At 41.5% G+C, this 72,089-nt stretch overlaps 2 protein-coding genes and 1 long non-coding RNA gene across 7 annotated transcripts; 2 read left to right on the top strand and 1 right to left on the bottom strand.

Annotated features, from left to right (window-relative positions):
• Window positions 1-6,135: 6,135 nt before the first annotated feature.
• On the top strand, window positions 6,136-10,956 carry LOC106782435 (uncharacterized). Its single transcript, XR_001379500.3, has 2 exons — window positions 6,136-6,351; window positions 10,721-10,956. It is a non-coding gene; the product is annotated as an uncharacterized lncRNA (long non-coding RNA).
• Window positions 10,957-27,825: 16,869 nt separating this feature from the next.
• On the top strand, window positions 27,826-49,125 carry LOC100630303 (beta-defensin 119). 5 transcript variants are annotated; one of them, XM_003363904.5, is made up of 3 exons: window positions 27,826-28,037; window positions 39,118-39,209; window positions 48,869-49,125. In XM_003363904.5, exons 2-3 carry the CDS (start codon window positions 39,152-39,154, stop codon window positions 49,060-49,062), a joined length of 252 nt encoding a protein of 83 aa, XP_003363952.2. In that variant the 5' UTR covers window positions 27,826-28,037; window positions 39,118-39,151; the 3' UTR covers window positions 49,063-49,125. The 5 variants fall into 5 exon arrangements, with proteins under 5 accessions (XP_003363952.2, XP_070104116.1, XP_070104115.1 ...); XM_005604545.4 differs by lacking the exon at window positions 48,869-49,125 and adding an exon at window positions 40,371-40,644 and having other exon boundaries at window positions 27,856-28,037; XM_014735270.3 differs by lacking the exon at window positions 48,869-49,125 and adding an exon at window positions 40,368-40,644 and having other exon boundaries at window positions 27,875-28,037.
• Window positions 49,126-52,682: 3,557 nt separating this feature from the next.
• Window positions 52,683-59,238, bottom strand: DEFB118 (defensin beta 118). The gene is made up of 2 exons (XM_003363871.2): window positions 59,090-59,238; window positions 52,683-53,581 (listed from the first exon to the last, which is right to left on the bottom strand). Exons 1-2 carry the CDS (start codon window positions 59,145-59,147, stop codon window positions 53,271-53,273), a joined length of 369 nt encoding a protein of 122 aa, XP_003363919.2. The 5' UTR covers window positions 59,148-59,238; the 3' UTR covers window positions 52,683-53,270.
• Between the last annotated feature and the right edge of the window lie 12,851 nt (window positions 59,239-72,089).

The following is a 72,089-nucleotide window of genomic DNA, read 5'->3' as shown; positions in this document are numbered from 1 at the left end:
TTGGAACAGAAGGAAGTCAAGAACAACAATAACTCATCCATAGAAAGGGGGTCTTCGTGTCACAAAATAAGAAGGTTCCTGTTAACTTTACCCATCCAGTGAATTTTTTCAGCTCTAAACTTTTTATTTGGTTCTTTTTAAATAAATGTTTTCTGTTTCTCTGCTGAGATTTTTTTCTTTTCATTCACTATAAGCATGTTTTTATGATGTCATTGCGCAAAATTATAGTAACTGTTTTAAAATCCTTGTCTGTTAATTCCAACACCTGAGTCATCCTGGGATTGATCCTGGCTGATTGTTTTTTTCTCTTGAGAGTGGGTTACCTTTCCTCTGTCTTTGTATGTTGAGTAATTTTGGATTGTGTCCTGGACATTATGAAAACTATGTTACAGAGATTTTCAATTCTCTGATATTTCTCCAAAGAAGTTGACTTTTTGGACATATAATTAATTTGGTTGGACTCAAAATGCAAACTCTGTCTCTTGGGTAGCAGCTCAAACGTTAGTCCAGTTCTTTTATTCTTCGCTGGGCCGCCTGAAGTCTGCTCTGTATGCGTGAGGTTCAGGGGTCAGCCAGAGATTTGGTCAAAGTTTGTAGACGGCAATTGCGCCTCCTTCTCTCCGGCTCTCCTGCCTGGGATTCCCGCCCTAACTTTACAGTGTGGTTCCAAACTCTGTCCTCTGTTTTCCAGGCCAGAGAGACTGCAGGTTTTCTATCAGAGTTCTAGCTGTCCCACATGGTGCCAACTGTGACCGCCCTGAAGCTGGAAGCTGAAAAAAGTAGAAACTTCATGTCATCTTCTTCTTTCAAGGGTCAACGCCCTTCCAGAATCTGGCTGCTTTTGTTTTGTGTACAATTCCTTCAAGTAATACTTTTTGTATTTTGTTCAGAGATTATAGTTCTTATCTGTGGGAGGTTAGTTCCAGAAGAAATGGTCACATTAGAAGCTCACTTCAAGATATTAACTTTAAACTATGGCAAATTAAGTATGCATGCTAAAATTTCTAGAATAACTCTAAAGAGAGTGTTTTTGTTTTTTTAACTGGGGAGTAACAACCAATTAGAGGATCTTCGTGATAGTTAAGTATTTCTGCATAACAAATTACCACAAATGTAGCAGCTTAAAACAACGCACATTATTATTTTACAGTTTCTCTGGGTCGAGAGTCACCAGTTAGGCCAGATTCTCTTCTTCAGGGTCTCATAAGTCTGCAATCGAGATATCATCAATTATTGAAAGAGTGTTCAAATCACTTACTATAATTGTGGATTTTCCTATTATTCCTTGTAGTTGTATTAGTTTTTGCTTCACACACCTTAAAGATATATTTTAAGGTGAATAGCATTTAGTATTTTATGTCGTTTTGATGAATTGGCCCCTCTATCATTATGAAGCTGACAGAGAGGATATAGATAGTTAAAATCACTATCAACGAACTTGACCTAATTACTATTAGGTTTGATTTGGGGATTTTTAATACCTCTAGTTGACATGTTTAATCTTTCCTCTAACTTCTTGAATATATGGAATACAGTTGTAAGAACTATTTTGTCGTCTTTGTTTACTAATTCTATTATCGGTGTCATTTCTCACCTGATTCCATTGATTGATTTTTCTCCTCTTTATGGGTCATATATTTCTGCTTCTTTCCCTGCCTGGTAATTTTTGATTGGATGTCTTTTGGGATCAGGAATAATTTTATATTCTTAAAATATTTCTGAGGTTTTCTCTGGACGCAATTAAATTTGATTATTTTTGGTCCTTCTTTTAATCAGATTTTAGTGTGGGGTTAATTTCCTCCCAGCACTAAGGCAAAACTCTCTTGAATGCTCTATCTGATATCCTGTAAGTTATGAGGTTGAATGCTCTGGCTGGTTGGAACCAGAACTGTTTCTATACCTGTGTGAATTCCAGGGATTGCTTCCTTTCAGGTGGCCCAGGATTGGATGGTTTTCTCACACACACGCTCTGGTAATTACTGAGCTGAAGACTAGAGGATCCTCGAGGGGTCTCTGGAGACCTCTCTCTTTTTCTCTGGGCAGCTCTCTCCTCTCTAACATTCTACTCTGTAAACCATATCTGCTTTGATCTCACGGGACTCCCAGTTCTGTTCTCTTCAACACTGGGGGACATCAGGCTCCAAATGGCTTCTTTCTTCCTGTGTTGTGACCTGGAATTTCTCTCAAGGCAATAAGGTGGGTCAGTCATAGAGCTCATCTTATTCATTAATCAGATCTCAAGAATCACTGTCCCTCGTTGCCCAATGTCTAATGTCTCCAAAACTGTTGATTCATACATTTTGTCTGGCTGTTTAGTTATTTCAGGTGGGAAAGAGCTGTTTCAGATGGAGTGACAGGAGCTCTGTTGACCTGTTCCTGTTATAGTTCCTGTTACTCCATCTTGGCCAGAAGTGGAAGTCCTAGTCCGAGATAGTTTACCCACAAGTTCTATCAAACATTCACGGGACAATAATAAAAAAATAATAACAAAAATTTCAGCTTACACAAATTCTCTCAGAAATGATAAAAAGGGAATATTTCCCCATCCATCTTTTGGGGTCAGCATAACTTGGCTTCAAAGCCCAAAGAGGACACGATTGGGAAGACTAATCTCACTTAGGAACATAGATATGTGAATCTTAGACACATTGTTGGCGCAGAAAATCCAGAAATATATAAAAATGTTAATACTTTGTCACTAAATTGGTTTTATCACAGGAATGCAGGTTTGATTTAAAATTAGAAAATCAGTTAATATAATTTGCCATATTAATAGTTTCTGGTTAAAAAACACAAAAATTAATAGCATTTTTAGGCATCGGAAGTAAAAAAACATAATTTTTAAAAGCACACTATTGGACTTTTGGGGTAAAATACACTCATCTTTAGTCATTCATGCCTCAAATCCCACTTAAACTACAGCAACCAAGGAGTTTTGTTTTTTTTTAAAGTCATAAACTAATAAAGGGAGAATGAGGTGCAGAAGACAATAACAATGTGGAAGCTAGAAAGCAGATGGATGGGTTGGAAATACAGTAACAGACTAAAGAAAAGTGAATTAAAGCTGACAGCGGGAAAAACCAAGAACTAACCCAATTTAAACCACAGAATAAATAAGAGCGCAGAATCCGGTGGTACCATGTCCATCTAGAAATAAGGAGAAATGTGGAAGAGTTAAAACGTGGAGTTTTGGTTGAAAGGATGTTTAAGAACCAAATCCTTAGATGCTCTGTCTCTTCTCCCTTTTATACGGATAGCCATCACCTTAAGCCTACAATACTACAATACCCTAATCATGACAAAAGGCTTAAAGACTTTCTCTAGCAAGGATGATACAGAAGGCCTCGGGACTCGGGGATCCCAAGCATCATTGAAAGTAAGTTTAATAAACACAGAGTATGAGGCTTAACTGAAGCATGCAAACTGCTTGCAGGAAAACCCTTTAACCTCCAGCTTTCATTCCCCACTTAGCCCTCAAAATTTCTAGCAGGAGATTAATAGAGAAGCAGAAAATATCTGAAGATACTGACATTGGCATTTCTCCACTGAATGGCCCAGTCAAATCATCTTACTGTCAGTGACACAACTGGCAAGGCCCATCCATGTGCTTAGAGCTTCAGTCAGCATTTTAGCCCCTCACTCTCAAATATCAACAAATAAATATTATCATTGAAGTCTCTCTTATGACAAATAGAGACCAAAAGCAACTAGAACAAAGCACTCATGGAGTTTCTAATAAGCTTTGCAATGGCACACTGTTATATCTGAGTCCATAGTTAAGGATGATCAGTCATACGATCCTTGATTGGAGGAAAACACCTCATAAAATAGACCAACCAACCAACCAGCAACTTATAGGAAACAGATAATGCAGGGAGGAAAATGTCATTAAAATCCTCAGAGAAATTAGAGAAGTTACTATAACCATGAAACAAGAATAGGATGCTATAAAAAGGAAAAGCCAGGCAATAAGTAAGAACTCTTAGAAATTAAAAATATGATAGCATAAAATGGAAAAGAAAGATTAACAGTGGGCCGGCCCGGTGGTGTAGTGGTTAGGTTCATGGGCTCTGCTTAAGTGGCCCGGGGTTCACAGGTTTGGATCCCAGGTGCAGACCTATGCACTGCTCATCAAGCCAGCTGTGGTGGTGTCCCACATACAAAATAGGGGAAGCTGGGCACCGATGTTAGCACAGGGCCAATCTTCCTCACCAAAAACAAAAAAAAAAAAACAAAAAAAGGGAAAGATTAATAGAAAGGTTGGAAGATAAATTTGTTAAAAACATCCCAGAAACTAGAGGAAAAAACCCAAAGGAATGGAAAGCAAGAGAGAAAATATAAAAAAATTAGAGAATCAGTCCGAGGAGCCCAACATCTGAAAAATAAGAATTCCAGAAGTAGAGAACAGAAAAATAAAATGAAGGGGAAGAAATTACCAAAGAAATCCTATAGAACAATGGACAAAAATATAAATAGACAATTCACAAAGAAAGATAAAAAAGGGCTTTTAAGTATATGAAATGAGGGGCTGGCCCCGTGGCCGAGTGGTTAAGTTTGTGTGCTCCACTGCAGGCGGCCCAGTGTTTCGTTGGTTTGAATCCTGGGCGCGGACATGGCACTGCTCATCAAACCACGCTGAGGCAGCGTCCCACATGCCACAACTAGAAGGACCCACAACGAAGAATATGCAACTATGTACCGGGGGGCTTTGGGGAGAAAAGGAAAAAAATAAAATCTTTAAAAAAAAAAAAGTATAGGAAATGATGTTCAATTTCGCTCACAATAGGAATTTCAAAAAATTGTCTCTTGTGGGTTGATTTATGTGCCCCCGCAAAAGACATCTTCAAATCCTAACCCCAAGTACCTGTGAATGTGAAACAGTGTCTTACCGTGTAAGCATAGGGTCTTCCATGCTCCTTCATTAGTATCCCATGGACCCCATTCCCGAAATTGCGTGGTCTGTTGTGACCCACTCAAGGATCTTGGGGAGAATACTAAGCCTTTATAATAACCAGAGCAAATCTTTGTGCATCAGCTATACAAGGAGCAGGTCCAAAGTGGCACCGTGGTTTGCCAAGTGCCATATAGCCTATTGGATGTAAGTATCAAGGGAAGAGGCCTCTGATCCCAGTGTGTAAAGAGAGTTGAAGCCTGATGAGGGCAGCCTTGAGAATCCTTACGTGTAAACTCAATTAGCCTGGCCTGTATTGGTGGTGAAAACACGGAGTTCTGCAGCATTCCATTTTCTGTGCTTTTTTAGCATTCAGAGAACCCACGCATATGAGGATTCTGTTGATCTCTGCAGCCCATCTATTCCTATCTGCTCATGGGTGAGATTGAAGCCCAGAGAGGGAAAGTGACTGTCCCAAGGTCACACAGCAATTGAGTGGCACAGCTACCACATGTTGCTGATTATTTTCAACTCTTCCCTCTCTCACCCTCAATGCCGAAATCCTCCCTGAAGCAAAGCATTTTAGGCAGTGGGGCCTCTTCTCTTAGAGAGAAGATAATCAGAGAAACACATTCTTCCCAAGGTCTGAATGAACATCTTCCTGTCTCTACTCCCCCATTCCCAAATTGAAAAGTTACATTTTAAAAAAAGGAGTTTGCTTAACTTACGTTAAAACTGTGACAAAGGTGGTTCTCTAGACCAGATAATGTAGGGCTTTCTAAGGCTTAGTAAAGACTGCATTTTTTTGGGTCTGGCCCCGTGGCCTAGTGGTTAAGTTCGCACGCTCTGCTTTGGCGGCCCAGGGTTTCACCAGTTTGAATGGTGGGCACGGACATGGCACCGCTCATCAGGCCATGCTGGGGTGGCGTCCCACATGCCACAACTGGAAGGACCCACAACTAGAAACACACAGCTATGTACCGGGGGGCTTTGGGAGAAAAAGGAAAAATAAAATCTTTAAAAAAAAAGACTGCAGTTTTTTCTATGTGTGACATGGAGTCTAGGAGGGTTTCAAGTTATAACAAGGGCTGACATATGTTTAAAAAAAAATCCTTCTGGCTGTTGTATGATTTCTCCCTGCTGGTCCCTAAAAGACGTTGGGCAAAGGGAGGCGCATCAGCTCGGGGATGTGTGGTCCCTCTGTGGTGGGGGGCATTGGGATAGTGGCTGAGAAGTCCGAGGGAGGCAGGCTGTTCCAGGGCGGGCTGTTCCCGTGGGCAGCTGAGGGCACGTGTAGGTGACATCTGTCCCAGTTGATTAGAGGGAGAAGAGAGCCCAGAGCTCTCCTCCATTTGTCGTCAACTCACCAGACCTGAGACTACTCCTGGGGCTGGCTGAAGTCATGAAGCCTTTCCTGCTGACTCTGGCGGTGCTGCTGCTCTTGTCCCAGGTCATTCCAGGTAACCTGGACCTCTTCAGGGGGTGAGGGGTGGAGAGTGGGTCTTGGTCAGGGCGCTCCAGGGCCCGGGAGGATGGGCTGGCAGGTGGCAGGTGAAACACCTCTCATCTGGGGAAGAGAGGAGAGCCCCCAAATCCTGGGTTAGACCCCGCCCCACAATTCACTAGCTCTGTGATATCCCCGGGAAACTCCTTGGCTCCTTTGAGCTTCAATTTACTCATTTATCAATTTGAAATCATAAATCAGGTTGAAGGATTAACACTGAACACACTGAAACTTTGCTCTGCAAATGTAGCTTCTTTATTTTCTAAACCCACAGAATAGGGGAACCGGCACCCAGACAGCCAGCTTCGCTGGTGGCAGGTGCCAGACCTCAGGCACCAACAATGACCCCAGACTTTTCCCTTATTCCCTCGGACCCCCTCTCTTTGGTCAGCTCCAAGGGTCAGGGGCAGGTGGTCTAGGTTGTGAGGGGCATGGGGGAGGTCAGCGAAAGCATGGAAAGCGACCTTTTCTCACGATAACCCCTTGGATTTCACACTATTCACAACTGCCTTAAGGGAGACGGAATCTCATTACCATTGCCTGTCTGTGCCAGCCCCTGAACTAGAGCCGTGGAAAGGTTTTAAGTAGAGAAGGGCCCTCGTCAGACTTTCCCAGCGCAGGGTGCTAGGACCGTCTACCCCTTCTCATCTGACCGGAGCTTCCATCCCCACCACGCTCCAGGCATCTCCCTGACGTTTCCTCAGGGTCAGGACCTGAGCGCGCTGCTTGGGAACACTCTGGACTCACACCTTGTGTCTGCTCATGGTAGACACACACACGAAACACCATTCACCTGGGGAGGAGGGAAGGCCCTCCAAATCCCAGGTGAGAACCTGCTCCACCGTTTATTAGCTCTGTGACCCCCAGTAAGCTACTTGGTTGCTCTGAGTTCCAATCTACTTGTTTCTCTATTTGAAATAATGTATTAGATTGAGAGGTCAACATGGAATACACTGAAATTTTGGTGTGCAACAAACAACTGTAGCTTCTCTATTTTCTATAACTCATCTGAACTTTCCCAGGAACTTCCATCCTGCTGGCAGGAAAGCTGGAGCTTGCAAAGGGCACGCGGGCTGCAGATAAACTCAGCAGATAATTACATATCTTTTCTGGTTTAAAACACCCTCAGATTAATTTATTCTGCTTTGAGTGAATGTTTAGTCTTTCAGTGTTTCTGCTTTTACCCTCCTCTCTCCCTTTTCCTTCCCATCTTGGCAGCTGGATTTAGAGGACAGTGGATATGTCATTACTTAGTTAAATAATTCATTTATTCAATAAATATTGTTAGTGGATTCCAGGGGCCGGGCACTGTGACAGGTGCTGGAGACAGAGCAGTGAACCGACCACCCGCCCACACCCCACCCACCAACCAGTCACACAAACAAGATCCTTGTCCTCTCAGATCTTACATTCCGTGGGGAGGAGGGAGGCAGCGACAGAGTAAACAGGGGAGGGGATAGCAAATATCAGAGGAGCGGATTTGCTATTTAAAAAGGGCTGTTAAGGAACTTCCTCACTGAAAAGGTGACATTTGAACAAGATGAAGGAATTGAGGGGCGAGCCATGTGGATACGTTGGGAAGAGCATTCACGTATTAGCAGAACCACTTATAAAGAGATGCTTCACTTCATCTACTTTTGGTTACCTTTGGGTTTAGAAGGTTCAGAGAACACAGGGTAAATGCTTGACCCTGTCTTTGCCCATCAGTTTGCAAGATAATGAAATTGTTATTTGTCAGCCTCTGAGGTTGAGCCATTAGATTTTCTGAAATATTATTTTGAACTTATGGTTCTAAGCCACGAGTGCAATCTATTGCAGTTATCCCTATGGAAACACAAATTTCCCTCTTCTTGACCAGTGGCAATCTCTTCACTTTGGCTCTTGAGTGTTTTGATACATCTCTACCAGTCTTTGATAGCTTCCTTTGTATCTAGTATGGCAGAATATTTCAGGCTCATCTTATAATTTCCCGCCCAAGACCCAGAATAAGCCATATCTCCAAGAAGCCCTGGTTTCTTTTATTTCAGTGGGAAATGGTATTTTAAGACTACAATATGGGTGCCAGGGATACTAATTTCTATTGGTTGGTCAATGCAATGTTTCTAGCCTTTTTCAGTGACTAGAGCTGAAAAAATTCTATGATGTATCTATCTATCATCAATCATCTATCTATCTATCTATCACTCACATATTTAAAAATAAAATACGTGTGAGTTTATACTGGTACTTTCAATTCAAATTGAGAACTCAGATTCAAAACCAACTTCCTCTATTCACATCAGTATCTTTTTTCTTATACCGAGAATTCTGATTCTCAAGGTCACAGAAGACGATAGAATTAGAATATCCCATAATCACTCATTTGATTTACTCTTCATTACATATACAATAGTCTAAGTGTAGTAATACCACCACAACATGATCATTCAAACTAGTTAAAATTTCTGCATTTGCTCTCACCATTATTCTCCCATTTTGATATGTTACTGTATCTATATTGTCAGAACATATAGCCGTTACATACTCTGCTCCCTCCTTTTAACCCTCATTAATTCTAGTTCTACAGGCAACTTTATATTTAATGTTTGTTACCAGTCCTGTGTCAAAGCCTCCCTCCTTTGTTTGTCCAAAACTCTTTCCCTAGTAGATTCCTTAGGAAGGGCTCATGGGAACAATATTTCCTGAGTTTCAGTATGTTGATAACAGTTTGTTTTTGTCCCTTGTACTTGCAAGTCAGTTTTGTCAGATGTAACATTGTTTGCCCACTTTTTCTTGACTTGAGTGTCTTCTTCTTTTTTTTTTTTTGAGGAAGATTAGCCCTGAGCTAACTACAGCCAGTCCTCCTCTTTTTTTTTTGCTGAGGGAGACTGGCCCCGAGCTAACATTCATGCCCATCTTCCTTTACTTTATATGTGGGACGCCTACCACAGCATGGCGTGCCAAGTGGTGTCATGTCTGCACCCGGGATCCGAACTGGCGAACCCCGGGCCGCCGAGAAGCAGAACGTGTGAACTTAACCGCTGCGCCACCGGGCTGGCCCTGACTTGAGTGTCTTAAATATATGACTCCATTTTTTTTTCTCTGGCATAAAGCATCGTCAAATGTGTCTAGTTTTTATTTTTTTATTTTTTAAAGATTGGCGCTTGAGCTAATATCTGTTGCAAATCTTTTTTTTTTTCTTTGCTTCTTCTTCTCCCCAAAGTACCCCTGGTACGTAGTTGTATATTCTAGTTATAGGTCCTTCTGGTTGTGCTGTGTGGGATGTTGCCGCAGCATGGCCTGATGAGCAGTCCCATGTCCGCGTGCAGGATCTGAACCAGTGAAACGCGGGCCACTGAAGGGGAGCGCACAAACTTAACCACTCGGCCACGGGGCTGGGCCCTCTAATTTTTTTTTTTAACAAAAAAGTATAGTTTAATTTTTTTCCCTTATGTCACTTTGTATTTTTTTGGCCTGAATGCCCAAAGCATTCTTTTTCTTTAATGTTCAGTAATTTTACTGGAATATAACTTGCTTTGGGTCAGTATTCTCAAGTATGCCATAGACGCTTTCAGTATATGTTTTCAAATCTTTTTCTATTTTGGCAAAATGTATTGAGCGGTTTGTAGTATTTGTTCTGGTCCCTTGATTTTGTTTTCTTCTTTAGTGGTTCCTATTATTTGTATAGGATTTCTTTTGCCTATCATCAATATTTGGAATTTTCTGTTGATTCCTTTTTATCTCTTTCTTCCTTTCTTTTTGATTAAAACATCCTCTTTTCATCCTGTATTTCTATTAAGCTACTACCTCTTGTGTTTATTTGATCATGTGTTTCTTCTAGTTTAGTCTTTACTTATGAAATGATTTTTCAAATTTATAATTTGTTCTGAGGTCCTGTCATGTCATATCTGAATTTATTTAAAGCTAGTGGTTTTTATACATTATTTCACTTAATCCCCACAACAGTGCTCTGAGGTGGGTGCAATCTGTTCGTTTTAGAAAAGAGGAAATTGATGACCTGAGAAGGGAAGTAATCTGCTCAGCATCTTCCAGTTGGCTTGCTGTGTAGATAGATTTCAAATCCAGGTCTGTGGGTTCCAACTGTCCATGATCCTAATCCTCATGACCCACTGAGCCCGTGAGAGGGCACGTTCAGGAAGGGCTGGGATTGGAGTGGGCTGTCCAGAAAGGATGTGAGACGTATTACCACCACCCTATAAATCTGGAGCTGACTCCCCCGTTTTCTATGGTCCCCCTTTCCTGCCTGGCTGTTAGTCCTCTCAAGCCAGGACCTATTTCCCCTCAGGACTGATGTCAGCTCCCTTCTTTTTTTCTCTGTGTATCAGGCAGCGCTGAAAAATGCTGGAATCTTCATGGCACCTGCCGTGGGAAATGCGGCAAAAACGAAAAGTTCTTTCTTTTCTGCAAGAGCGGTAAACTGTGCTGCCTGAAGCTCAACTTCCAGCCGAATTTACCACTGAAGTCACTTAGTGCTTGAAGTTCGAGGGCACGAAAAAGAAGATAACCTTGCCCTGAGTCTGGCCTCAGTAGATTCCTGAGCTTTATTAAAACTCCATTGGCTGACTTCTGCATTTTTCTCATAACATGCCTTACTTATCAAACTCAAGCGGAAGAGGTGTGGGAAAGGAAGTATAGATAGGAGAGGAAACTGGACCTACTATGTGCTAGGTGCACACCTATTACCTCAGCTAATCCTTTCAGCCAATCCGAGAGGTAGATACTGTCATCACTTTTATTTTATGGATGGGGAAACTGAGGTTCAAACTGGTGAAGTGATTCACCCAATGCCACTCACGTGAGTAACATGAGGACGTACTGGGACTAAATCCTGGTCTGCATATAGGCTTGCAAATAGCTCCTTGCCTCCTGGAATGTTGCCAGTATAAATAAAAATGCATGTTGTATTTATTTGAATCTCTCAAGTAAAAAGCTGGGGGTCGAGAGCATTACAGTGGGGTCCTGTTTTCTGGGATTGTTACAGAGGCTGAAGAGTTAAGCAGGAAACTGTTAACCCTTAGGCCTAATTCTTCCTCCCTTGCTTCTCTCTGTACATACTATTTTAATTTTTTTATATTTAGTTTAAAATTTTCCTCAAAACCATACATCCACTTAATTTTAAGAATCAACTTTGAATAAAAGACTATAATAAATATAGGAGTCACCCCTTTTCCTTCCTCCATTTCTTGCTCTCCAAAGAAAACCACTTTCACATCTCTTGGTTGTTTCTGTGGATTTTACTTCCATATCCACACATAATATGCTTATTTGTATTGTTAATTTCTGTTTTCAGTTTTAGGTATTATCTGTTGAATTCCTGCTATGGAAGATGAGAATTTGGCTATCTTCCATCTCCTTTGAATGTGTTCACAACCATTAGGTGCTTTATCAGTTTTATCTTCCTGGAGACCTTTCTCCCTGGGCACTTGGACCTGCTCCACTCTGAATTAGAAGCCTTACACCCGCGACCTTTTCGGATCTCCATTCACGTCATCTTAAGGATTCTCTTTGATTTTCTCATGAGATGAATGCCTTGCTTTCTGGATCCTAGGTCTTTCTTGACTTCCTCCTTTATTTTGGCAGAGCACCTCCTGGTAGCTTTCTGAAAATGTCTGACCTCAATGCACTAATCTCACACTTGCGTTAGTAGTTTGGTTGCCCATTCTCTACTAGAAATGGTTTTCTCTCAGAATTTTGAAGGCATTGCTGCATTGTGTTTCAACACCTAATGCCACCGTGGAGACATCTGAAGCAATTCTGAATCTCCTCTCTTTGTAGGTGATCTGTTATTTCTCTCTGAAAGCTTTTAAGATTTTCTCTTTAACTACAGGTTGTTGAAATTTCATAATGATTTGCTTGAATTTCTTGCAGGATGATTTCAATCAGTTTTGTTGCGCGTTCAATTCGCCCCGTCCGTCTGCAAACTCGTGTCCTTCAATTCTAGGCCATTCTTTTCTTGACTTAATTCTTTGCATTTCCTGCCCCTTGTTTTGCCTGTAGTCTATTTCTGAAATCCTTATTTTTCAAAGGTCGGATTCCCTGACTGATTCTCTAATTTTCTTATATTTTCTTTACTGCTTTTATCTGTGTCTTTTTAATCATATTTCTAGAAAGTTCATCTTTGTACTTTTATACTCTGAAATTTTTTTCTCGTTCTTTATTTTTTCTTTCTTTCTAAAAATAGCATCCTGTTCTTGTTTCATGGTTTCAATAGCTTCTCTTATTTTTCTGAAGATTTTGATGATTTTTCTGATGATATTATCCCTTACCTACTCTGTTTCTTTTTATTTGCTTTTTTCTCTTTGACCTTTCTTTAATGTCAGAAGCTTTCCTCACCTGGTGAGTAGTTCTTGGTTACATGCTTATATTTTGGAGTGGGCCTCTGCTAACTGGCTTAAAACACAGTGCCTGTGTCTTCAGGATTTTTCTCTTGGACGGGCTAGATATCCCTGAGAACACTCTACAATCCTTATGGAGCCCTCATGAATGGGGTTAGTGCCCTTAATAAAGAAACCCCGGAGAGCTCTCCCACCCCTTCTGCCGTGTGAGGACACAGTGAGAAGACGGCTATCTGCGAACAAGGACCCGGGCTCTCACCAGACAATGAATCTGCTGGTGCCTTGGTCTTGCACTTCTTAGGCTCCAGAACTGTGAGAAATAAATATTTATTGTTTAAGCCATCCAGTCTATGGTAGTTTGTTATAACAGCCCCCAAAAGACTAAGACATAAAGTGTCTATGTCTTCGGGTTTTTTCTGAGGTTGGCATTGGATTTCCCTGGGCAGAATCCTCCACAGTCCTGCTCAGAGTGTGTAGGTCTGCCTGTGCTGTCCTCAAAGTGAGATGGGAAACATGGAATATGTAAAACCTCACCTAACTCTCCTGTGTTCCACATGATACCCCTGCTCTCAACTGGCATCATGTCCCTGTCCCCCTATCCAGAGACTCTTTGTATCAGCCTCCTCAGAAAATAAAGCTCTAGTTTTCTGCTGATAGGGGAGGGATAGTCATGGGAATTACTGGGGGAACCTGCTAGATTTGACTATAGGGGATCAGATAGAGATGGAGAAGGGAGGTGGGGCTTACATTAACTGGTGCTCAGATCTTGGGGGACCACATTCCTGCTTGCAGCAGAGCCCAGGCAGTGATCCCAGTTGGCAGCTCTGCCCATCTGCAGAGCCAAGCTGATGACCCCATCTGGCCCGAGAGCTCAGCTGCAGTTCTGCCTGATTTGGGTCCCAAGCCAATGAGCCGTACCAGCTGTGGAGCTCATTCTATGACCATCCAGGCAGGGAAGCAAATTTGCAGCCTTGCACTACTGCTATGTATAGCCTCCAGTCCTGCTGACCAGGAAGCCTGGCCAGGGAACCTGGGCAGCCAGGGAGCCCATCCTACAACCACACGTGGGCAGGGAGCTAAGCCAGCAGCCCTGCCCAGTTGTTAAGTATAGCCTCTGGGCCTGCATAACCAGAGAGCCAGAACAGTGACCCTGCCAGGAAACATAGCCTGAGGCCTCGAGCAACCAGAAGTGATTGCCAAGCTCTTTTAATGGTCCTACCTGACCAGAGAGCACAGTCAGCGGCCCTGGTTGAATGCAGAGCCCAGCCGGCAGGTCCACACAAACATAGCGTCCAACCAGAAGCAACCCTCGCCCCCAATCCCCGACCTCAGAGGGTATCACACGCCGTTGTGAAAGGCTGAAAGCTTTTCCTCTAAGATCACTTTCGCCACTTCTGTTCAACATAATCTTGGAAATCCTAGCCAGAGCAGTCTGGCAAGAAAAAGAAATAAAAGGCATCCAAATTGGAAAAGAAGAAGTAAAATTCCCTCCGTTTGCAGACGACGTGATCTTACATGTAGCAAATCCTAAAGACTCCACCAGAACGCTGTTGGAACTAATAAATGAATTCAACAAAGCTGCAGGGTACAAAACCAACATACAACAATTGGTTGTATTTCCATACACTAATAATGAATTACCTGAACAAGTAATAAAGAAAGACAATCCTGTTAACAATAGCATCAAAAGCAATAAAATACTTAGAAATTAATTTAACCAAGGAGGGGAAAGATCTGTAGCTGAAACCTACAAGACTTTGATTAAAGAAATTGAGAAGACACAAATAAATGGAAAGATACTTTGTGTTCACAGATCAAAAGAATTAATATCGTAAAAATGTCCACACTACCCAAAGACATCAATAGAGTCAATGCAATCCCTATCAAGATTCCAATGACACTTTTTTAAAGAAATAGGAAAAATCCTAAAATTCATATAGAACCACAAAAGATCCCAAATATCCATAGCCATCCTGAGAAAGAACAAGCTGGAGGCATCACACTTCCTGATTTCAAACTATATTACAAAGCTATAGTAATCAATACAGGATGGAACTGGCATAAAAATAGATACATAGACCAATGGAACTGAATGAAAGTCCAGAAATAAACCCACCCATATAAGGTTTAACTAATATTTTACAAGGGAGCCAAGAATACTCATTGGAGAAAAGATAGTCTGTGTTGAGAAAATTGGATACTCACATGCGAACAATGAAACTGGACCTCTACCTTTCACCATTCACAAAAATTAACTCGAAATGAATTAAAGACTTAAATGTAAGACCTGAACCCATGAAACTCCTAGAATAAAGCCTAAAGACAAAGCTCTTTGACATTGGTCCTAGCACTGATTTTATGGATATGACACCAAAAGCATGAACAGTAAAAGCAAAAATAAACAAGTGGGACTACATCAAAGTAAAAAGCCTCTGCACAACAAACAAAGTGATTAACAAAATGAAAAGGCAACCTATGGGATGGGAGATAAGACTGAAGCAAGTGATGCTTATCTTAACATCAACAACAGTGCTGTAAAGAAAATACTCTCTGTTTCTTCTCTGTATTACTCACACCACCTCACTTCTGGTCACCAAATGTGTGGGTTTTTACCCCATTCTGACCACTTCTCCAACACTAGCTGGTGTCCTGCAATTCAATTCAGTTGTGACACCATCTCCCTGGAGTTGGCATCAGACTCCACAAGTTAAGGGCTCAGGCCCACAAAACTGCCCCCACTTCAGACACCAACCACAAGTCCCAGGTTGTCACCTGTACTTCTCATCAACCAGCTATAAACTGGGGCTCCTGTGGCCCCCTCCTTGGGTTCCATAATTTGCTAGAATGGCTCACAGAACTCAGGGAAACACTTACTTATATTTATGCTTATTATATAATAAAAGATTCAATAAAGGATACAGATGAGCAACCAGATGGAAGAGAGACACAGGACAAAGTTTGGGAGAATCCCCAGCACAGGAGCTTCTTCCCCCGTGGAGCTGGGGCGTGCCACCCTCCTGGCACACGGATATGTTCTCCAATCTGGAAGCTCTCCGAACTCTGCAGTTTAGGGATTTTCATGGAGGCTTCCTCATGTAGGCATGATACATTGTTAACTAAATTTTCAGCCCCTCCCCCCTCCCCAGAGGATGGGTTGAAAGTTCCAAGCTTCTAATTACGGCTTGGTCTTTCTGGTGACCAGCCCCCATACTGAAGCTATCTAGGAGCCCACCCAGTGTTGCCTCATTAGAGTAAAAGACACTCCTATAACCCAGGAAATTCAAAGGGACTTAGGAAGTCAGTGTCACTAACCAGGGTCAATAACCAAATATTAGAACAAAAGATGTTCCTAGCACCTTTATTGCTAGGAAATTGCAAAGGTTTTAGGAGCTCTGGCCAGGAGCTAAGGACAAAGACCAAAATATATATATTTCTTATTATATCACAATGGCTAACATTTGTTAAGTAATTTCTATGTAACAGACACTCTACCAAGTACTTTACTTGTTTTACTTTCATCAAAGAAAAACCAAACCTGAAGAGCAGTTAAAAGTAGTAAAAACAAAGCAGTCTAGGTGCCCATCGACAGACGAAAGGATAAAGAAGATGTGATATATATACACAATGGAATACTACTCAGCCGTTAAGAAATTATGAAATCCAGCCATTTGTGACAACATGGATGGACTTTGAGGGTATTATGCTAAGTGAAATAAGTCAGAGGGAGAAAGTCAAATACCATATGATCTCACTCATAAGTAGAAGATAAAAACAACAACAAACAAACACATAGCAACAGAGGTTGGATTGGTGGTTACCAGAGGGGAGGAGGGCGAAAGGGGTGATTAGGCACATGTGTGTGGAGATGGATGGTAATTAGTCTTTGGGTGGTGAACATGATGTAATCTGCACAGAATTTGAAATATATTACGATGTACATCTGAAAGTTATACAATGTTATAACCCAATGTTACTGCAATAAAAAAAAAGTAGTAAAAACAAATTTTACTCAGGACTATTCCAATAGGAGAAAAGAGACCTCAGTATAGGACTGAGCTCAATTCTGAATACAGCATAGCCAAGGAGCAGGGTGGGGTCAGTGGATGGAGAATTACTTAAGAGGGAATGTGGCTGGCCCTCTGGCCAAGCGGTTAAGTTTGCAGGCTTGACTTTGGTGGCCCAGGGTTTTGCTGGTTCAGATCCTGGGCGCAGACCTAGCACTGCTCATCAGGCCATGTTGAGGTGGTGTCCCACAGAGCACAACCAGAAGGATCTCCAACTAGAATATACAACTATGTACTGGGGGGCTTTGGGGAGAAGAAGAAGAAGAAGGAGGAAGAGGATGGGGAGGAGAAGGAGGTAGAGGAGAAGGAGGTGGAGGAAGAGGAGGAGGAGGAGGAAGAGGAGGAGGAGGTGCAGGTGGATGAGGAGAAGGAGAAGAAAAAAAAGATGATTGGCAACAGACGTTAGCTCAGGTGCCAATCTTGAAAAAAAAAAAAAAAACACCAAGAAAATGTCTTAGTCCGTTCAGGCTGCTACAAAAAAATACCATAAACCAGGTGGCTTATAAACAACAAATATTTATTTCTCACAGTTCTGGAGGCTAGGAAGTCCAAGATCATAGTGCCGACAGATTTGGTATCCGGTGAAAGTCTGTTTCCTCATAGACGGTTGTCTTTTTCTTTATAACCTCACATGGCACATGGTGGAAGGGGCAAGGAAGCTCTGTGGCCTCTTTTCTTTTCTTGTTTTTTTTGAGGAAGGTTAGCCCTGAGCTAACATCTGCTGCCAATCCTCCTCTTATTGCTGAGGAAGACTGGCCCTGAGCTAACATCCGTGCCCATCTTCCTCCACTTTATATGTGGGATGCCTACCACAGCATGGCGTGTCAAGGGCTGCCATGTCTGCACCCGGGATCTGAACCAGCCAACCCTGGGCGCCAAAGCAGAATGTGGGCACTTAACCTCTGCACCACCGGGCTGGCCCCCTGTTTTCCAAAGCACTAATCCTATTCATGACAGTTCCACCCTATGACCTAATCACCTCCCAAAGCCCCCACCTTCTAATGCTATCAAATTGGGCATTAGGATTTCCACATATGGATTTGGGAGGGACACAAACATTCAGTCCACAGCAGGAAACAGCAGGGGTAAGGGGGTTAGATATCACCTTCGTGGGATGGCAGAGGCTGAGGAACCTGATTAGATATTGAGGGTGATCAGATATGGAGGACGGGGGGATTCTAGTTAAACCACTCTGGCAGAATTCTTGCTAAAATTGGACAATGCAGAGACAAACACAGAAATTCAAAATTTGAGACCTAGTTGCTAAAGAATTCAGGGGAGCCTGAATAGAATTTGGCAAGGAGAGAATCTTCGTTACTTTGTGTAGCTGACACAATTAGTTTTTGCAATACATGCCGTTATTTTATTATCAACATTATGATCAACAGTAGAGGATGTTGTCGATACATTGACCAGACTCCTTCATGGACTGGGGTTCCTATCCCTAGTTGCTGCTGGTGTTGCTGCTAGGGTCACAGCTGTCCCCTTCTCTGGAGAATTGCCCTTGGCCAAATGGAACGGGAGCTACTTTGCCCAGAAGGTTGCATCATCTTCCCCTCAGGGGCAGCCTGTAGCCAAGACTGACTGAGACAGGGATGCACGAGGATGGCCTCCTTGCCTCAAGGTAGGACCAACTGTGTGGTGCATTCTCACTCCAGAGTTCCCTTTGGGATCAGGCTGAAGACGGTCTCAGCCAGACCACATCCTTGCTTAGCTCCTCCCCCTGCCCTGTCCTGTTCCCTCACTCTCTTTTTCCTGAGAGTACTCCCTTAGGAAATCATGTGCACCCAAATCTCTATTTCAGACTCTGCTTCTAGGGAAACCTGACCTAAAACAACCTATTTTCTTGATCAGAAAATTGAGTTTCAGGGAAGGTCAGTAATTTATTTAAAGTCACCTGTGGGGACCTGGAATTGGCCACCCCAAGATATGTCTCTTTGGCATCAGGATTATTTGAGGCTGATTGCTTTTGATAAACTGGGACAGGGAAGGAGGAATGGAACTTGCCCTTTGTTAGGACACGTTTACATTTGTAAGGTAAATCTCTATCTGTAAAAGGTGCCTCCCTCTCTGTACCAGGAAGAAGAAAGGCGATGACCTACTCTCCAAAAACTCTTAATCAATACCAAAGGCAAGGACTTAAAATCTGCATTTTATTGTGCTAGTCTGGTAACCTCCTGTAACTGACTTCCCTCCCCCTCCCAATTTTGGCATTCCTTAAGGATTAAGCATCTTTCCTTAGGCTAGGAACCGATTGCTGCTGCGCTCACCTGTGACCACCCAGCTCCAGACATAGACTTGCCTCCTGCTACGCCCACCGAGATAGCAGACCATTACCTGCTGTGTCCATCAAGCACTGTGCCAACAGGGCAATCTTGTGACTATTGTGGGAGGGACATTTCAGTCACATGTGAAACACCCTGTTTGGGGCTATATAACCACTCTGTGCACCCCACTTCTTTGGTGCCCTTTCTTCCTTCGGGAAGAAAGGCCCCGGGCCATGGTTCCTCATTAAAGCTTTGTTTAATTTTCTCTTGCTATTCTGTCTCATGTGAATTTAATTCGTTCTCCAGCCAGACGAACCCCCATTTGGGGAGAGGAAATGTCCTCCTCCCCTACACACCCAATTAATAGATGGTAGACCCAGGATATCATCCACATACATCTACGTCCAGCACCTCTGCTCTTAACTATAATAGTATCCTGCCTTAGGTACATTGATTATCTTAGGTTCCCGGTTATTCATGGAGGTTCAAACTGAACGACCATAATACCGAACCTCTTAATCGCAAGTTTGTGTGCCATGCACAAGAAGCCAATCACTGAGATGTCAGTGCCTGTAGACAGAGAAAGGTTTATTTGAATTGGCCAAACAAAATGAGAAGCCTAGAGGATAAGTTCTCTCAACCCTTAACAAGAGATGAAAACAGCAGGTTTCATAGAGCTAAGTGGCTTGGCAGGAGATGTTTCAGAGAAACAAAGGGGTAATCCATTTTTCTCACTCCAGATAAGCCCCTGGGCAATCAGACTTCTGGGGGGTGGGGTGTTGTGGGGGCGGGGCGGTGGTGGTGGGGGTGGTGGTGGTGGTGGTCCTGGTGGTGGTGGTGATCTGGTGATCTTAACTTCCTTGAAGGCATTCTCTTTCTTCTGTAAAACAAGCTCAGAAATCCTTGTGACCGTTAAGACACACTTCAGGTTAAACAAGAAAACAGCAAATTGACGAGATTAACTTCTTTTTGTCTATGTCTGTGTTGGAAACAAGCTTGAAAGGTAATCATGTTCTTACTGAATATTTACAGGAACCCTCAGGTACCCAGCTTCAACCACATAAGTTACCCCCCAGCCTTTGGACCCAGAATACAGTCTAATTTGGAGGGAGGCCTGTATAGTCAAACTACTGGGCCTTATCCTTCTTAAAACACACTCTTTCGGGTGTTGCCTGCTTTGAGAAAGGAAGAGGAGTATGTTGAGGGATCTCACCAGAATGACAAGAGGACATGTTGCCTACTTTGAGTGTGGGCAGAAGAAACTTGGGATGATTAGCTGGAGAAGAAAACACCAAACGGACTCACGATCACTGTCTTCAGGTATTTGACGTGGAATTGTTTTTGCACTCATTCTCTGTCGCTGTAAGAGAGCAGGAATTGGGAAGATGGGTAAATGTGACAGGAGGATAAATTCTGGTTCAACAGAAATAACTTCCTAAAAATGAGAGGAGTCCAGTGATGGAGCGTACTATCTTGACACATACTAATTTTTTCATTACTGGAGGTGTTTTAAGAGTGAAGGCAAAGGTTGTTTAACGAGGAGTTTTGCTTTTGATACATAACAGATGAGATGGCCTCTGAGGTCCAAATTCTAAGACTCTATGCTCAAAAACTAGAAAGAAAAGGGTTCCATATTGCTGACACCAGGGATTTTTGAACTTTTTTTTAAAGCAGCAGAAAACTTTTTTTTTTATTTAAGAAAAAATCGAGGTATAATTGATGTATATCATTATGTGAGTTTCAGGTGTACAACATAAGGATTCAATATTTGTATATATTGTGAAATAATCACGACATTCCATCTAGTTAACATCTGTCACCATACATAGTTACCAAAATTTTCTTTTCTTGTGATGAGACTTTAAGATCTGCTAGCAGAAAACTTTTTAAAAACAAAAATTTACATGGAACTCAACATATCAAGCGGATCAAGATGAAGCTGCTCAGCTTAAAGTGGGAAGAGAGAAGGAAGGAACCAGAGCCCTACCTTCTTAGCCTCCCTCAGTTCCCTGATTTGTCAACAGAACCAAGTCTAAGTTTCTTAGATTTGCATTCAAGAACGTTAAAAATCTTATCACTATGCAATTCTCCTACATTACATGGTGCAGGACCTCCCAGCTGTAGCCACGCAGTATTTTCATTGTTTCCAAATGGCTTACAAGCATTCCCGCCGCTGCTCCTCTGTTGCACCCATCCCCCACCGGAATACCCTCTCCCATCCTCCCCCTCTTCACCATTTCTCTGAAACCTATCTTCCTTCCAGGCTTGGAGCAGGTCCTCCATGAAGCCTTTGCTGACCACCCTGGGTTTTGTGATTGTCCCCATGCTCTGTTCTCCTGTAATCTATTTTTGGTTTCGATTCAGCACAGACTACTTTCCATCGTTTTTATTCATGTGGCCATTCTGTCTCACTGCTGGATGATATGTTTGGAGGTCGTTAATACTATTCATCAAATATTTCTGGCTTTCTGCATTCTAAGCCTGTTGGAGGACTGTACTTCTTGGCCCTCTTGTGGTTGGATGGGGCTATGTCACTATTGCAGCCAGGGAGCTATCACACATTACTTCTAAGGTCAAGGCATATAATGGCTAATTCAAGACCCTCCAGAGCTCTGTTTTCCTTTGCCATGGTGATCAGCAACAATTGAGTGGCTTTGCAATCAGGCTGGGTTCCAGAGTGAGAAGATGTGGAGCAGTGTTTCCTGCCGACCTGCGACGGATATGTAGCATGAGTGAAAAGTAAACCTTTGCTCTTATAAGACACCACCAAGAGTCTTGTTTGGTTACTCTATCATATCCTAGTTTATCCTAACATAGTTGGCTATTAGAGGATAGTAGTTTATAATGCTCTGTATTTCTGGTCTCAGTAGAGTACCCTGTACATAGTAGATGCTTAATCAAGATTCGATTTATTTAGCAAATGTTTCTTGAGTGTTTTTGGGAGGATATGAAGTTCATTTAAAAATGTTTGCTTTCCATTTTCCTAAAGAAGTCGCAAGCGTTGTAAGGACAGGAACCCTCTCAGATAGTTCTCCAGCCACCACCTCCCCAGCACCTTAGTCCTTGATCCACAGGAAACTTAAAATGGCCTGCGTAGATTTTGACGAGGACGAGGTTACAGAAGGGCATTCTAGGCGGGATGAAAACGACCTGACGTGGAGACAGCAGTGGTTACTTCCTGGGAAAGAAGACACATGAAATGAAGTATTGAGGGAAAGAGCAGTGTCTGGAAAGATATAGGTGACAGTAAAGATAAGAAGCCAGTGAAGACATCCTGGGAGGCACAAGGAGAGCTAGGAACAGAGATAAGCTTGGAAACGTGCTCTGACAAAAAGTTGGAAACCTTCTTTATCATCTTTCACCAGAGCTCAAACCCAGTTACATTGTATACACTCCAGACACAGAGGAAAGATCTGTCCTTGAGCCTGGATCCTTGGTAGGCACTCTGGGTCTTAGATCTGAGACCCAAAGTTTTGAAAATTTCAAACATGATTCGGAAAAGCACAGTGAACAGAGAGGTCTCTGAATCGCTGGCAATCTGTGTCCCTTTTATTGAACATGACTATGTTGACTAGGAAGGAGAGCCAGGTAGAGCTTCAGGGAAGAAAGAGGTCAATAGTCAAATGCTCCAAGAAGTCAAGGAAGGTGAGAATTCATAGTAAATAACAATCACTACCAGTCATCGGGGGCTTCCTGCACGCCAGGCATTGTTCTGTGTTCTTCACAAGTATTACCTCCGTTAATCTTCACCGCAAACCTCCGAGGTCAGCAGTATTGTCTCCATATTAGAGATGGCAAAACTGAGGTTCAGAGACACTAATTGGTTTGTTCCAAGTCACATAGCTAATAAGTGGCAAAGTGAGGATTTGAACCCAGATTTGTCTGGCTCCATAGCTTATGGTTTTTCATTAGCCTACACTGCCCTTGGTGTTAGATTTCAAGTAAACTGAAGAGAAAAGCTCCAGCATGTCCATTGCTATTGCTAATTACATGTAGCACTAAGAACCAGAAAATCTCCAGGCCTTATATGGGCCAGTTAGTTTCATCTTCCTTTCCCACTACCCTCCACTGACCCCACCCCCAAAGACTACAAAGAAGTGAAATGTAGATGTATTTCCTTTCCTCTGCTGGAGTGCTGGAAGCGGGAAATAACTACCGGTGGGTGGCAGAAATCTAAGAAGGGAGTGGAAGGGTCCTCGGCAAGATGTGATCGATCCACTGGAAGCATGAGAAGGTTCATTTTCTGGGCGAGGCACACTCCAATGAGGGAGGCTTATGGTTTACACTGGGTCAAAGCAAGAGTCAATGGCCAGGCAGGGAACGGATGTAGAGTTTTCTGACTCTCAGATACCACCCTATTTTCCACTAGGCCAGAGATGGCAGTGGTACCCATCTCAGGCTCAGAAAGAGGTCAATGGTGTTGGGTAAAGGACCAAAGCACTGCAGGAGCCTATTTAAGGAGTTGAGCACATTTGATTGGCCTCAGGGCCAGGTTACCAAGTACACCTTCAGTACGGGGACTCTGGGCTCCTGGACACTTCACAGCAGAGTCCACTCATCAGTGTGAACCACTTCCTCCTGAAAGCCTCTCGCCTTTCCACATGCTCAGGTAATCTTCCTAATGGACCATTTGTAGACTCCTTTCCAATTCTGTAATCTTCTCTGGAAAGCATCTATTCTTACCAAGATTCCCTCAAATATTTGTTCCTTTCTTATTTTGCTGGCTCTGCTTCCATCACTCTCTTTGCTCCTTTTCTTTTCTTACTGACAGACATTCCTCTCACTCATCAAGTGCATATGGCTTCACGCTTGGCAACAAAGAAAAGCTCAGATTTGCAGATAGCAGAAAGGGAGGTTTTCCCACAGGTTCCCATCATTTTACAACGGTTTATCTCTATCAGCTAATGAATCGGATTCTTTTTAGCCAATCGGATTATTTTCTTACAGAGCTTTGAATGAGAGCTATGGCAAAATGGTTGGCTCTCAGTAGAAGTCAGGAAGTAGAGATGCTGAATCTTAAGAATGATGGACATCCCAGGGACGCAGATGAATATAGCTCAGGTGTGGGGGAGTTCCTTCTCGGCTTGTGGAACAATCAGGGCATTTTGTCCCGTGGTACCTTGTGCCAGATGGCAAGGGGTCTTATGAGAGTCTCCTCTACTGCTGAAAACCAGTGTTGAGTCTGCTAATTAATGGAAATAATGCATTCAGGTCATGCCTTCGTTAGGCTGCCTTATTCTGCTAATCAGCATCCACAAGAACAAACAAGCAGGGCTATGATGGAGTTCTTTACTGGAGGAGAAGTGGAGCTCAAAACAGGAGTTCAGTGTAGGAGAAACTCTGTGCCACTAAAGGCTCTTCAGATGTATGAAGAAAGTCCCTTCTAGACTAAGGCTTCCGCAAGAATGGAGTCCCTATGAGTTGCTCTCTTCTCTCTCCCATCTTTCAAGACTCAACCCAGTACCCTACCCTTCTAAGTAGAAACAACCTCCTTCCTCAAGAGTGGAGGCAGTTGTGCCCTTCAGTCTTGCCCTGGGCCTTGTAAACTCAAATGATGCCTCAGGGTTTTGTTTTGCAGCTCTTTTCAGAAGAAAAGGAAATGAGTTCCAGTTGAGAGGGCTGATTTCCTCACTAATTATTCTCAGAAGTAAGCCCCTTGTCAATAGAGCCCTTTTTTTTTTAAGTCCTTTATTGCTGAGCACTGAGTTTATTTATTTATGGCAAATTGGTCATCATTGGTCTTATGCAAAACCCTTCTCTTGTTTTATTTTACTGATTTGTTGATTTTTATCCCCATAATCAATTCCCAACCATGTCTTGCATGGGAAACTCTTGTGATCTTTTAATATGTACCTTTTTAATGTGTATATATTTTCATTTTCATTTTATTTTCAAAATATTTTGATTTTCATCATCCTAAACGTTCTCTTATGCCCCATCTCAGTCCTCCCACAAGCCCCAGGCCACCACTGATCTTTTTTGTCACTATAGATTAGGTTGCCTAGACTTTCATACAAATGGACTTATTCAGTATGTTCTCTTTTGGAATGGCTTTTCTCACTCAGTCGAATGCTTTTTAGATTCATCCTTATTGTGTGTAGCAGTAATTAATTCTACTCTACTGCTGAGTAGATTCTATTGTATGGATATACCACGATTTATTAATTTATTTGTTTACTAGTTGATGGACATTTAGGTTGTTTCCACCTATGGTGAATAAAGCTGCTATGAAAATTCATGTACAATTTTTGGTGTAACATATGTCTTCATTTATCTTGGATAAATACTTAGGGGTGAAATTTCTGGGTTGTATGGTAAGTGCATGTTTAACTTTATAGGAAACTGTCGAACAGTTTTTGAAGTGGTGATGCCATTACAATCAGCACTGGTGTTAAACACCCATCCACGTTTATTTGTGTGTACCTAATTCTCTAGCTTATGATTGCTATATAACACTCCATGGTGTGCATCCACCATGTTTTACCTTTCAACTCTCCCAGTGACGGAGTTCAGGTTGTCTTCTACTCCTTGCCACCATGAACCTTGCTTTAATAGCTATCCTGGCATATTCCCTTCTGGACATATGTGGGGATTTCTTTGGGACATGTATCCAGGAGTAGAATTTCTGGGTCAGAACAGATGCTTATACTTGGTTGGACTAAATGCTATTAGATTCCTCCCCAGAATGGCTGCCTCCACCTCAGATGAAGATCCAAGTTTTGTGGGGCCTGACACTATGATTTTGGGATTCTTTTTAAGAAGAACACGAAATTGCAAAATCAAAATTAGGTCCCAAAGTAACTATTTATTTAGAATGAGCTGAGAAATTATAATAGATTCCTGGGCTCTCTGTAGATAATTTATCTGAAATGCTTCCTTTCTAATGTTTCTCGATTGCAGCCTGTTTCCCCTCCTTACCTAGAACATTCTAGAATTCCCAGCACTCACCAGGGTCCAAGAAAGTGAGGGGCCCTGCACAGTCGTAAGATTCCCTGTCACTCTGCCTCTGATCTACACCCACCAGCAGCACATGAGTATTCCTCTTTCTCCATTTCTCTGACGTCATCTGGCATGATTCAGCTTTCTGATGTTTGCCAGTCTAGATCCAGCCTGCTGCCTGATTTCATACAGCCTATGAGCTAAGAATGGTTTTTAAATTTTTAAATAGTTGAAAGAATCAAAAGAATAATATTTAGTGACATGTAAAAATTATATGAAATTCAAACTTCACTGTCTATAAACTGTTCAAGTGGAACACAGCCACACCCATTTGTTGACATAGCATCGATAGTTGCATTTTCTGCTACAAATGCAGAGTTGAGGAGTTGGACAAAGACTGCAAGGCCTGCAAACCCTGAAGTAAGTATTTATTTTTTTTGATGAGGAAGATTGGCCCTGAGCTAACATCTGCGTCAATCCCCCTCTATTTTATATGTGGGACTCTGACGCAGCATGGCTTGATGAGTCGTGTGTAGGTCTACTCCTGGGATCCAAACCTGTGAACCCCAGGCTGCCAAAGCGGAGTGTGTGCACTTAGCCACTACGCCAGCAGGCCAGCCTCATGAAGTATTTATTATCTGGTCCTTTACAGAAAAAGTCTGTGACCTTGGTCTAGAGCATTAATTTTTCTTAGTGACAATAGTCTTATTCCATAGCAGAAAGAAGAGTTTCTTTCTCTTAGTATGCCTTTGTTTCTGCCCATTTTGAAATGATAGAAGTTACCGTCACTGTGCTAAAAAGCACTTGGCGCTTTTCTGACCTATCTGCTGGCCTTATGTGTCAGTAAGCTATTACTATGTAACATTCTGCTCCAAAACTCAGTGGCTTAAAACAACAATCCTTTATTGCTGCTCCTGTGTCAGCAGGTAAACTGGAGTTTGGCTGGATGGCTCTGCTGGAGGCAGGAGCAGCAGGGCAGCTCTATTTCTCGCTGTAAATCTGTGGGTCTTCAGGGTGGCTCTGCTCCATGTATGTGTCATTGTCGTTGGACCCCCAGAGTATGCTCTCAGGGTGATGGCAGAGGCACAAAGGGCAACGAAAACATTCATCACCTCTTAAAGCCTAGGCTCAGAACTGGCACACCGTCACTTCTGCCCCTAAATTGTTGGCTAAAACAAGTCACACAGCCAAGACAAAAGTAAAGAGGGCAGGAAGCACATTCCTCCTAAGATGAGACCTTGGCAAAGGTGTGGATTCAAGTAGGGGTGAAGAATTGGGGTCAATAACGCAATCTACCATACCTTATAGGAAATATCACAACAGTGGTAATGGCTTTTCTTTTGCCATCTAGGAGGATACTACTTGTTCCTGTTACACATGAACAGTTAAAAGGAAGATCTGTGACCTTCCTGGTCATCCCACTCTACAAATGCTGACATTTTAGTCTCCAGTGGTAATGACCATGGAGCTATCAAGGTACTTCTCTCTGCTTCTGCCCTTCCTTTAGTATCCTTAAAATGAACCACAAATCTATGGGACATCCTAAGATGTCTTTAGTGCTGGAAAGAACCCAAAGAACACAGAAGTATCACTTCTTTTCTGTCTTACTTGTGCTCTCTCTCTATTTTCATTTACTAGAAATGAATTAATAGTAAAAACATTTTCTCTCTTCTTGGCTCCCAGTTGTATTATATAACTCTTCAAAGGCAAGGCTGTGTCTTCTCTTTGTTAGCTTTTCTTCCCCCTCTCCCAGCCTCCTCTGGAAGTGCGGAAGAGGGTGTAACCGATAGCCATTCAACTAGTGTGGTTGATTACTTGCCTGTTGTCTAATCTTAAATGACTGTTCCCTTTCTGGTTCACTGATCATGGCTCTGCCATGCTCCTTGGGGCAATAAATACCAGTCTGGACTGCCCAGAATGGAGACCTCTGCTTCTCTTGCCATCCCAGAAACCTCCTGTCTCTTCCTGAGCTCCAGTCACTCATGAAGCTCCTTCTGGTCTTGACTGTTACTCTGCTCCTGGCGCGGGTCACCCCAGGTAACCAGGATCTCTCCCAAGGGGGAGAGGGTCAGCGAACCTGACGCATGTTCAGGGGACTCTGTGGGCTCTAACAGCTTGGGCTGGGAGAATGTCGTGGGAGGTTCCCTAAGGGCCTTTGGGTGATCTCTCTAGCCAAAGGGAAGTTTGAGTTCTCTGGTACCAACTGATGTTCCCAGTGCTGTTACTTGACCATTCTGACTTTCTTTCTCTGGCTGGCTCTGGAGAAGTTGAACATGATGCCCCTGGCAGGGAGGGTACATGGAGGAGAGAGACCTGGGCATGGAGAACAGAAAAAGTGGGAGCTTTGTGAAAAGCATTCCTTGGGGAGATTTGAATTTTGATCTATTGTTCCCTCCGTGAAAATGGTTCCTGAATTTCTGATTGTTTGAGGATTCTGATTCTACTCTCTCAGCCAATCTCAAGTTATCTAGGCTACTTTCGGGTGTAAGTTCTGCAGAGCAGCTGTTCCTAATTTTACTGATTGGTTAAGACCAGCAAAAAGCCCCAGGATGTTGTGAATAGGGGAATGTGACATTCTTGGCAGTTTTGACTTGGGAGTTTCTTCTAGAGTTTTACCCTAGAAGACTTAACAGATGTCCAGATGGATGTGTTAAGGATTCCTGTCCCCTTTCATTGATATGGTCAAAGAGAGTACCAAAGGGCAAAGCGAAAAGGTAACTGATTGATACTGGGCAACTGGGTACCTCATAATATGGGGAAGATGAAACCCTGGAGAGAGAGAGCCCTCTTGCCTTCCTCAAGGGAGCTGGCTGGGGAGAGGAAGCTTGGGCATGGAGTATAGTAGGTCCCAGGACCTAGTGGGGAGGACTTTGGGGTTATGACTGGGGTCACCAGTGGGAAAAGAAAGGACAGTGTCCTCAAATCTTCTCTAAACCTGGAGGATGCCTTGTGAGGGCTTCTTCCCTACAGATCTCCTAATTTCCCTTACTACTGTCTTCTCTACTGGGCTTTGGCCTCCCCTTTGCTTTATTTCAAGACTGACTCTGCTCCATCCTTCCCTTTTGATTTCAGCCACGAAGTGCTGGGGTAAGTTGGGAAATTGCAGAACAACATGCGAAGAGAATGAAATATTCCATATATTATGCGGTACTGAAGCTAAGTGCTGTGTAAATCCCAAGTATGTGCCTGTCAAAACTAAATTCTCGTAGAACTAGAAAACAGGGATTAAACTCTGCCGTCTGACACCTCTCATCCAACACTGAGTCTAACATCATTGGATCCAACTGTTCTATTAAATTGTTTTTGGCTGTAGCCTGTTTGTGTCTGGCAGTTCCACCTAGCCATACTTAGAAATAAATAAGGAAGAAAGGAAGGTATGTGTGGGTATTAGGATGGACCGGTAGGTGGTAATAAACTCAGCCTTGCACATAGCTCCGAGTCTGCTGGCCCAAAGCTGGTCCCAAATAATATAAATAAGATGTTCATTCTATCCATTTGATTCTTGTTTTCTAGTCCAGTGCTGCCAACAGAACTTTCTGCAATGATGGAAATGTTTCGTATGTGTGTTGTTCAATATGGTAACTACTAGCCACATGTGGCTACTGTGCACTTGAAATGTGGCTAGTGTGACTGCAGAATTGAATTTTTAGTTTAATTTAATCTATACTTAAATTTATATAGCTAAATGTGGCTTGTGGCTATTGTATGGATGGTATAACTTTAGAGTCGAGAGATATAGGGCTGAGGCAGGCTAGGGGGCTCAATCTCTGGATATTTTGGGAGGAGTCAAGCAGGCAAGCAAAAATCTGTGATGAACACAAGAACGCATTCTTAGTCTGCTACTTCTCTTTCCCTACGTTCACACCAAAGGCTGCAACTCTCCCCTGATAATACCTGTGCTTCTGTCCTGCTAGAGACTCTAGGATTGTGTCTCAAAAGTTTTCTTCACCCTGGAGAGAGCTGGTATCAGGCCCCATGTGAATTCCTGCTCCATCTCTTTCCTTTCCCCCTAGTTGGGGCCACATGATATGGATCTGCTGGCTAGTCCTTTTCCAGGACTGATCCTGAACTGAGACAACAGGGATTTTTACCATCTCCTGCCCCATGATTTGGGTCATGGTCCTAAGTATTCCCATCCATTGCTGCTTACGTGACTAATCAAAGAGAACTTGATTCTTTATCCTGAGTTGGACAGTTCTGTTTAGAGCCACCCGCCTGCTATCCAGTCCCTTCATATGAGAACACTGAACCCGGCATCAACCTATGGCTTGACTCAGTCATCCCCAGTGCACCTTTTTGATGAAAACCTCAGTGTCTATGTACCACCATGTCAAAGTGTCACAGTGCCAAAGGAAGAGCACTGGATTCAGGATCAGAAGATCTGGGTTCAAAACCTCACTTGATCACATATCAGCTGATCCTAGGCAAGCCATTTAATCCTCTCTGCTTTATTTTCTTGTCTTTAAAATGAGGATTTATCCTACCTAAGGCACAGGGTTGTCATGGGGATTAAATGAAATAACAGATAGGAGCCCAGGATAGAATCTAGCACACATTTTATTCTTGGTAAATGTGAATGGATTCTAGATTGATCTCACTTCCCGATTTTCTCCTTTTAGAACCTGCGTAGGAATTCCCTGCCTGTAAAAAATGAAGATCCTCCTTTCCCACTTTGCCTCAACTACTAAGAGTGATTGAGAATTAATCACTCTTAAAATTGAAATGAAGCCCTTGACCCCACTGCTTTTTCACTGGTCATCTCAACCTTCTGACTCCACTTCCGTCTATACTCAGCTTGGATATCATGATCTAGGCCCATGACAGTTCTCTTGCAGGCATACTCAACTCCCACTTCCTCACTGCATGGTATCGATCTGTCCGGTTCCCAACCTGGTGGAACCAACCATCTGCTTCCCTTCTCCATATGTGCACTTTAGCAGCTGATTCTTCTTAGAGAAAATTATCTAACTGGCCTCACTGACTTCACTGGAAATTCAGGGCCTCAAACCTCAAACAGCACTCGACACTGCCCGGTTAACCCCCTGTTTTCTTCTAAGAAGCTTGATTTCTCACTCTCTGAAATCACTCTTCTATGCTTTTTCCTCTCTCTTCAATCTTCTATCACTTCTTCTCTCTAAAATACCACTCCTTGCCTCATATTTCGAGAAAATAGAAGCCATCAGAAATAACTTCATCTTCTCTTTGCTAAGTCTACATAGTCTTGCATCTGGCCCTACACCTCCTCTCCTCCTTTTGTTTACAATGGAAGAACGCTGCCTACGCCTGAGAAACCAACCCCTCTGCTTGTCCACTTGCATCTCCTCCCCCTACTCAAGGACTTCATCTTCCTTTATTCTGTTCATACTCCCCTTCTCCGCTGGACCATTTTTATACAAAGATGCTCTAGTGCCTCCCATCTTAAAACAAAACAAGCCCACACCCCTTTCTGGACAATGCCCCGCTTCTTTGCAATTCTTCAAAGGAAAACTTCTCGAAATGTTGTCTGCCTTCACTTTCCGTATTTTCTCATTTCCCATTCACTTTTCAACTCAGTTCAATTTGGCTTTGACCCTGCCGTTGAAACCTCTCTTGTGAAGGTCACCAATTATCCCTAATGTTTCCACACCCAATAGAGGCCTCCCTATTTTCCTCTAATTGACTTCTGAGCAATATTTGACAAAGGGGCCACTACCTCCTTATTGAAATGCTTTCTTCTCTTGACTTCTGTTACCAGATTCTCTTAGTTTTCCTCCAAGTGGCTATGCCATTCCTTTTCAGTCTTCTTTTTGGGCTCTTCCTTCTCTTCCCAATCACCAGGGCTTGTTTCTAAGTTCTTTCCTCTCTGTTCTTTTTCATTAGGTGCTTTGAGCACCTTCTATATGCTGATCACTTCCAAATTCATATCTCCAACCCCAGACCTTCTAAAACCTCTAGACTGATATATTCGCCTCCTTAAGTGACGTCTTCATTTGGATGCCTAATGTATCCAGAACGGAACTCCTGGTGGTACCTCACTTAACCAAGCTTATTAGTACCCTATTATTTCCCTTTTCAGTAAGTCGTAACATGTACCGCATTGCTCCAAACCTGGAAGCCATCCTTGGTTCCTCACTTTACCTCACTCCGTTCAGTCTATTAGCAAGTGCTGTGGCTCTACCCTCAAAATACATCTCAAGACCACCCATTTCTTTCCATCTCATTCAAGCCACTGTCATCTTAATCTGACTTTCTACAATAGTCTCCCAACTGGTCTCTTGTTTAATCCTCTAATTTTCTACATAGCAGCCAAAGGGTAAATTATACCGTCACTGCTCTGTGTAACACCAAACAATGGCTTCCTGTTTCACCAAGAATAAAGTCTAGACTCCCTTCCACAGCCTATGAGGCCCTGCCCGACCTCACTTTACTTACGTCTGTGACTTCTTTCTTCTCCCTTGCACTCAGGTCACTCTGGCCTCCCTTCTGTTCCTTCATGTCAACAAGTCCTTCCTTTCCTGTCATAGAGCCTTGCTACATGCCACTCCTTCTGCTTGAGAAGGCTCTTCCTCTGTTATCTGTATGGTTGTTTTTGTTCTATCCCCCAGGCCTTAATTTAAGTGTCATCCTTAGTTATCAAATTTAACAAAGTCCTTTATATCACTCTGACAACTTCTTTCTTAGTACTTCTCAAAAGTCAGTAATTATTTTGTTCATTTACTTGTTTCTTGTCTATCTTCCTGGGAGAATTTGGATTTCATGATAGCAGGGTCCTCATTGATTTTGCTCACTATTCCAACCTTGGTGCCTGGAGTACAACAGGAATGCAATAAATATTTTCTAACTCTATGAATATTTAAAGCCCAAGAAAGTCACTTTCCGACTCAAACAGGTCTCCCTTCTCAAGCACTCATGCTTGACCATTGTCTGAGACATAAGACTTTGGATGCTCTCCCCTTCACTTCTCATATCAAGAAAGTTATCAAGTCCCCTTGATTCTTCCTCTGTGATGTCTTTGTAGAAACCCAGCTTTTCCTCACTGTTGTCAGGACTGCTCTCTCAGCTCAGCCCCTCATCATCCCTCTTCTTCCCTCATCCTCCAGGCTGTCTACTCTGAGTTTTGCTGTAAATCCTTTAGTCTCCCTGCCAGGTTCAATTGCCTCCCCCATTCTGGCATCCAATTTCACAAGGGTTCCTTACTGAATAGAGCACCATTCTCTCAACATATTTGATGATGAAACACCTTAAATTTGTTATTGGATGTAATGGTTAGAGTTTGTCAGAGACTAACTTAAGCAGAAAGGGCATTTCTTGGAAAGATAACATGTAGCTCATAGAACTGACTGGAAGTCTAGACAATTGGGCTTGGAAAGACCAAGGGACAGTGGACAGCAGAAATAATCTACCAGGATCCCAATACCAGCATTACCATCCTGGCAGTGGACACGAGTATCACACACCTAGATTCTTGCCCAGACTTCTATCACAGTGGCTTTTGCCTGCTGGCTATGAAGTGAGTATTTTGTCCACCTTCCCTGTGGTTTGGATTTAGTTCTTTAAGATTCAGTGTTTTTTGTTGGAGCATCCAGTTGGCTGAGCCTGGGTCGTATGCCTGCCTACTAACTCCCAAGGCAGTGCAAAAGAATATTTGCCTTTAGTGCTTTCTATAGTGGGAGGTCAGCCCTCCTTTCCATCAAGATCTAAAGAATGGAGAATTACTCCCAGATGGAAAGGGGTTCAGATGCCGAATGTCCAAAGATGCAACAGATGATCACTACCAGGGAATATTACCCTGAAGACTTTCCCTTCACCTATAGTGTTTTCCCTTCCACTGTGATCTTTCTGTTCGCCAGGACCAGGACTAGGACTAGGGCTGGGAGAAGGAGGTGCCTACGGTGCAACATATAAGGAGGCACTCACTCACAGGGTTGTTCAAGTGCCTCCTTATATGTTGCACCCAAGCCATCTCCTTTGCCCCACCCTAGTCCCACCCTTGCCAATTGCATCCTGCACTTCTCCTTTGCAGCACCCACCACACCTGTACTTACATTTGTTCGTGATAGACTGTAATGTCCATGAAGGCAGAGACCATGGCTGATTTATTTTCTGTATCCCAGAACAGAATCTGGATATTCAACCATTATTAGTTGAGCAATTGTTTGACTTAATGAGGTACATATTTGGCTTAAAATAGACAGCAGAAATGGTCTCACATGAAAATTCCCTCTTTCAGGAGCAGCTTCACGTTGGAAGAGTATAAATGTCTGATATTCAATAACCATGGAGTGATACCAAAAATACATAATGAGGTTGTAAGACAAGACACTTAGAGGGATGATGGTCACCGCATTCGTCACTGTGATTGTCATTGGTCAATGCTTTCACCATTGCTGAGCAGACTGAAAGGATGAGTCAGGTGGTGTCTTCTCTGAATGTCTGGAGTTCTTGAGGATATCACGCCTTGCCATGAAAGCAAAATCATTGCATATTAATGAGATCAACTATACAAATGTACTTAGTATTTTTTAAACAAACATTGTGACAGAGTGATATATTAGGAATTTGAGGTAGCAATTACTTGATAATATTTTTCCATTTTACTTGAGCAGGCATCAGCCAAAAGAATGAAAAGATAATTATTTTTCTGCCCAGTTATTGGGAGGGAAGCCAGGACTTTGTGTTCTGAATCATGGCCTCTCTTTTCCACAAGGGAATTGAAAGTGTGTGTGCGTGTGTGTGTGTGTGTGTGTGTGAGAGAGTCAAGAGCTGCCCTGAAGATAACTCTTCCTTTCCCCCAACCCCATCTTCGTTAGAGAGGCCTAGGTGCAAGGAGGGCAGTTAGACTGGATTGTCTCAGGAGGAGTGGGATGAAGATTCTTTGCTTTAAGTTCAAGAGAGGAGTAGCCTGGCATTTGGGATGTTGAATCTCCACACAACTGGGAGAAGAGATAGGGGTTTGGTTCCAAGGGTGTTTGATAAAGCATTCCAAGGTGACATGTACTTGGATGGAGTTGCCGGCATGGAAGGCAACCACTGTGAAGACAGCCACTGTGGCCGTCACCCTGGGAGAAGCAGCAAAGTCCTCCGTGGTTGGGCCTGTGGTCAGTGGAGAGAGCCACAGTGAGGAACAACTCTCCAGCTGCCCAGAGCTGCTCAATGAACAGCTGGTGGAGCTTATCAGCAATACCCTGAGCATGCGGAGCAAGACAAATGAGGATCATCATCATGGACTAAGGATCAGGCCCTTCCTCACTTCCCAGAACCATGGGATCCCTGTGAATCCCCAATAGTAACTGCCATTGGACATCTCACTAACTTTGCAAGGGGTATCTTGGAGCTGAATTGAAAACAAACATAAATAAATAAAGCGTTTCCTGAGGCTTAAGTGTGGTCAAGCATTCATAACTGGCATATGACTATTAATATTTTAATGAATTTTACAAGAAATACTCATGCTAGCATCTATTTCTTTCACGGAGGATTGCTTGAAACAGGACACAGTTGGGGATACACTGGTGTAGGGGTCTCTCCAGCATCCAGCCCCTCTACAACAGCCCCACCACACTTTCGTGCAGCCTCGGCCCTCAGATCATCTTTCTCTGAGCTGTGGGCCCTCACCTGGATACTCTTCCTGCTTCCCTGGAAAAGCGAGGTGATGCCGTGAATGCGCAGAGGACAAAGAAGTTTGTGAAAGGCTGTGATGTTATGGTTCTCATTCTTTTACCTTCTTGTCATATTATTAACCTCACAGGTTAGAGGGAGGATTAAATGAGATCAAGTAGAAGTGCCTGGCCTGTGTGGGACCCTGGGAACTTGATAACTAGTACTTCCCTCCCCCGCCCCACTGTGGGATTCAGGTGCGGAGGGAATGAGTGACCCTTCAAAAACTTAAAAATGCAAGCTCACAGATTTCAGGGGGTGGGTGGTGCTGGTCTTAGAGAACTGGCCAGGGCTGGCTGTACCCGTGTGGGAGGCATTACAAAGGCAGAGGCCACAGTCTGTTCTGGTCTTGGCGGGTCCCAGGAGATACCACACAGGAACCAGGAGCCAAGTTGGCTCTCTGACCAAGGCCTGCCTCTATCCCTATCTCCTGGCCTCTGCTCCCACAGTGGCTTCTGCTTACTGGCCACCTTGGCAGCCCCTGCTCCTTGCTCCCCCTTCAGCCACTTCCCTTAGCCTTGGCCCAGATAACAGAGAAATCACCATGCAACTGTCAAGTTCCAGAGTCAGAGAATGTAGGGCGTTGAGGAGAACAGAGGAACTGAACTCGACAGAGCTCTAGGCCATGGCATTTGATGATCTGTGAACAAATTCACATGCACATATGCATACAAAAATACAGAAACACACACTCATATGCCAATTACATGTCTATACACAAACTGGATGCACGTAAAAACATACTTACACCTATACATTCAAATACTCACACAATATATATACAAATAACGCATGCACACAAAATATATATAAAATACACTAAATTTGAGCTTGCACAAATATACACGCATACACACAAGTACACATAAACAAAATGCAATGCAAATATAAACCCAGACACCTAAACATAAATGTGCTATGGCAATTACACTGTCTTTTTCAATTTCTGCTTATCTCAGTTAAGGCCTTTTCCCTGAATAGTCACAGTGCTTTTTGGGCAATCTGTGTATACAAGGATTCATAATGAGGCTTATGAAGTCTTGCAAAGAGCTGTAATCAGGGAGGGTCTGGAATCTCCAGGTTGGGAACTTCTGGTCGATTACAATAATAACAGCAGATACTTATGTTGCGGTCACTAAGTGTCAGGTATTGCTCTAAGTGTTGGATGTGTATTCACTCATCAACGACCCTATCAAGTAAGTACCGTCATTACCCCACTGCATAGCCAAGGACACAGGTTCAGAGTTAATCATAATTTTCCAAGATAACACAGCCAGGAGTAACTTCAGAACACACACTTGTCAGCATTCTGCTATGTCGTCTCATCAATGCTGAATTCTTAAGATGCTAAATGACATACTTAAGGACACATGGTAAGTTGCTCAGTTCACAACCCTGGACCAAACCATTTACTTAGCATCTCCATTGCACTGCCGGATAGTGCCCCGCACGCTCCCGCATCCTGATCAGCTCCATTGCACTCCAGCAAGTCCTTGTGAACACTTTTAGTGAGTGACCTTAAACACAGAGAAGTTTACAGTCCTGCCCGAGTAGAATTCAAAGTAAAACAATACTCTGAAATTTACGGACCATTCTCCTGACCTTCCTCTGTGGAGATCTGCTCTCTATTCTCCGTTCTCTTCCCCACCTAGGACGCCCTTGGGCAGTTCACTTCACCTGACTGAGTCTTGATTTTGTCATATGGGAGTTGGAGGTGTATTATTTCTGCTTCTGAGGATTGTTCTTAGGATAATAATAATGATAAATACAAGGATGACAATAATATAACTAATGAAAAACAGCAATAATAATAGTTAATAGTTATTCAACACCAACTATGTGCCAGGTACTTTGCTAAGTAATTTGCATGTTATCCCATTTAGTTAAATCACATACAGTTATGATTTGTATTTTATTATGGGATGCTCAGAAAATGTACCTTATTCAAGGTAACAGGTATTAAGTGGCAGGGCCAACACTCAAATCCAAATCTGTATGAAACCAAAACCTATTCTCCAATCCTGATATTCTAGGATTGTAGAATTCTCTTCTTTCTTTGTCTCCCTTCATGTGTCCTTTCTTAAGTTTTATCTGAGGCCCAGCCCTTTATCCAGCTTCTTCAGAAGCTTGGCTAAAAGGACACAGTCCACATGGTTTCTCTACCCTCTGGAAGGACTTGGGTCGCCTCCTCAGTTAGATCACTTCTCAACGTTTTACTCAATGTATAAGTTATTTATTTAGTCTACCAATATTTATTAAGCACCTGCACTGTGCTAGGGTGTCAAAGATTGCTAGCTCTTCCCCAATATCTGTCTTTCCTTTCTTCTTAGTAAGACATCCCTGAATTTTAGCTAGCCATGGTTGCCCAAAATAAAGAAACTATTTCCAGCCTACCTTGCAGCTGGTTGTGGCTGTCTGGATGAGCTCTAGCCAATGGACTGGAATGGAATCAATGTGTGTGGATTCGGAGTGGGGTCCTTAAAGGGAATGGTGTGCACTTCATTTCCTTCTTTCTCCTCTCCCTGATGGCTCAGTGGAGACTTGGTGGTGCAAACTGGAGCAGCTCTCTTGGATCATCAAATGAAGATGCCTGTTGAGCATGGCAGAGGGTGAACCTGGAAGGAAGCTGTCTTCCAGCTGAATTGCGAAGCTGCTATACTTAACTGCTTGCCCAGACTTTTCTGCAAGAAAGAAATCGATGTCCATCTCTTGGAATCATTGATTGAGGAAACAATATCTGTTAAAACAGTTGAATTAATATCCTAATTAATACGCCAGGTGATGTTGTGGACACTGGAGTTACAAGGCAAATTTCCGAAATTCCAATGGGAAACACAAAGATTAAACATGTAAAATAAATTTTAAAAGAACAGATAAATCTATGAAGATCACAAAACAAGCAATTATGATACAGAGTAACTGCAGGTAGTTGCACCATTATCTAGGCTGACCAGGAAAACCCTCTCCAAGGAGGTGACATCTGAGATGAGACAGAACGATGAACAGGAGCCAGCCATGGAAAGGTCTGAAGGAAGAACTTTACAGGAAGAACAAATGACAAATGCTAAGACTCTAAACTAAGACCCTGAGCTGAGAGTGAGATGGGCAAGTTCAAGGTTCAGAGAGACATATATGTGTATATCCTTCTGTTAGAAAGTTGAGAATAAGTATTTTTTAAAAAATTAAATTTCTTGATATATTTATGTATTAATTAATTAATTAATTCCTTTGTGGGTCTCAAAAGGCCAAATGGCTTTAATTTGCCTGTCTCCTTACCAGGAGGGAAAACCACTTTTGGCACAGGTACTGGCCAGTTGCCCACACTCTCATCTTGTGCTTTGCTACAATATCTGCTACACACTGTCCTTTTGCCTGTCTGATCTCCTACAAATCCTCTCCTGCTATAATTCACTGCCCACGCCCTGCCAATAAAAGCGAGGCTCATCTCTGCTACAGAGAACTCTATTTCCATCTCCTGCAGCACAGCCACCTCCTTCTCCCGTGACCTGCCAGCCATGAAGTTTCTTTTCCTGTTTCTTGCCATCCTTCTGGCCATGGAACCAGTGGTATCAGGTAACTTGGGTCTCTCTCAAGTGTTTGGGATCCTGGTCATGAACTTCTCCCTTTCTCTCTCCCCTCACTGTTGGCAGCATCTGAAGCCTTCCCTCATTTCATGTGACTTTGAGATGTTTTCCCATGATCATCTCATGTCCACATCTCTCCCTGATTATTTTTTGCCAAGGTGGCGGGATGATAGATGTTTGGAGCACCTGGCATTTAAGGGCAGGATGGCATTCCCAGGTGGGATCTTGGGAAAGGGCTTAGGGGTAAAAGTTTGGGAGTAGGTTGGGGACTTGTTGGAGCCTTTGGGAGGTTAGATTGAAGGTTGGGGGTGAGTTCTGATGGGAGAAAAAGACCTTGGGGTTGGAGTGATAGAGGAAAAATCAGGATGAGCTGGAGATGAGGAGTTGGCTCCCCTGATGGTTTGGGGTGGGCTGGAGAGGCAGTGGGACTCTTGGCTGAGTGGAGCTGATGTTGAGGATTAGACTGGGGCTTGGGCTGAGGCTGGGAGTCGGTACCGGATGGTGCAGGATGTACCTTGGTGAGGTACTACTGCTTGGAGATGAGGTTGGTGATTTGATTAGGTTTGGATTTGGCTTGGAGTTGGGGCTCTAAGGGCATTGAGTTGGGTAAGGCTGGGAATTCTAATTAAGACTATATTGGGTTTTGAGTTTGAATTGTGAGAATATGGGATCAAGAATGGAGGTTGGGTGTGGCTGGAGCTGGGGCTTGTTAGGCTTAAGTTAGACAAGGCCAGGCTATTTGTAAGGAGCCAGGTTTTTGTTGATATGTGAATGAATCTCCTCCATCCTCTAATATGGCAGGTGTTCATTGTCTTTTCCCCATCATTCCCAAGCTCCATTATGTGGGATCTTCATTAGCATCAATTGATCCCAAAGTTAGGGGTAGGAGGTTGGAAGATAGGAAGACAGAAGGGTGGGATGTCTGAAAAAGTCTTTCCTGAAAGCTTTGGAGTTCCAACCTTGGAACAATTCTCTCAGTGCTCTCCCCTCTAGAGATCTCTTCTCTCCTTTCCTGAGACTGGTCCAGTATTACTTACTCAACCCTCTCCCTCCCCTTCTCCTCTGTTCTCCTGCTCCTCCTCTGACTCCTCTTGTCTGTCCTCTTGAGGGATACTAACATCTGCTTAATGGTTGTTCCTATGCCCAGTAGCAGACTGTTGGATGAATGGAAAATGCCGGTTGGTGTGCAAAGATGATGAAGACAGCGTCACACGCTGCGCAAATCGTAAACGGTGCTGTGTCCTTAGTCGTTACTTGACAATCCAACCAGTAACAATTGATGGAGAACTCCCCTGGACTACTCCTGTGATGACCACATATAAGTCCAGATCTGTCAATAGAAGAAGATAAATGGAAATCATGGATAGAAATGACTTTGCTTCAGGTTCCTTAGTTCCCACTTTCCATTAAAACTCACAAAGCTGTTTCTTGTGTCTGTCAATTATGAGGAATGATACTCCAAATGGATAGAGGGAGGGGGGATGGCAGGATGGGGGTTAAGAGATAGCAGAGAGATGTCACTGGAGCTGGGCCACAGCGATGGGGTGATGATTACAGTCATGAAGATAGTTCCTCATCTAGCAGCCACAGGAAAAGCTACTGGGTCAGGAGTGGACTGAGGAGCACGTACGAGAAGCCAAGAGATTTAAAGGCACAGAAGATACCCAGAGAGTGGGAGAATCCTTGGGCTGGGAGAATTGGTCCATCTCAGGGGGTGAGTGGACTGGGAGGGGACAGGGGCTGAGTAGACCTCAAATCCTGGGATCTCTAAGGAAGTTGGTTGAGATGCATTTTGATGCTTGAGGGCCCACAACCCCAAAGATCAACAGGCTTCCACATGGTAAAAAAAGATAAAGACATGAATTTACTCACTTATAAATGAACTTGCTTATTATTCATTTTTACATTCTTTCATGGATTCATTTATTCATCCATTCGCCTCAGCTTTGGTCGTTACCATTTTCAGACTTTGTGCATATTTACCTCTCAGAACTTCAGCTCCCTCACATGTAAAACTGGAATAATAGAACCCGTCTCAGGGTTGTGGTGAGAACGGAAGGAGATAATGTAGAGCACAGAGCCCAGGGCCTGGCACGCCCTCAATGAATGTTAGCTGTTTTTATTGTTTATTGATTTATTCAAGGATTTAAGGACTACATGCTGGGTGCCTTCCCACTGTGTCAGATCCTAAGGGAGACTCTCTGAAGCCTGTGTCGTTTGAACTGAGAATTTAACCCTGGGAAAAGACTAACATATGGGAAATATTTAAGAATTCTGACTGGGAATCTCGAGGACCTGGGTGTCTTCCCCGGCTTTATTATCTCAAATCCTACTCTCTGGGCCTCATTTATCCAACACAGTTGTTCATCCCTGAACTGTTGTTTGCAGTGAGGTGGGAGACCAGGCGTGCTCTGTAAAGCATGGCGCATGACACAGAGACAGATAGAAGGGGTTGCTCTGATCCGTGGAGATAATTTGCTCTCAATTCAATATTTCTGCTCTTAGACTCTGGAAAGAGAGACCTCTCCTTCTCTGATTCTGGTCCTACTCTTGGCTTCCTCTGGCTAAGTGCCTCCCCGTGGGGTGAGGAGCTGATGGGGGCGAGGGGAATATATCCACCTAGAGACTGTGCCCGGCCCCTCCTCTGACTTCCTAGACCATGCTCTGAGGAGCTGGGGCCTGGAATTCTCTGCCCAAAGAACCGTTGTGCTTGCTTTCAGGGACTGCACGGGCTTTTTCCCCAGGTCTACTTTTGGAGGGTGGCAGGAGGAGTGCCAAGGGACACTCTTCTTTGCAGGGGCTGTGGGCAGAACTTGGACGTTCAGGCTGGAACATCCACGTCTGTGCATGTGAAATTCCTCACAGCATGAGGCCGAGCTGGGGATGGGCAGGAAGAGAGGTGGGCTGTGGGCTGTCTTCTTGTGCTGCCACGTTCCTGCACGGAACTCTGAAGAATCCAAGAATGATTAATTCAAACTTGACCTTCCAGGTCAATATGAAAGGATATTTCATAAAGTGCGATAGGATACATTTTACTTATCCCCTTTGTTAGCTTGATTAATAACTGTTACATATTCAGACTGTTACATATTCATATATGAACCTCTGTTTGTATTCTTGCCCCAGGACGCACAAATGTTAGGATTGTGCCTGGAATTTGGAGCCCGCTCTGGCTCACAACCCTTCTCCCAGCCCACTGCAGAGGCAGGATGATGCCTGTCTGCGATCCGGGACTCTCAGGCTGCAGACCAGAGCTACTGCGCCCTGAGGCCTGGGTGGGACCAACCAAAATACTTGCTTGCTGGCCTCCCTGACTTCAGATTTTCTTTGCATTAGTCTCTCTTATCAGAGGGATTCATTTTAGGAAATTCATCTGACTGTGTCGCCCTCCTGCTTGGATATCTTCCTTTGCTCCTCACTGCCCGGGGTTGGACATTCAAGGTCTTCACATGGTGGTCCAGCTTAATCTCCCAGGACCGCTGCTCACAGACTTTCTCTTCAGCCACACTGGCCCTCTCACCATCAATACTCAGGGCCCAGCGATAACCTCTCCCCACACAGCCATTCATGACCCCACTAAATTAATTCATTACGAGGCATTACCTATTCACTTGGTCAACAATATTTATTAAGAACTTCTTTTGTGCTTAAGTCGGGGCAGACAGAGACAACCCTGGGATGTGATAGGATGGTGGGGTGAGAAATCGGCTTGGAACTCACCATTGAGTGTGTCAAGTTTTCAGAAGACACTTAACCCCATGTCTGCATCTCTGGACTTGGAGTCTGGGCATGCAAAATTCTGAAAATTCCCTCCAATTACTCCTTTGGGAGATAAGGCTCCATCCTGCAATCCCCTGCCAATCTTCCCTCATTCCTGATAGCCCTCAAACTGGGAGAATCTCGGATCTAGGCAACTTTCTGCTGTCTTCCCATTTCACTGATGGGGAAATGGAGGCCCAAGGAGGAAAAGTGACTTATGTTCATAAGTAGATTCGAGACGGTGCTGAGATTAATAAGCAGATCTTCCCTGACTTCTGGTGAGAGGGCTGAGGGAACATCGAAGGTGATATCAAGTCAACGTGGGTGATGTGGTGAGTGGTGGCGCAGAGCGATATGGGCCGACAGGAGGGTAGGCGTCAGGAGCTGCAAAGTCCCTGACAAAAGCTTTGGGCTTAGTTTGGGCACATTTGAAACCCCTTTCTGGGATGCAGTGGCTTCTCTCCAGGGGAAAGCTTGGCCTGCCTGCTCCACCATCTAAAGGTACAGTTCCATTCGCCATTCTTTTGGATGCAAATCTCACACTGGCCCTCCTTCCCAGAGAAAATGAAAAAGGACCTTATTTCCAGGGGATGTGACAGAAAAGATGTGGTTTCTACTCTTGTAAGTCTTGCTTGAATCTCTCCTTTCTTCCTTGTAGGCTGAGGGGTGGTGAGAATGGGTAGAAACATTGGCAGCAGACAGTAAGCCCTTCTGGGGCGAGGGGGTTGATATTGCAGTTGTAGACACCACGGGGAAGACTGGGCACCTGCACTGAACCTTTCCTAGGATAGATACAGAGGCCTGCTGGTATGGCTGAAGCTCAAGTCAGCCTCTGTTCTGTATGCCAGCATCCATAGTCTAAGTTACATTTGCTACTTAGATGAGGAATTCATCTTCGATTATTGCCTAAGCTCCACAGGAGTAAAAATATTTCCTCCTTGGAAAGAAAAGGCATATAAAAATATGCCCTTGCTTAGGCAGCATATGTTCTTTGGTCAAAATAAAATGGAGTAGATCCCTTTAATTCAATGCAAGGGCTTCAGATATCATTGTGTGTGTGTGTGTGCACATTAGACTTCGTATTAAACCTATTTGGACATAGGGGACCCTATGTGCCTAGCACTAAGTTCAAGGCCTGGCAAAGACTGGGTGCTGATAGCCATTTGTGGACTGAGTGAGAGGTCTTGAATGTGAGGTTGAGAAGTTTGGGTTTGACATTGAAGACAATAGAAGGCCATGGCTCCAGCTGTCCTTATCCAAGAAGGTACCAACCTCTCCCAGCCAAGCTCCACTATGTAGAGAAGGCAGCATTGCTCATTGGAAAGAGCATGGGCTCAGAGTCTTAATGAGTGGAGTCTGAGACCTTGCTCCACTTCTAACAGTTATGGGGCCTTTGCCAAAACACTGCATCTCTCTGAGCCTCCTTTTTATGAGGCAAGAAAAGGAAATAGAGACATCAACTTCAGAAGGTTATGGTAAAGATTTGAGTTAACATCTACCAAGTGGCGCACAGTGGGTGCTCAGCAAATGGTAATGGTCATTTTTAAAATTTTCTTCCCAGCCAAAGGATCATTCTTGTTTTGGAGACCTAAATGCCAAGGAGGAATAATAAGAACACTAATGGCTAACTTTAATGAATGCTTGCTATGGACTAGGAGGCATGTCTTTGGTTCCTACGTGTGCACAGGCTCCAAAAAATCTCTGGCTATCACTGAGGGACTAACATCTGTCTAAATTCGTGGGACTATTCCCACACTGTCTTCACAGTTGTAGTACAGGCAGGAATGGGTCCTTCAGAAAGGATCTTTATGTGATAATGAAAACAACAACAAGAGTTGTTAACATTTGTTTAGATCTCACTTTGTGCCAGTCCCTAATTGCTTTTCATTTACTAAGCTATTATTCTTCACAACTCTAAGAGTTAGGGACTATTAGAGTCTACACTGTACAGATGAGAAAAGGGTGGAAGAGAGAAATACAGAAATTCGCCCAAGGTTACACAGCAAGTAAAGCAGGAGCCAGGATTTGAACCCAGGTTTTCTTGATTTCAGATCCTATTCTTTTAACTACTCTACATCTCCTTTGGTTATTTTATTTGTTTATATTTTAACGTGTTTATTTATTTATTTATATTTTGCTTTATTAAGGTAATTGACATAGAAGAGTGTAAGATATTTAAAGTGTACATCGCAATGATTTGATGTGTGTATATATTGTGAAAGGATTCCCCCATCTAGTTAATTAACACATCCATCACCTCGTAAATTTTTTTTTTGTGAGAACATCTAAGTTCTACTCTCTTAGCAAATTTCAATCATACAATACAGTGTTATCAACCATCATCACCATGTTTTACATGAGATCCTCAGAACTTAGTCGTCTTATAACTGAAAGTTTATATCTTTTTACCAACCTCCTCTCCCTATTCCCACCCCCCTCAGCTCCTGGCAACCACCTTTTTACTCTCTATTTTTATGAGTTTGATTTTTTTTTAGATTTCACATATAAGTCATACCATGCAGTATTTGTCTTTCTCTCTCTGGCTTATTTCACTTGGCATAATGCCCTCAACGTGAATCCATGCTTTTGCAAATGTCAGTATTTCCTTCTTTCTTATGGCTGAATAATATTCCATTGTATATATGTAGCATGTCTTCTTTATCCATTCATCCACTGACGGACACTTAGGTTGTTTCCATATCTTGGCTATTGTGAAAAATGCTGCAATAGACATGGGATTGCAGATGTCTCTTTGATATCCTGTTTTCATTTCCTTTGGATACATACCCAGAAGTGGGATTGCTGGATCATATGGTAGCTTCCATACTGTTTTCCATTGTGGCTGCACCAGTTTATGTTCCCACCAATAATGCACAAGGCTTTCCTTTTCTCCACACCCTCATCAACTTTTTATTCTAATTTATTTTAACTTTTTACTGTGAAGTAATTATAGAATCTCAGAAAGTTGCAAAGATGGCACAGAGAGAGGTCCCATGTACTTTACATAAATATATTTTGCAAACCAGGAGACTGATCTTGGTGCAAAGAGTGTGCATACTTCTACGACATTTCATTGCAAGTGTAGAGTTATGTAACCACCACCATGATCAAGGTACAGAGCTGTTCCATCACCATAAAGATCTCCCTCCTGCTACTCCTTTATAGTAGTACAGACTCTCCTCTCTGCCCTCACCCTCTGTCTCTATCCCTAACTCCTGGCAGCTACTAATCTGTTACCCATCTCTACAGTTTTGTCATTTTAAGGTTGTTGTATAAATGGAATCATATGTGATCTTTTGAGATTGGCTTTTTTTCCACTCAGCATGATGCTCTTGAGATCTGTCCTAGTTGTGTGGATCAATAGATCATCCCTTTTCATTCTGAGTAGTTGTAGCCAGTGCATTAAGAAAAGAAAAGAAAAGAAAAGGCATACAGATTAGAAAGGAAGGAACAAGACTGCCTAGTTTTTCAGATGTGATAATGACTTATGTAGAAAATCCCAAGGAATCTCCAAAAAAATCTAGAATTAATATATAAGTTCAGCAAGGTCACAGGATAAGAGGTAAATATACAAAAATCAATTGTATTTCTATATACTATCATTAAACCTGTGAACACTGAAATTAAAAATACAATGCCATTCACAATCACTCCAAAAAGTATTAAATGTTTAGCTGCATATTCAGTAAAATATGCACAGAAATTGTATGCTGTGTTTACATATGGTAAGATTCAACTAGCAAAGATGTCAATTATCCTCAAATTGATAGACACAAAACACAATTTCTATCAAAATCCTAGTAAGATTTTTTTGAGGATGTAGACTAGAGTATTCTGTCTATATCTTGTCTGTAGAGAAATCTATGAAAGAATGAGAAAAAGAAGAATAAAGTTGGAGAAATCATTCTACCAGATTTCAACTTTATACAGCTGAAGTAATCAAGACTGTGTGGCACTGGCAGAAAGAGAGACACATAGATCAATGGGACAGAATAGGAAACCCAGAAATAGCCCCACATGAATACAATCGATTTTCACAAACGTGCAAAAGCAATTCAATGGAAGAAAGATATCTTTTTCAAAAAATGGTGTTGGAGCAATCAGAGATCTCTAGGCGAAGAAAAAAATGAAAAAATTAAAAAAAGAACCTTAATCAAAACCTCACGCCTTATACAAAAATTAACTCAAAATAGATCATAGATTTAACTGTAAAATGTAAAAGTATAAAACTTCTAGAAGAAAACGTAAGAAAAAACTTTCAGAGCTAGGGCTAGCTGACAAGTTATTATATATGCAAAGCACGATCCATAAAAGGAAAAAGTAAATTGAACTTAATAAAAATGTAAAACTTTCACACTGCGAGAGACAAGGATAGATGAAAAGACAAATTACAGACTGGGAGAAATAGTTGCAAACCACATATCTGACAAAGGACTTATAACTAGAATGTGGTAACAACTCTTAAAACTCAACGGTAAAAAACATTCCAAATAGAAGAAAGGCATGAAAAGACATTTCACTGAAGAGGATATACAGACGGCGAATAAGCACGTGAAAAGGCGTTCAACGTCTGCAACAATTAGGGAAATGCAAATTAAGATCACGATGAAGTTCTGCTACATGACTATTAGAACAGCTAAAGTTAAAAGTAGTGACAATACTAAATGCTGGAAAGGATGCAGAGAAACTATCCTTTTTACATTACTGGTGAGAATGTTAAATGGTACAATCACTCTGGAAAATAGTTTGGCAGTTTCTTTTTAAAAAACTAAATATATACTGACCATACTACCCAGCAAATGCACTCTTGGACATTTATTCCAGAGAAAGAAATATTTAGCTCCAAAAATTTTTAGATGCATGTTCATAGCAGCTTTAATCACTTTTTATGGGATTCTGTTTTTAAAAAAGACATTTTTTAAGGCTGGTTTTAGGTTCACAGCAAAATTGAGAAGTACAGAGATTTCCCATCTACCCTCTACCCCTACACACGAATAGCCTCCCCATTATCAAGATCTTTCACCAGAATGGTACGTTTGTTACAACTGATGAACCTATATCGACACATCATTATCACCCAAAGTTCATAGTTTACGTTAAGGCTCACTCTTGGGGTTGTCCACTCCGTGGGTTTGTACAAATGTATAATGACGTGTATCCATCATTACAGTATCATATAGAGTATTTTCACTGCACCCCAAATCTTCTGTGCTCTGCCTGTTCACCTCTCCCCCAACTCCAATTCCTGGCAACCACCGATCTTTTTATCGTCTCCATAGTTTTACCTTTTCCACAATGTCATATAGTTGAAATCGTAAAGTATGTGACCTTCTCAGATTGACTTCTTTCTCTTAGTAATATGCATTTAAGTTTCCTCCATGTCTGTTCACGGCTTGATAGCTCATTCCTTTTTAGCGTTGAATAATATTCCATTGTCTGGATGGACCACGGTTTATTTACCCATTCACTTACTGAAGGGCATCTTGGTTGCTTCCAAATTTTTGACAGTTATGATAAAGCTACTATAAACATCTGTGTGTAGATTTTTGTGGGGACGTAAGTTTTCGAGTCCTTTGGGTAAATATCAAGGAAGGCAAATGCTGGATTGTATGGTAAGAATATGTTTAGTTTTGTAAGAAACTGCCAAACTGTCTTTCAAAGTGGAGGTACCATTTTTCATTCCCACCAGCAGTGAATGAGAGTTCCTGTTGTTCCACATCTTCGCCAGGAGTTGGTGTTTTCAGTGTTGCAGATTTTGGTCATTCTAATCGGTGTGCTGTGGTATCTCATTACTGTTTTAGCCCTTCAGGTTTTTGCTATGCTCCCTGACCTGTTAGATCTATGTTACTGCTACATGGAAAGTAACTCTTTGTATTTTCCTTTGCTCAGGCAGACGTCAAATCCTTCAGTGCATGGGTAACATGGGAATCTGTAGACCCTCTTGCAAAAAGAATGAACAGCCCTACCTCTACTGCAGAAATTATCAGTCATGCTGCCTCCAGTCCTACATGAGGATAAACCTTGCCGGCAGCGAGGAAAACACTGGCTGGAGCCAAGAAAACCGCTGGCCAAAAATTTCTTGAGTGCTAGTGACCACCACCCTCGTCATGCTGTCAATACCCCTCATTAAAATTCATGCACCTCCACCTTTGTCTGTCTTTCATCCATTGGAAATCATTGTGAGAGTCTGGGTTTTGCATGGTGAGATATCTGTCCCCTCTGGATCCAGCCCTGTGTGAGAGAAGGCCAGAAAACTTGAGTGATAAGAAGAGAGAGTCTAGACAAACCAGGGAAAATGGGGAGAGGTACTTGAATTCACTGAGGGAGTGCTGAAGGGTTTAGGCAGAGCTTTTGCTTAATCTGTGCTATATAACGCTCAGAGGGGGACAAGAGCTAGTGGGATGGATGCATAGGACAGTGGATGGAAGTCTTGTAGACAAATATATCTTACTGCATGGAAGAACTTCCCAACCAGCCGTTATAATGTAGAATAAATTGTCCCATCAAGGTTTCAAGTTGTGAGGCTGGAGATCTGTTTGGTGATTTTTTTTTTTGAGGAAGATTAGCCCTGAGCTAACATCTGCCACCGATCCTCCTCTTTTCGCTGAGGAAGACTGCCCCTGAGCTAATATCCGTGCCCATCTTGCTCTACTTTATATCTGGGATGCCTGCCACAGCCTGGCTTGACAAACAGTGCATCAGTCCACGCCTGGAATGTGAACCAGTGAACCCCGGGCCACCAAAGCAGAACGTGTGAACTTAACCACTGCGCCACTGGGCTGGTCCCTGTTTGGTGATTATTGTGGAAGGAATTTAAACATTGGATGCTGTTGTTCTTTTTGATGATTGTTAAGGTCTTTTAGTTCCTGAAAATCTGGGAGGGTTGTGCCCCCAATTACAACCCACTCTAGCTTTTCAAGGTAAAATCCTAATTTTACTTTTTATGTTTACCTCCACTAATATCTTACTGCTTTCTCCATCTTTAGTTGCAAATTTTGTCAAAAGGAGAGTGGCTATACTTGCCAGTTATCTTCATTTCCCTGCCTTTCCTCAACGCATTACAGTCTGCTGTTGTGCTGTTGAACTGGCCCTGGCCGAGTTCACCAGTGGACCTCCTTTTTGAAAGTTTCATGGCTGTTGCTCAACTTATATCTCACTCTGCCTCTTGGTAGCATTTCCAACCATGGTTCACTTCTCCTTGAAAACCTTAAGTTGGTTTGCTTCTGTGTCTTCACTCTTTCTTTCTTCTCCTCCAACTTTTGGGCCGCTCCTCCTCCCTTATCTTTTGGAGTTCCTCATCTGTCATTCCTTTGAGGCTTCTCTTCTCTGTGCAAATAAAAACTCTCCGCATTCCTAGGAAAAGGCTGACAGTTCTATAGCCATGATGATAAGCAAATACCTTGAAAGGATTTAAACCTTTCTCATGGATCAGTGACAACTTGCTTCAGTGAACACACTTCTGAAAGCCAAATTCTCGGTGACAGAATTATGCTTTGAAAGTCAGCCAGTCAGTGCTGGATTCACTTCGGTGCACACACGTCTAAGTTGTCATCAACCTATCCCCACATCGCTTCCCAACACCACTCCCCCCAAATGCTTCCCCCAAGCACTATATAAGTTCAGCACTTTGTTCTGCTTATTGAGCCTATGCCTGAGCAGCATGGCTCTGTTTTCCTTAAGCAATCATTCAGCATTTTGGATTCACACATTGAGTGGGTTTCATCCTTTCACAATAATCTTCTCTTCTCCTTCCTTCTGTGCTGCCACCCGTCCTCTCACAACAACAAAGCTTATGATCTGGACCTCTATTTCTGGCAGAACGATGGTCTAAGCATGCAGATTAACCCTCCCATTGAAAATATATAAAACAACATTAAAATATACAAAAAAGCTTCTTAAGCATCCATGACCTTGCAAAAGAGTAAAGAATATTGAGTTCAAGAGAAACCACGTGCTTTTCTGGAGGCAGGAACTGAAGCTGGCTGTTGTCTTAGAAGCATTTGCTGAATCGGGTGGACCTGAGATTTGATTTCCATGGCTTTGGCCAGGGTGGGGGTAGGCAGGGGAGAGGAGACAGTGCCTAGGGACTGAAAAAATGTGAGTCTAAGAGGAGACCTCTACATAAATTTCAGTCCTGAAAGTGTTATATCTGCTGTGTAAGGAGAAAGCAGATACGGCATTCTTTCTCCTTCACCAGATGTTTTCAAGGAGAATTGCCTGGTCGTGAACCTTGGTGCTCCGTATATGGAGAAAAATCACCAGGAATTTACAATTTCAAGCTGGCTCTCACATAGTCTTTTAGCTAAACTCACAGTAAGTATATGGATGATCTGAAAAAAGATCAAGGCGATGATTTAGCCTAAAGTTGTCGTAAACTAGTAGTGCCAAAGATGTCTGACAGAAGCAAGAGAAGGAGGGAGACTTTAAGTCCAGGCTAAACTAAACTACTCAGATAAAGCTCCAAGGGAAATGCACAGAGCAGAGACCCAAATCCCAAAGCACACAAGGAAGCAAGGCGCCACATGAATTAAGGCCAGCAGAAATGACAGACCGGAGATGCAGACTTTCAAAGATTTCAAATGTTAGAAGTATTAGTAATAATAATTTTAATAACAATTTGAAAAAAAGAAATTCATGAGATTTGAATTTTCCATCATCTATTGGGTATTAGCTGATCCCTCTGAAGAAGCCCCTCAATGTTAGGTAGAAATGGTATGTTCGAAACTGAGGCTGAAGAGATCTGGAAAGCATAAAGAATCTGCAGAAGCAGGTGGCTCAGATGCTGCTTCGTTGTCTCTCCTTTATCACACACTAATGGTGTCATCAGGAATTCCCATGGTTAGCTAACAAAGGATGAAAGAGCAAGGCCAGGTTTGTGGAGCAGTTTACACGATATGCTAGCACAGACAAGAGTGCTGCATATAACCTGATTTAGAGGTGCCCTGAAATTAGACAGTGAGTAAGGAAAATCCGTTCAGTAGAAGGAGGGATGGTCTAAGGTATGGATCTATAGTAATTCATGGACAGCGATGGGTTGACTGGCCAGTTGGTCAGGTTTTCAGAAACAGCAAGACTTGTAACAATGAGGTGTGCAGTAGAATTATGTGGATGGACCTCTCTGGAAGAGGACAAGTTGTGAAGATATTTTTATGCCACTAAAGGGAGACAAATAAAACTCTCAGCAACCAGGTGGACAAAATGAACCATCTTTTCACCCAAAATTAAGAGGCCATCTCTACCCTTGGATGTTCGTGTGTGAGCAAGGCTTGGTCAAGGAAATCAGCCACCGAAGCCAGTCTTTCAAGAGCTTCCATTCCAACCTTGAAGTAATTGGGGCAAAAAGGAGTCTTCGTAGCTCACACCTGAGCCAGCCTGTTGCCTACAGTGAGCAATAATACAGTTGGCGCTCCATATCCGCGGGTTCCGCATCCACGAAGTCAACCAATCGGGGACACAGAGGGACAACTAACGGACTTGAACGTCCACGGATTTTGGTATCCGTGGGGGTCCTGGAATCAGTCTCCTCCGCGGATACTGAGGAACGACTGTATGTGGCTTTAGGACCAAAGTTCACTAGTAGTCAAATGGATGCTTTCACCGGAGGTGTCTGTTACAAAGAAGGCTTTCAGTGTCCTACAAGTTACTGTTATAAATGCAGGAATTTAGAATTTTTATTTATTTATTTTTTTGAATTATGATGAACTCTAATTTATTTATTTATTTATTCTTTCTGAGTTTTTAGAAATTGAGGTAACATTGTTTTGTAACATTATATACATTTCAGGTGAACACCATTATATTTCAGTTCCTGTGTTGACTACATCATGTTCGCCACCCAAACACTGATTACCATCCATCACCACATACATGTGCCCTACCACCTGTTTGACCCGCCTCCCTCTCCTCTTCTCCCCTGGTAGTGACCATTTATACTGTCATCAAGGCACATCCCTTCCCGAAACAGTTGTTGAGAAGACAGAAGGACAAATGGAAAGCTAAGCGTTAGAATACTTAACTAAGCAATTAAGCTGTGTATAGGTCACCAGCAAACAGAGGACACTAGAAATGGGTTAAAACTTGTCGTGGAAATAATTTGAAATTTCAAGAAAAGCACTGAGGTGTTTACCACTGGAAGTAGTGGAAATTTTTGGACTTCCTTACACAGCTATGTTTCTCTAGAATTACAGATCGATGGAGGGCAGGAGTGGGTCACTGGGGTATTTTCAGTGCTTTGTCTATATGATTTAGTCCATCACTCTAAGGACAGGGGTGAGACACAGCCGAGAGGAAGTCAAGAACTTTGATGGACTTTTGTGTTAGGGGTCAGAGTTCCCACTTCCGTGGCATAATTTTCATCTTCTTTGTTCGTGATGTCTATGTCAAATTTGACTGTAGTGGGAAATACTGTTACATAGTACTCAATAAAATTTGAAGGTGTAGTGATGGGAATTTTCTTGTTAATGGCCTCTTGCTTGTTGTCTTTCTTGACTGAAACACAGCAGGCTTGATGCTTTTTACAGGTTGATTTGACCACTTCATCAGCTTTGCAGACTTTCCTGCAGTGTCCCCGCTTGTGCCAGCATCTTTTTCCACCCCTATAGGCTGAATGATAAAAGGAAAGACCACTGATTTTAGGTTACTGATGCTCTCAATTTTATAAGCATGACTGTGTATTTGACATCCCATAACAACTTCATGGGTTATAACTACACTATGGCTGTCAGGCTCCCAGCTCAGGCCTGGTAAATACCATGTTTCTAAAAATATCTGTCCCCTACCTCCTATCTGCCAATTTTTTAACTTTTCTGAGAGTAAGATGAACATTACCATAAATGAAAAGAAACTTGCTAGTCACAAGGAATTGGAGCTAGTTATAATGAAGCTACCAGGGCCTGTGGGAAGCTACCCACATGAAGAGTGTTCGTCTTGTTGTCACTGTGATTATTTGCATTGTTTGTAGCCCATGTGGTTAAATTCCTTTGAATACATCCTATTGCAAAATATACGTTCAAATGAGTATATACAATATACCTGTGCGGTTTCAAGAATAATAATAAAATGAATACCCATGTACCCGCATTCTGATTAAGAAATAGAAGATTACTGGAACCTTAGAATAGTGTAGGCATTCCTAGGTGAGATGCTTCGCTTGCTCAGGTGTTAGGCCAGTGCTTCTTAAACTTCATAATGTGTGTATGAATCACACAGAGGTCTTCTTAAAATGCAGATTCTGATTCAGCTGGTGGGGCAGGGTCTCAGTTTCCACGTTCCTAGCATTCCTCTACGTGAGGCCGGTACTGCTAGTCCACGGACTACATTTTATGTGGCAAGTTTTCGGGGTACAAAAAACCTCAGTAGCTTCTATGTGTTTAATATTATACCTTCTATGTTTACCAACCAGATGCCATAAAATTAGAATTAAAAATCTCATGTATTTGGAAATTAAATAATATGGTGAAAAATAAAACAAGTTGGAAGAGTAGTAATAAAGTCAGAAATAATGAAGTTGGAAGTAATGAAATCAGAAAATTTATAGAAAGACTGTTTAGAAAAAAGAGGAAAATAAAAATAATATCCACAGTGAAATGGTGAAATGAAGACACAAGGCGTATTAAAAATAACAAGGGAATTATCAACAACTATACACTAATAAAATTGAAAACCTAGATGAAATGGGTAAATTCTTAAAAATATTCCAGTTAAGGAGTTGAAATAACATTGAAAAACTTCTTCTTCCAAAAAGCCTCAGCCCTGGATGATTTTTAAAATTTTGGTAAAATATTTATAACAAAATTTACCATCTTAACGATTTTTAGGTGTACAGTTCAGGAGCATTATGTACATTCATAGGGTTATGCTGACCATCACCACCATCCATCCACAGAACTCTTTTCATTGCAACCCTGAAACTCTGTGCCCATTAAAAAATAACCCCTACTCCCCAACTCCTGTGGTAACTACCATTCTACTTTCCTTCTCTATGAATCTGACTACTCTAAGTACCTCATATGAGTGGAATCATACAATATTCGTCCTTTTGTGACTGGCTTATCTCATTTAGCATCATGTCTTCAAAGTTTATCCACATTGTAGCATGTGTCAGAATTTCCCTCCTTTTTAAGGTTGACTAATGTTCCATCGCAAGTATATGCCACATTTTGTCCAGTCATCGGTCAACGGACATTTGAGTTTCTTCCACCTTTTGGCTATTGTGAATAGTACTGCTACCCTAGACGATTTTAAAGGCGAGTTCCACTAATTTCACAGACGATCCAAATACTATCTTATATAAAATGTTGCAGAAAATAGGGGGTGGGGCAGGGAGAAAGAGGAAAGCTGCCTGCATCATTTTATGAGGCTAGTATAATCTTGATTCTAAAACCAGAAAATTATAGGCCCATTTTATTTATGAATATAGATTCAAAAATATCCTAAATAGGGACCAGCCCAGTGGCATAGCAGACCTATGCACTGTTTAACAAGCCATGCTGTGGTAGGTCCCGCATACAAAGTGGAGGAAGAAGGGCACGGATGTCAGCTCAGTGCCCATCTTCCTCAAAAAAAAAAAAAAAAATCTTAAAGTATTAGCCAACAGAATTCAACAGGATATTAAAATACACCGCGATCAGGTAGGGTTTAACTCCAAATGCAAAATACCATCCAATATTAGAAAAGCTATCAACGAAATTCACCACCTTTACAGAGTTAAGGAGAAAAGTAATAGATTTGTCTTATTTGATGCAGAAAAATGATGAAACTTACTTATGAAACTTATGATGAAAACCTTAGGCAAAGCAGGAAAAGAGAGAATTTCCTTAATTTGGTGAAGGCTATGTATCAAATTCTAGAGCTAACGTTATCTAATGGGGAAACTAACTCCCACTGAGGTCAGGAAAACAAAGATACTATCTATTATTGCTGTTATTTAAAATAATAGTGGCAGATCTGGCCAAAGCTTAAAGGAAGAAAAACAAAAACAAAACAAATGTACAAAGATTGGAAGGAAAGAGAGAAAATTGTCACTCATTCTAGCAGTCATGATTATAACATAAAAAGGAAACAACAAATTATTATAATTAGTGAGTTCAGTAATTATGTCAGATGAAATATCAACTTACAAGAATCAATAGCACTTCTCTATACAACAACTAACTGGAAAATAAAATACATAGCATAGCTATGAAGCATCTTGTTTTAAACGAAGAATCCTCCAGACCTCTATGGGATACATTTTAAAACTCGAAGAGTAAGATGTGATCTTGGATGGAATGACTTAGTTGTTATAAAGATTCACTTTCCTTTAAATTAATCCATGAATTTAATGCAATTCTAATCAAAATCCCAGTGGGACTTTTTTGAGACTTGATTATTTTACTTTAAAATTTATAATGAAAAATAAAAGCCACTGATAGCGAAGATTACTTAAAAAAATCAAGACAAAAGTTTGCCTTTCTAGACCCTGACAGACTATAAAGCCATGGTGTACAAAAAAATACAGTATTGTCACAAGAACAATAGACCAACAGAACAGAATAGACAGCTGAAATAGATCCGCGCTTAAGTGGGCAACTTAATATGCAATAACAATGGCGCCATGAGTCAGTGGAGAAAGCATAAATTATTTAGCATGCTGCATTGGGAAAATTGGCTCACTCCATGAGAAAAATAAGAGGGATTTACGCATTCTATCTGGTGTCTTAAAGATCTACATGTGAAAGGCAAAGCTGAAAAGTTGTTAGAAAATAATGTCAGAGATTCCCTTTGAGACATAAGAATGGGGAAGAACTTCTTTCACAAAATCACCAAGCACAACTCACAAGGCAAAAAATTGTTGAATTTGATAAGATCGGAATTAAGAATTTCTGTTCAGTGAAAGACATACCATGGACAAAGTTCATAAACAGAGAGATGACAGATTAGGGGGAAATATACCCGGTGACTAAAGCTGACTGGGGAATAATATCAAAAATAGATAAAGAACTCCTGCGTATCAGCAAGGAGGCATCACTTGCCCAGTAGAAACAATGGGCAAAAGATATATATAGGCAGTTAACAGAAGTGGAGTCACTTGTTTTTTCACTCAACAAATGTTTATTTGAGGCACTGTTCAAGATGCAAGAGGATACATCCATTAACAAAATAAGCCAAACTTCCTACTCTCATGGAGATTTCAGTCTTTTCAGGAGTCAATAAACGAGACAGTAAGAGAAGAAAGTAAAACATTTTTTATGTTAGATACAGCTAGATACAAATGATGAGCATTATGGAGAGTAGTGAAGCAGGGATGCGGGTAGGAAGTGTGCGATTAGAAGGGAAGTAGTAAAAGACCTCATTGAGAAGGAAGTGAGAGAGTGAGCTACCAGACTAACTGGGGGAAGAGTGTGCTAGGCAGAGGAGCAGCAAGTACAAAGGCCCAGAGGCACGATCTATTCCACCCAAAAAAAGGTGGCTATGGTGACTGTAGAATAAATTAGGTAGAGAGGAATTGGAGAAATATAATGGAGGTTGAGATCACTTAGGGTCTTGCAGGTCATTGAAAGGAAGCCATTCATATATTTTGATCACAGGATAAGAGATGCAAATTAAAGAAACAATGTGATATTACTTTATACTGATCTGACTGGTAAAAATAATGCTGAGTGTTGAAGGGATTAGGGAGATGTGGTGACCTCCTGCACTGTTGGTGAGAGGTATGCAGATTCCCTCTCCCTATAAATGTAACTGATCCTTATTCTTCTTTCTTAAATGTTAGGGTTGTCCAAGATAAAACATGAAGACTATGCTTCTTTCATCGTCTCAACTACTCCTTCCAAGGGATGCCTGCAAATGTATGTCTCTTACCAGAACACTCAGACTTGAAACCCCAGAACATGGAATATTCCTTCACTCTCCACGTGCTCTTTGTTTCCATGATTCATGGATTGCTTTTACCAAAGCTTTCACATCTGTCTCTTTCCTAGTCTCAACACCCTCAACAGAGCTCAAAGCAGACACGACTGGCCCCATGTGGATTGTACAGAATTGTCCCTGATTGCCTCTGGAATTGCAACTGGAGAATTACTCAAAACCCCGAAAGCCAGCAATTTCTACCAGCAGAGTCCTGAAAGGCATATATGAGGGAGGAATTCATGGAGTAAAATATTTTACACCTACCTGTAACCTGGTCATTTGACTTGAAGGAATCTATTCTATGTAAATCCTCGTCCAAATATGTGAACACACTTGTACAAGTATGTTCACTGATGTGCTGTTAGAAAAGTAGGATATTCCCAAATGACCGTACGTAAATTATGGCTTATCCTACAGTGGAATTTTACAACTTTACAAAGAATGATGCAGATCTTTAGGTGGTGACATAGAAAGATGATGACAAAACATTATTAAGTGAAAGAAGAATGCTGTATAACTATGTATATAGTGTGCTTGCTTTTCTATAAAACAGAAATATTTAGATTCATTTTTATATGACTTTGTTCATACGTTGAAATGTACCTTGACATATATAGAACAAAAGAGAGAGCAGGGTATTTTGAATAAGAAACTATTCCGGTCCTCTTCGGTAGCAATTTCAAAGTTCTGGCCATGACTTTAAATATACTTAAAAAAAGCAATGGTTATCAAAAACCTACCTAGACTTTCCTTGTAGAAAGGAGAAAAAAGGTCAGTTCTATTTTTCACATGACAGCTCTGCAGATATTTTCTGACCTGTTCACCAAACTCAAGATTATGAGGAAAAAAACCCCAAAGGATCTCATTTAAAGCTGTAATAGGACTCTTAGGGCCAAGAAAACATAAGAAAGTGGGCTTTGGGAATCATTTTCAAGAGCTGGCACAAGCTAGAAAGAGAACTGAAGTGAGTCAAGCTTTCCTCTGGTTCTTTAGGTGGCAGCTTGGAATATAGACGAAGGACAGCTCTGGATGTTGGGGTCACCCTGTCTATTGTCCTTAAGAGACTTATCCTACCCTTAGTTTCTACCTCTGCGAGGGACATGGTCCCAATGTGGGGGCCACAGGGCTACCCAAGATAGGGAGTATAGTGACACACTGGAATTTCCATGGGCCACAGCCCATTCTATCTCCATTTTTGCAGCTTCCCTGGGTTCTGATTACCTGGGATCACTTGTGGTAGGAATACAAGGGCAGCAAGAGCCAGGATCAGGAGTTTCATGGTCCTTGGGAAGTAGGTGGCAGTGAATCCAGGAGTCCAGAACACTTTGTGCAGTGTGAATATCAACTACAGTTTTATTGGCCTCTCTAGGGTGGGGGCAGAGGGATGAGGCACTGAACTGGACAGAAATGTAAAAGCTAATCCATGCAGAACGTCAGTCTATTGGCTGGTGAATCAATTGAGCATCTGATACACAGGCATCAGGAGGGCACACAGAGCATTATAAGTCACAGGCTTTTAGGAAGGGACTGCAGTTACGGAGAGGGAGGTCTTACACACTAGGACATCTTTCCTGGCTTACTCAGGCCTCTCATTGAGGTCCTGTCTTCTTTGCTCACAGTCCCTCTGACTCTAGCATAAGCTTACTTTTGGACTATTTACTTGTGTGTCTAAACCCACTGGAGTATGAGATTCCCGAGAGTAATGATCGCATCTCTCATTTTTGAATCCCAAGACACAAAGCACATTCTCAGCGAAAATTTGTGGAAATAAAAGGTAATGAACACATATCTATCTATAGTCCAAATCCCTCACTTACACATGTACCCCCCAGGGGAAGTGACTTGCCCAAGATAATAGAGCTGGCTTGCTGCAGAATTTGAGGGAGATAATTTATAATAGGACTGAAAGGGGGATGTTAACTCAGAAATGCTCTCCACTCAAGGCAGCTCTGCAGTAACTTGGGATGCTACTTTTGACAAGGGCACCCTGGGGACAGTTGGAGGTCTGGGAGTCATCTGTGAAGGCCTTGACATTCAGATCTGCCTTTGGGATGCAGAACCCCCATGTGACCCCTGGAGTCAGCCTAGTCCTGCCTTCTTTTAGCTCCATATTCACCCTGTATCAACTCTTACTTCATCTTGTTTGCTTGGGGCTATATGTCCCTGTAAAGCTTTAGAGGAAGTTGCTCATTTCCCCTTCTGGGATAGATGACCATACCTCTAGAACAGTCTGTAGGAATTAGCAGGGCTGTCACGTGGATGAGAAAATTGTTCTCTTCTGGATGGCCCCATGTGGAGTGCCCAAGATGGTGATAGTCTATTTCCAAATTAATTTTAGGTTAGTACTTTCTAACAGGCTGAGCTCTGTTACTAGGACATGACTGCTCAGAGAAGTAGAGGCTATTTTGTAACTGACTTTGTCATGCTGAGGCTGTGACGGAATATGGGGAATTTCTACATGGGATAAAGAGTAGCGTTTCTGGTTCCACTGAAGCGTGAAAATCTACATTTGTAATTTTATGAACGGTGTCTTCCCATGCCCTAGTGATGAGAGAGATTCCTGACCCTTTCTAAATGGAAGAATTTGAGAAAAATCATTTTTTGTCATGCTATAGAAAAGTAGGAACATTGGATGATTCCACTCCAATTCATAGATCCTGTCCTAATGTCTGAGATGGTGGTGGCGGGAAGGGAGGAGCGTAATTTCTAAAAAAACGCGTCCTGAAGGGGAAGAGCCCATTACAAGGGAGGAGGTAAGTGGACGCTGTCCATGGTATCACAGTGAGTCCATGGCCCTGTGCCCACATTCACCCATTCTTGTTAAGGGATAAACTGAGGTCCTATCCATCAACAAACATACCTGGAGGATATTACTTAGTTGTTTTTCACCATCTATTGGACTTTCATTTTGCTGAAAGCTGGTCATCTTATTTTTTTAGCAGCTTTATTGAAATATAATTAACAACAAATTGTGCATATTTAAAGAATGCAACTTGACAATTTTGACATGTTTACTCATGAAAACTTCACCACAATCAAGACAATTTACATATCTGCTACTCTTCAAAGATTCTTTTTACCTCTTTGGAATCCCTCTCTCTTGCCTCTGCCTGCCCTTGCCCTCCATCCCTAGGAAACCTCTGATCTGCTTTGTAACCATACATTAGCTTGCATTTTCCAGAATTTTATATGAATGTAATCATGTAGTGTACTCTCTTTTTAAATCTGGCTTCTATAATTCACGGTAATGATTTTGAGATTTAATCTATGTTGTAACAAGTTTCACAGTTTACTCTTTTTCACTGCTATGTAGTATTCCACTGTATGAATATACCACAGTTTATCCATTCAGACATTTGGATCATTTCTTTTTTGTTGCTGTTTGTTTTGTTTGTTTTTGCTGAGGAAGATTAGCCCTGAACTAATGTCTGTGCCAATCTTCCTCCACTTTATATGTGGGTTGCCACCATAGCGTGGCTGACGCGTGGTGTAGGTCTACCCCTGAGATCCAAACCCGTGTACCCAGGCTGCTGAAGTGGAGCATGATGAATTTAACCACTATGCCAGGGGGCTGGCCTCTGGATTGTTTCTGGTTTTGCCTGTTGCAAATAAAGATACCATGAATAGTCTTGTGCAAGTCTTTGTATGAACGTATGCTTTCTGTTCTTTTGGTTAAACATCTGGGAGTAGAATGGCTAGATAACATGGTGGGTGTCAGTTTAATTTATTAGGAAATTGCCACTCTGTTTTCCAAAGTGATTGTACCACTTTGCATTCCCACCAGCGATGGATGAGGGTTTCAGTTCCTCCACGTCTTTACCAACACTCGGTATGATCTGTCTTTTTAATTTTAGCCATCATAGTGGGTGTGCAGTAGTTATCTCATGGCGATCTTGATTTGTAACTCCCTAATTACTATAACGTCGAAGTTCTTTCCACCTGTGAAGTTGTTTTGGCCATTCTAGATCCTTTGCATTTCCAGATGAATTTTAAAATCAGTTTGTCAATTTATACAAAAAATACTGCTACTATTTCAATCGTGATTGCATTGAATCTATAGATCAATTTGGGGAGAACTGACATCTTAAAGATAATGAGTTTTCCGACCCGTAAACACAGTATATCTTTCCACTTACTTAGGTCTTTCTGAACCGCATTCCGTAATGTTTATAGTTTTAAACAGATCTTGCATATCCTCTGTTAGATTTATCTCTAGATATTTCAAGTAGTTTTTTTTTTTTTTGGCATTTTTATCTTTTAAAAAAATTTAGTATTTTATTGTAATGATAATAGTTTGTAACATTGTGAAATTTCAATTGTACATTATTATTTGTCAGACACCATATAAGTGTGCCCCTTCACCCCTTGTGTCCACCCCCCACCCGCCTTCCCCCTGGTAACCACTAAACTGTTCTCTTTGTCCGTAAGTTTGTTTATGTTCCACAAATAAGTGAAATCATATGGTGTTTGTTTCTGTCTGCTTATTTCACTTAACATAATACTCTCAAGGTCCGTGCTTGTGGTTGTGAATGGGATGATTTCGTCTTTTTTTTTAATCACTGGATAGTATTCCATTGTATATATATATACCACATCTGCTTTATCCAATCATCAGTCGATGGGCCCTTGGGTTGCTTCCACGTCTTGGCTATTGTGAATAGCACTGCAATTAACTAGGGCTGCATACACCTCTTTGTATTGTTGATTTCAAGTTCTTCGGATAAATACTCAGTAGTGGGATAGCTGGATCATATGGTATTTCTATTTTTTAATTTTTTTGAGAAATCTCCATACTGTTTTCCATAGTAGCCGCACCTGTTTGCATTCCTACCAGCAGTGTATGAGGGTCCCCTTTTCTCCATAAGCTCTCCAACAACTGTTATTTTTTGTCTTGGTGATATAGCCATTCTTATGGATGTAAGGTGACATCTCATTGTAGTTTTGATTTGCATTTCCCTGATTATTCGTGATGTTGAATATCTTTTCCTGTGCCTGTTAGCCATCTTTATACCTTCTTTGGAAAAATGTCTGTTCATATCCTCTGTGCATTGTTTGATTGGGCTGTTTGTTTTTCTGTTGTTCAGTTGTGTGAGTTCCTTATATATTATGGAGATTAACCCCTTGTTGGATATATGGTTTGCAAATATTTTCTCACAATTGGTGGGTTGTTTCTTTGTTTTGATCCTAGTTTCTTTTGCCTTGAAGAAGCTCTTTAGTCTGATGAAGTCCCACTTGTTTAATTTTTCTTTTGTTTCCCTTGTCTGAGAAGACATGGTATTCGAAACCATCCTTTTATGTTCAACGTCAGAGTGTACTACTTACATTAGCTTCCAGGAGTTTTATGGTTTCAGGACTTATCTTCAAGTCTTTGATCCATTTTGAGTTTATGTTTGTGTATGGCATGAGATAATGGTCTACTTTCATTCTTTTGCATGTGGCTGTCCAATTTCCCAACACTATTTGTTGAAGAGACTGTCTTTTCTCCATTGTATAGTTTTGGCACCTCTGTTGAAGATTAGCTGTCCGTAGATGTGTGGTTTTATTTCTGGGCTTTCAATTCCGTTCCGTTGATGTGTGTGCCTCTTTTTGTACTAGTACCATCCTGTTTTGATCACTATGGCTTTATAGTGCATTTTGAAGTCAGGGATTGTAATGCCTCCAGTTTTGTCCTTTTTTCTCAGTATTGCTTTAGCAATTCGGGGTCTTTTGTTGCTCCATATGAATTTTAGGATTCTTTGTTCTATTTTTATGAGGAATGTCATTGGGATTCTGATAGGGATTTCATTGAAACTGTAGATTACTTTGGATAGTATGGACATTTTAACTATGTTTATTTTTCCAATCTATGTGCATGGAATCTCTTTCCATCTCATTATGTTATCGTCTATTTCTTTCAATAATGTCTTACAGTTTTCATTGTATAAGTCCTGCACCTCCTTGGTTAAATTTATTCCTAGATACTTTATTCTTTTGTTGCAATTGTAAATGGTATTGCATTCTTGAGTTCTCTTTCTGTAAGTTTGTTATCAGAGTATAGAAATGCAACTGATTTTTGTAAATTGATTTTGTAACCTACAACTTTACCTTAGTTGTTAATGATTTCTAATAGTTTTCCAATGGATTCTTTAGGGTTTTTTGAATATAAGATCAGGTTGCCTGTGAACAATGAGAGTTTCACTTCCTCATTTCCTATTTGGATTCCTTTTATTCCTTTCTCTTGCCTAATTGCTATGGCCAAAACCTCCAGTACTATGTTGAATAAGAGTGGTGATAGTGGGCATCCTTGTCTTGTTCCTGTTCTCAGAGGTGTGGTGGTCAGTTTTTGCCCATTGAGTTTGATGATGGCTGTGGGTTTGTCTTATAAGGCCTTTATTATGTTGAGGTGATTTCCTTCTATTCCCATTTTGTTAAGAGTTTTTTTTTTTTTTTATCATAAATGGCTGTTGGATCTTGTCAAATGCTTTCTCTGCATCTGTTGAGATGATCATGTGTTTTTTATTCCTCATTTTGTTAATGTGGTGTATCACATTGATTGATTTGCAGATGTTGAACCATCCCTGTGTCCCTGGTATAAATCCCACTTGATCATGATGTATGATCTTTTTGATGTATTGCTATATTCAGGTTGCCAATATTTTGTTGAGGATTTTTGCATCTATGTTCATCAGTGATATTGGCCTGCAGTTTTCCTTTTTTGTGATGCCCTGCCAGGTTTTGGTATCAGAGTGATGTTGGCCTTGTAGAATGTGTTAGGAAGCGTTCCATCTTCCCTAATTTTTTGGAATAGCTTGAGAAGGTTAGGTATTAAATCTTCTCTGAAAGTTTGGTAGAATTCTCCAGGTAAGCCATCTGGTCCTGGCTTTTATTTTTTGGGATGCTTTTGATTACTGTTTCAATCTCTTTACTTGTGATTGGTCTATTCAGATTATCTATTTCTCTTGATTCAGCTTTAGGAGGTTGTAAGAGTTTAAGAATTTATCCATTTCCTCTAGATTGTCCATTTTGTTGTCATATAGCTTTTCATAGTATTCTCTTATAATCCATTGTTTTTCTGTGGTAGCCATTATTTCTCCTCTTTCATTTCTAATTTTATTTATTTTATTTATCTGAGCTTTGTCTCTTTTTTCTTTGTAAATCTGGTTAGGCATTTCTCAATTTTGTTTATCTTCTCAAAGAACAAGCTCTTTGTTTCATTGATCCTTTCTACTGCCTTTTTTATTTCAACAGCATTTATTTCTGCTCTGATTTTTATTATTTCTCTCCTTCTACTGACTTTGGACTTTTTGGTTCTTCTTTTTCTAATTCTGTTAGGTGTAGTTTGAGATGGCTTGTTCGGGATTTTCTTGTTGTTAAGGTGAGCCTGTATTGTGATGAATTTCCCTCTTAACATGGCTTTTGCTGCATCCCATATGAGTTGGTATGGTATTTTTTGATTTTCATTTGTTCCAGATATTTTTTTATTTCTCTTTTAATTTCTTCTATCATCTATTTGCTGTTCAATAGCATGTTGTTTAGTCTCCAGATCTTTGTCCGTTGCTCACTTTTTTTCTTGTAATTAATTTCTAGCTTTATAGCATTGTGATTGGAAAAGATGCTTGCTATTATTTCAATCTTCGGAAATTTGTTGAGGCTTGGCCTTGTTTCCCAACGTATGGTCTATCCTTGAGAATGTTCCATGTGCACTTGAGAAGAATGTTTATTCCACTATTTCTGGATAGAGTGTTCTATATATGCCTATTAAGTCCAACTGGTCTAGCTTTTCATTTAATTCCACTATTTCCTTGTTGATTTCCTGTCTGGATGATCTAGCCATTGTTGTGAGTGGAGTGTTGAGGTCCCCTCCTATTATTGTGTTATTATTAATATCTCCTTTTAGGTTTGTTAATAGTTGCTTTATGTACTTTGGTGCTCCTGTGTTGGGTGTACAGATATTTATAAGTGTTATTTCTTCTTGATGGAATGTCCCTTTGATCATTATATACTGCCCCTCTTTGTCTCTCTTTACCTGTCTTATCTTGAAGTCTACTTTGTCTGATATAAGTATTGTGACACCTGCTTTCTTTTGTTTGCCATTAGCTTGGAGAATCATCTTCCATCCCTTCACTCTGAGCCTGTGTTTATTGTTGGAGCTGAGATGTGTTTCCTGGAGGCAGCATAAGATTGAACCTTGTTCTTTAATCCATCTCACCGCTCTGCATCTTTTTATTGGAGAATTCAATCCATTTATGTTTAGGGTGAATATCAACATACGAGGGATTGATACTGTCATTTTATCACTCCTTTTCTGGTTCTCCTGCATTTCCTTTGTTTCTAGTCCTCTTGTATTTTGGCCTACCAATCAAGTTATGTAGTTTTTTATGTTGCGTTTCTTTGTTTTCTCCTTATTTATTATTTGTGTCTCTGTTCTGCTTTTTTATTTAGTGGTTACCATGAGGTTTGTATTAAAAATCTTGTAAATAAGATAGTCCTTTTTCTGATGGTCTCTTATTTCCGTACTCTAAGCTGATTCAGTCCCTTTACTCTTCCCCTCCTAAGTTGTTTTTCTCACATCTCATTCCACCTTGTGTTGTGAGTTTGTCATTAAAATGACAAGATTATCTTTGTTTTTGGTATTTTCCTTCCCTTTATCTTTAATGCTATTCTTGAGTATTTGCTAACCTATTCTGATGTATAGTTACAATTTTATGATTTGTCTGCCTACTTAGCTCCTTACTCCACGCTTTGAGGAAATTTTAGCATTGGATAGATTTGAACTTGTTAATCTTTAAGTCCTTTCATCCCTAAAAATATAGTATCTTTTCTCAAGTCACTACAAAGTAGTGTAGAATTACTGTATAGTACATATTGTACACTATCCCACCTCCAGTTAACATCTTCAGCGTCTGAACTCTCACCTCCTTTTTATAGACAAGACTTTTGAAAGAGTAAGTCTTCTCATCTCCATTTCTTTCTTCCCTTTCTGCTCACCTTACTAAAATTTGGCTTCTATTCTCATCCTGCCACAGCCACAGCGTGGCCAAGTTACCAATGACCTTCCTAAAACCCTCATGGTTGTGTTTTATTTATAGTGTGATTTGCCTTTTGGCTCATTTAACCCCATTGCCCATTCTCTCCTTACACTCTTCAAATCTCTCTTGGCTTCTATGACTTTATTCTCTCCTGATTTTCCTCCTAGCTTTTGGGCTGCTGCTTTCAGTCATCTTGAGGGAGGGTGGGTTGGCTCTTGGTATTCCTCTGGGTTTTTCTCTTTTCTTACAATGAGCACTCACCCAGTGTTACTGCAGCTCCAGTTAAAAAAATGTCAATTTACATCAGCCAGTTTTCTAAAGCCATCCCATGAGTGACAACTTCTTCAAATTTATCTGTTGTGGTTTCAACAGCATCTTTAACATTAATGTTTTATCTGATTTATCAGGAATGTTCCATTTTGGTTGTTGATAATAAAATACACTTCTCTAAATACTAACCAGGGCATGGTTAATACGCCACTCAAAAATTATGAAAAAGAATCATAAAAATTCTAAAAATTTTATAAATCATATATTTATATGGATGTATCATTTGATACACCAGGAATATCAAAGTAGTGGAGGAAAGATGTGTGCAACAAATAAGTCTGACTATATTAATCAAAAATGAAGCTAGATCTTGACTTAATGTACACCGAAATCATTTCCAAATGGACTAAATGTTTTAAAGGAAAAAAACCAAGTGTACTAGAAGGTACACACAACTATTTTCATAATCTTTCAGTGGACAATCACTTTCCAAGTTTGAAAACCAGACCAAATTTCAAGGAAAAGATACAGAACTGACCACTTAAGTTTACATTGAAAATTTTATTGCAAAATACCCCTAACTGTCAAAATACAAACTGCAAAGATGTTAACTTCTTAAAGATTCCAGGAGGAATTCTATAGTTCCATTTCTGATGAGCTATGTGTTTTGGAAAGTTCTACATTTATATCTCTTGCTTAAAATTCTTCTTTAAGCTATTGACTCACTTATCAAATTACATACTTATCAATTCCACCTGGATTTGTCACAATTTCTCTCCTAAATCCATCTACTTGCCCCTACCCCTGTCTTCCACATTTCAGTAAATGACATCACCATCCACATTATTACTTAAATGTTCAGAGTCATTATTGATCCTGACATTTCTCTGCCTCATCTCTTCTTACTATATCTAGTCCATTAGCTAGACTTTTATCTAGTCCCATTGTGCCTCCACCTCCAGAATAGATACCATATTCATATGCTTTTTTCCTATTGTGAATATCCTGGTCCGGCCACCTCTACTCCCTCTTAAATGGTCTTTGTGTTTCCACTTTTTCCCCAACTCTAATTTATCCATTATAGTAGCAACAAGAGAGAATTTGAATAAAACCATATTCCTTACCATAGCTTGTACAATACTATATAATTTGGCCCTGTTTACCTCTTGAATCTCTTTCATGTCTCTTCTGCTCCAACCACTTAAAAAAATTCTTTGAGTAGGTCAGTCTCTTTCCCACCTGGAGCAGAAATTGTCAGTGCTCACCAAATATCCAAGCACTCCTCTACATTCCTCAGCTTCTCATGTAGTTAGAATGGGGCAATTTGGGCTCTGGCCAATAGGATTCTTATATAAGTGTTGTGAGTCACTTCAGGGCCTGGCACTTAAACACATTCCATGTGTCCATCCAGTTGTCTCTCTCCATGCTGTGGTGACCTTGGGGGCCCTGGGCTCCAGATGTTATAACAAATGGGGAATGGACCTCTTGATCCATCTTGGACTTTTTGTTAATGAAAAATAAAACTTTATTTGAGATTTTGGAGGTTTATTTATTACCACGATAGAGATTTTCTTGTCCTAATTAATTTAAGATTTGTTATAAGAAATAGGTTGATGCCTTAACAGAAACTTAAAATATTTGCTTTAGCTTAGCAGTCCAGGAGCAGGCAGGGAGAAAACTGTTACTGGAAGCTCAGAAGATGGTTACCTATACTATACCCCGGCAGAATACTTGGCAAAGCTGTTGCCTATAACTTGAGAGGCAAATCATGTGCCTCCTGATCTTGTAACTCTAGGGGAAAAGTATGGAGAATGAACACGTGCTCTGGTGGACGCTGGGTGGCAGTGGCTGTGTTTGGCATGGTATTCCAGGAAAGAGATGACTTCAAGAAAGAACTGGCCAGTTTGCAAATAGAAATGATCTGGAATAGAGGGAGTCTAGAAATTGAGGGCCTTACATGGTTAGAAAACCAGACTCATCCTAGATCCCAAATAACAAGAGACAGGCTTGAAAAAGGCATTGAGCAACTGAATCTCAGTAAAATATTTCAGTTGGGATAAAGTGACTGAGAGAAAAGTTGACATTAGTGATGTGGACTTCCAATATAAAGCTGAGAACCTCAAGGTAGCTGCCATTCATGAGAAAAAGAGAGAGAGAGAACAGCACAAAGAAGCACAAAAATAATTTGAGGTAAGTAAGGAAGTGAGAAGGAACATTGGGTTTGTGTAGTTGGAACTGACTGGAAGCAAATAGATTGGGACCCTACTAAGTCTTCTAAGGTAAGGTAACAGATTGTCAAAGAAACCACTAACCCTAGGCAACAAGTCTCTGCCTGAGTTGTAAAACAATCTTTGGTTCTCCAATCTTTCACGAAGGAAGGCAGGCTTCAAAGGCAAGTTCCCAAACTCCAACTTCAGATATGGCCAGGAAGAATTATGTGTAAGGAAGAAGCTCCTTATAGGGGATGTATTTGGGGGTTACAGAGAATAAAGGGTAAGGTCTCAGAGAACGGAGTCAGGGCTTCAGCAAGGACTCTCCCCTAAGCACAGGGTAAGAGCTTCACAATTTGGGCCTAATAGCATTTCAGCACTGCTGTGGACCAATGGCTGCTGGTCTTTTCTAAATGAGAATGTTTATTATAGTTATTTTATTCCTGATCTAGCATTTTATATGATGTGGATCGGCAGATAACTGGTCCTTTTAGTTCACAGGTTGTCAGATTGAGGAGACCCACATCTGGACCTGATGATGAGGGCCATGAGTCACTCAGGAATGCTGGGCTTTGAGCTGGATTGGATTTTGAATTGTATCTCTTGGGAAGGAATTGAGCGTGTTTCATATGCAGGAAGAAGAGATTAAGAGAATGTGACCATTTCAGACCATGGTAGAGTCTGTTAGGGCTCACCAAACATGCATGTGTTTCTCCTTTATTTTCTAGCCTTTCTTGCAGCTAGAATGGTGTCACGTGACTGGGCTCTGGCCAATGGGAATAGGTAGAGAAATGATGTAAGTCTTCCTGCCTTGGCTTTTAAGGACATTTTACATAAATATCCATCCCCGTTTTTCTTTTCTGTCATAATTTTAGATGCCACGTGTTTCAGATGTTGTAACTAACTACAAGATTGAGAAGGTCTGAGTGATGCACATTGGGCTTTGTATAAGCAAAAATAAGTTGTTATTGTTAAGCCACTGAGGTTTCAGGATTTGTTAGCCAATGCAATATAGTCTATACTATCCTGTATACCACTTATTACATATTCTTTGTATCCTCTTCTCAGAACATCTTTCCTATGATTTTTTTCATGGCTATTTGCTTCATGCTTTAGCTTGAATGTCATATTCTCAGAAGGGATTTCTCTGAATACTGCATCTAAAGTAGGCACTCATTCAAGTTGTTATTTGTTCTGAGTCTCTTTCTTGTTTTATTTATAGCAGCACTCACAAATTATTTATTTTCTTCCTTGTTTATTTTACATTTTCTTTGCTAGACAATAAGCTTCATCAGACCAGGCAACAAGCCTGTAATCTTTAACATTGTTGCTCCAGTGTCAGCCGGAAGGTCTTTCAATATAATAGGTACTTAGAAATATTTGTTGGGGCTGGCCGGGTGGCTGAGGGGTTAAGTTCCTGCACTCTGGTTTCAGAGGCCCAGGTTTTCGCTGGTTTGGGTCCTGGGCGTGGACAAGGCATGGCTCATCAGGCAATCCTGAGGCGGTGCACCACATAGCACAACCATAAGGACCACAACTACAATATACAATATACAACTATGTGCTGGGGGCTTTGGGGAGAAGAAGAAAAAAAAGATTGGCAAAAGATGTTAGCTCAGGGCCAATCTTAAAAAAAAAGAAAATGCTTGTTGAATAACTCAATGAAATTAACCCTTTTTGGCCTCAGTTTTCTCATCTATAAAATATGGCAGTACTAGTCTCTATGTCACAGGATTATTTTTGAGTGCAGCTATGTTTGAGTAATGATTTCTTCTTAGAATTCAAATTTAATTCTTATTGTTAAATTCCCAAGAAAGTAGGTAGAGCTTTTGATATTCTAACATCTGAAGTTTGGAGAGAATCATATCAGTAAGAAGTTGATACTTATTTAGTAACAAAAACTGGTTGAACAGGGGTTACTGGGCTAGGATCTTTCTGCCAGACTGTGGCCAGTACTCCTGGGCTTAACCTCACTTGCTGTTATAAGCTCTTTCTATTTCAGGACAGGATTTTCTTACAAGTTCCCATAATGTGAGATGATTACACATTCAAACCACGAAAAGAAGTTCAAGGCTTCTCCCCTTGTTGAGTCTCCAAGAGGATGGAAATGTACAAAGATCAAAACCAATTTGGAGTCCTTGAGGGCTCCTAAGGGGTTCTTGGCAATGGACCTTTTAATGGAGGTAACAAAAAGGTATAAAATGGAACTGATATTGACCTCTCTCCTCCCTATGGTGCTTATGCTGGAACATTTATTTGAGCTTTTTCTTTGTTCTTTTCTGGGTTCTCCTCCCCTAATGCACACCCCCTCAGGAAGTCATGTGTTTCTCATGCAGAATTCAGCTACCTCCTATATAGGCCCTTGGATTGCCAAATATGATCTGAGCTTGAGTCAAGAAAATAAGCCCAGTAAACCTGCAAATCAACAAGTCTAGTCTTTAAGCAAAGGAGGCAGGATAGCTTGCCTCTGGCCCAGTCCCATTCTAGGGCAGGACGTCAGACAGACGTCTGTTTATTTATTTATTTAGAGAAGTGTTTATTTTTTTTAATTGAATATACTTGACATATAATATTGTGCTGTTGATCTGATACATTTATATATTGTAATGTGATGGCCATTGTAGCGATAGTTAGGACCTCTATCATGTCACATAATTATCATTTCCTTTTTGCAGTAGGAATAATTAAGATTTAGTCTCTTATCAGGTTTGATGATTATAATACAATATCATT

Source organism: Equus caballus, chromosome 22, assembly GCF_041296265.1.
Source record: "Equus caballus isolate H_3958 breed thoroughbred chromosome 22, TB-T2T, whole genome shotgun sequence".
Lineage (NCBI taxonomy): Eukaryota > Metazoa > Chordata > Mammalia > Perissodactyla > Equidae > Equus > Equus caballus.
This window is presented reverse-complemented; position numbering and strand designations above follow the sequence as displayed.

Coding starts and splice junctions, on each gene's coding strand:
- DEFB118 (XM_003363871.2), bottom strand. CDS start 59,147: ATGAAACTCCTGATCCTGGCTCTTGCTGCCCTTGTATTCCTACCACAA. Junction 53,582..59,089: donor CCTACCACAAGTGATCCCAG/GTAATCAGAACC, acceptor TTTATCATTCAG/CCTATAGGGGTGGAAAAAGA.
- LOC100630303 (XM_014735270.3), top strand. CDS start 39,152: ATGAAGTTTCTTTTCCTGTTTCTTGCCATCCTTCTGGCCATGGAACCA. Junction 39,210..40,367: donor CATGGAACCAGTGGTATCAG/GTAACTTGGGTC, acceptor TCCTATGCCCAG/TAGCAGACTGTTGGATGAAT.